The sequence below is a fragment of the Centruroides vittatus genome, unplaced genomic scaffold (genome assembly GCF_030686945.1).
Source record: "Centruroides vittatus isolate TY-2023 unplaced genomic scaffold, ASM3068694v2 contig_879, whole genome shotgun sequence".
Lineage (NCBI taxonomy): Eukaryota > Metazoa > Arthropoda > Arachnida > Scorpiones > Buthidae > Centruroides > Centruroides vittatus.
Window position 1 is genome coordinate 2,220,390 of NW_027122571.1, and position 72,089 is coordinate 2,292,478.

Sequence of the window (72,089 nt, forward strand, 5' to 3'; positions counted from 1 at the left end):
CAAAATATGCTGTAAGTATTAAAAAGACAAATCTAGTACTGTAATTACTAACAATTGGTTTCTGAATTGAGAAATGCTTTCTGTTTGAATCTAAAAATTTGATTGCTAAATTTTGTAAAATTACTGAGTAAATTCATAAAAATATGATTTAAAAAAAATAATAATAAACGTATGCAAAAAATTAAAAAAATGAATGTAAAGTTCTCCAGTGCAGACTTATCTGATTGATAAAGTTCATATATTGACATATGATAAAATATTTGTTATTCAATTAAAATACTATTTAAACTTAACTAGAAGTATTGTTTTATACCAGAAGCAATGTTTATCTAGTTTAAGATGTCAAAAAATAGCATTAAATAAAGTAATGAGTATAAGACTTCAAAAATATATCACCGAACTATGTACTAGAGTTCTATCAAATGAACTGAGTTACTGGTCAGAATTTCTACGATTAGCTCAGCTCTCAGTTGGAGTCTAGAATCGCAGATTAGCTTAGCTACGATTCATATTCCGAGAATTTTTGTAATCTGATCCAATTTAGCAGCCCAACTCGCATCTCGTTTATCAAGACCTTAGCTCAGCTCGATATTTCCAAATAGCCATGCTGAGCTTTACTAAAATCCACATACCAATAACAGAAATTAAATCAAGTATCTGTATACATAAATTTTTCATATTTTATTCATGTATCAAGCAATAATGCAAGTTTTTCAGTAAGCGTAATTAAAATAATAATTAATAAAATATAATAAAGTAGATATGAATCTAAACATTCGAAAATTCTAATAAAATCTGACTTAATTCTATAAACAGAGATGTAGAAACATTTATTGATCTATAAACCTCATAATTCATAAATTTGCACGAATTAATTGTAATTGGAGAAATGATATTATTGTAAAGTATACTGAAAATGAAGATTTCACTTATAAGAAGTTAACTTTATGCAAATCAAAATTTAAAATATACAGTTAATTTTATTGTTTCTTTAATTTCGGGAATGAAACATATAAACTTTAACAGTAGAAAGGAAGTATTAAGATGCAAATAAACTGAAAAATAAGACGAAATATTGGATAACAAAACAAATTTTATTCGTTTCTGGATTCTTACCAAGTTAATTTACATTTAGTCATTAATCATCTAAAAAATAAAGGAAATCGTAAGTAACTTATGTGTTTTCTTGCAATTTTTCTTTTTCCTTGATACTTATGCATATAGATGCCAAAGGAGATAACATATTACATAGAAAAACACAATAGTCCTATAGAGGTATAGCAAATTAATTGTTCAATACCAGTTCTACAAGAAATTATATTCAAATTAATATAATTTACGTACATTAAAAAGAAATATATTCACCTTTATTTTTTTAAATAATCTTTTTAAATATCTTCTTGTATTTAAAAAATATTATCAAGAATATTTATTTAAACATTGCTTCCATAAAGTCTGACTAATTACAACCGACCTTACTAGCTATACAAAGCATCTTTTCGAGTTTAATGGAATTAATTTCAAAGCAATTGTCTAGCTATTTGGAATATCTATTTATTTATCTCGTAAAAATTTATTTTAAGAAAGAATTTTGAACAATGAAATTAAAATAATTTGAGAAAAAAAAATATACCGAAAGGTCATGCACGTACTGTACTGTTCGATGAATGTACTTGTATGTAAAAAAACTTGTACAGTACATAAAGTTTTTCACTTAGTGAGGACCATCGAGAACTTGTGTACACCGTGTCCATTTTCTCTCATAGCAGGCCCCTTTAGCCTTTTTTTTTTATTTGAACAAATGAAATACTGTACGTAGAATGTTTCTTTATTAATAAAAAGGATAAAAAAATATATGCCGTTTCATTTAAGGTTTCTGCATTGATAATCCTAGGCCTTTTCGTTTTATCACAGGCATCCAGAGCGGATGACTACGTGATGGTCTATACTACTAAGGGTTAACTTTTCGTAAATTCAAACGTGTTTCATAGGTGTATTGAAAAAACGAGTCGAATCTAATTGTAAGTTATATCAAATTTATCGTCTTTGTTATTCAGTTTAAACGATTTCTAGTATTGAACAAAGATAAAATAATGAGTTTACATGTTTTAATTCTAAGCATATTAATTCATTATTTTATTTATGAGTCTTTGAATTTGTCTAAAAGTAATTTTCGTTTATCTTCATCCTGCCATCTTGATGGATTATAGTTTCAAGATCCTGCAAAACAATTCAGGAAATAAATTTTTCATAACTATGATAACTATAGTTTAGAAACAAAGATAACAAACTTTTCAAACCCTAATTCACCTCTAAACTTTAATTTACTAAAAGACTATTTTTTTGTGACTAGTTTAGATTTCTTGAAGCAGAAAGAGTCGCTTGTTTCATGAAAAAATACTGATTTATTTTTCTGAATTACGTTATATATAAATTCACATAATATTGCTTGCTACACGCTGATAAAAATTGTTTAAGTATGACGTATAACGTGAACTTATTTCTATTTTTTGTGCAAGTATAACCTATTAATTTAAAATTTTGGATGCTATTTAACAACGTAAATCTATCTTTCTTTCATCCTAAACAGTGTTTCTTATCTAAAATTAAAACTACGTTTTTCAGAAAAGTATACATATTTCTAAACACCTCAGCACTTAAATAGAAGCTGAATAGAAGAAAGAGATTGCTATAATTAACAGAACATAACATCACCTAGTGGCCATAAGCTTGAATTAGGGGATCGAGTGGGTCGGTAATTGCTGCTAGCTAGATTATCTAGTCATGCATCGCTTTAGCCCCAAAGTAGATGCAGGTCACGGACATCAGCTGGATAATTGCAAACAAGTGCAAAAGTTGCACAACTATGCAGTTAGTGTCAATATTGTGGTAACGGACCTTGGTCCCGTTTAAAAGAGAAGACAAATGAATATAAAAAATGACACAAAGAAGCTCATAATGTAGGATATCTCTATAAAATCGGCATAAATTCAATAATAACGATTCTCTTATATTCCTTTAAACCTCAAAGATATAATCTAAATATTTGAACGTATCAAACAGCGCTGTATAAATTCAACATTTGAGTTAAAATTACTAAAAGAAATTAAATAATTTTTGTTAATATATGAGAACGTTTATTTTAAGTACAAAAATAGCAATAATAATTTACTTTATTAATACATCATTAAAAAATGGTGCCATTACTTAAATATATCTTCGAGCTTATATTATAACATGTATATTTCTCTTCTAAATAATTCTCTATTAAATGTAATTTTCATAATACATAATGAATATATTTTTATGCATATTAAATTTATTCATACTTATTTATTCATAACGGTAATGAATAACTTATTACATGATATTTATACGTATTTTTTAATCGAGAGTTATAAATTATAACTACATTAAAAACAAAGTAATGCTTCGTTTGTCGTAACAATTCGTTTTCCCGTAAAATTTATGAAAATGTATAAAAAACCGAGAAAATAGTCATATACGTAACTTAAAAAAAATTATTTCTCAATTATTTCAGCGTAACATTAATTTTAATAGTAAACAAATGGAAGGTTAATTGTAATTAATTAAAATAACACGATTCCATTAATTACATAAAGTAACATGGTATATACAATATACTTAAAAATAATTTAATTGAAAATTTGATGACGTTCGATCCTGCAGATTTTACGTAATGTAAATAACACAGTATCATTGGTATCTGCGCAATATATGTTTCCCGCGTCAATTTGCGGTCCACCACAAACAGATACCCTACGGCTATACTCTGTAGGATCACAGTTTGATACAGTAAATCCTTAGCCATCAAAAAGTTAGGCATAGCAGGGTGTCCAAACTGCATGAAGACATTGTAGTTGCTTTTATAAGCGGACTGTGGAAAATTAAATAAGTACACTCCTGTTATTTAATAAATTACGTTCTAATTAGAGCCACAGGTAGAACTGCAGCCATTGTTAATCAGCATGTTTCATGATTCATGGAGGGCAACAGAGCCCGAGGCAATGCACTACAACCACACGCGTTGCATACACGCACGTAAATTAGAGTTCGTTAGCCCATGTTGGTTGTCCCGAGGCCACTTTGCGTGCGGGCCTCTTTTTCTCAATTTCTCTTTGCTTATTCCACAACTTTAAGGAATTGTCAAAATCCAGAATTTCGTCATTTTTACTACTAAAAAAAAAAAAAAGACTCGATGTGTTACTAAACATTCACGTATTAAATTAAGGTTTAGAAAAAATTCGAATTTAAAGAAAATCTAAAGTGACAGCTTCTGTATTGAAAGAATTTAGCATAAAACATTCCTTTTATAATCATATAGTAGTAGCTTTTTCCAACATAAGCGATTAAATTAGAGCATTACTAGCAATCAGAATTATTGTAAAATCAAAGCTACTGTATTTTCAACAAAATTATTATAAAAATAATAATTTCGTAAACATCTTTGACACAATTCTATACAATTTTGTTTTAGAAGAATCTGATCTCATTAAACGTTTTAACTTCCCATTAGAAGTAAAAAATTGGACGATCTGATTACGAATGTCTTGATAAATTTACCATTTACCTTCCATCTATAATAATAAATTATAGTTAAAAAAAAAAACAATTTTCTCGTTTAAAAAATACGTAGGCCTATCTTGTTAAAGTGTAAGTTATAATTTAAAAGCCCACTAAACAACAATATATGTATGACGTCTATTCGAGATGTGAAGACAATAAGAAGACAATGTACAAGTACGCAACATTATTTACAAGTTGTGGTCCTGTCTCCAAGCTATTAAGTCATGGTTAAATATCAAGCTTTCACATCCCCTCCCATTATTCATTATCCGGTCACGACTTGTATCGAATGCAAACGAGCATTATAAAGCAAAAGAAACTAAGCTTCTACGACTTTCACATAATCTATAATTTACTTCAATTTTTAGCTTTTGTTCACAGGATTAATTACTTCTGTAATTCGAGTTTAGTCTCATACGGAAGCTTCGATTTTAGAATCGTGTGAACTGTAATGATTTTCATTCAATTTTGATTATTAATAATATTACTTAAACAAACTTATATAGGTATTTATATATTTTTTATAATAGTGAGCTATGTATATATATAATGCTTATCTGTAGCAGAAAAAATGGAATTAAAAAGCAGTGTTTTACTTAGCAAAATGAATTAATACTGTAGCTAAATATTAATTTTTATTTAATGCGAAAAGTTAATGTTTAAATTTAGGAAAAGGAATAAATTTAAACGAAATTTATCGTCTTAGTAGTGACTTCTATGATCTAAATCGAGAGGCCCATTCTGACAAAATCTCTCAGTAGCAAATACATCTAGGAAGATGCAGCATTTTCGTAAGCAATAGTGATCAGGTGTTAGTCATTAGTGCACAATTGATCTTCCAGTTTTAGACAATTACCAATGATGGATCGAAATTACCTCCTGGCGACAGACGGCGGTTCTATTGACTAGTAACTACCTGCTGGGTTTTCATTTGGACAATCGTCGACCAAAAATATCTACTCTAATATCAGCTGGCTTAAACTACAGAACAAGAGAAAAATCATTTTCTCTATTATTCTATGCGCCTAATAATTTGTTATGTAATATTAATTACAACGTATTGGTAAAACGAGAAAACTCGAGATGAGAAATTTAACTATAAATTTAAAATGTATGATCACTTGAAAGTTATCTGGACTTTCTAAGACGTTTAGTTATTCCTTTCGCACAGGACATTATTCGAATTGCTTACTTACACTCTTCGAATACCGAATCTGTGAAGTTTGGTTTCTCTTTACCTAATTGTATAGGAGGGCAAATGTTGCTATCTAACTGTCATATCCATAATCAGTTAAGTTGTGTGACGACTAAAGCATTATTTTGTAAGATGGAGTGGCAAATTTTACTTGTTCCAATCAGTTTAACAACAGACAGAGATACAGATGCAACGGTGATAGGCAAATTATATTTGCTTTGTTGTCATGGTACAAACGTTCCATCACCAACTAATTGCCAGCTGCCAACTGATGCGGTCACGTGACTTCACTTTGTCAAGACATCCCTAGAGAACATCAATTTAGGCTGAGAACACACAATTCGGTTAAACTATCGTAGAATTTTAAGCTAACTCAAACAAAGAAACTACTGTATAATCATAATTCTACTTCACTTATCATTTACATGCAGGAATATGATTTAGTAACCCACCTTATGCGTCTTACTGTAATTATTAGGTTATTTTTCGACGTAAAAAGAAGTTAGAGAAAGGAATAATTTCTAAATATATTCATTTTATTTTTTGTAATTAAAAGACAATTTGTACACATCAGAATTTTTTGCTTTATATATCAGAGAATCGATACAACTTGATGATAAAAAAAGTAAAAACAATTCACGAAAAAGAAATATTAAAAAGGATAATCGATATTATTAGGCCGCAGGGTGTTTCTACATACCGAAATTTGCATTGAATAGTAACCTACTTCAATTATTAGATGAAAGAAAATTTAATCCAACATTAAAATTCTAGAAAAATAATTACTATTTACCATTGGAAGAACTTTGCATAACGCGACGAATTGATATTTTAATCTTTAAATGGTGGAGGATAATCATATTACTGGCATAGGAAAATCGAAAACAGGTGTAATTCAATTGTTTCGTGAACATCTATAAATTCTCTGAGATGAAAAAATCAAAGATTCAATTAAATTCTGATTAAATAGCGAATAAAAAAGAAACAAGGCTTCCTTTATTATTAATAAGACTGCTACCATACAACTTTCATTAAGGAATTTTTTTTGCAGATAGTAGTGACCTGTTGATAAGGTGAATGAATGAATGCGACCACATATCCATGACGGAGGGTCCAAGTAGTCCTCACATTCAATGCTAATAGCTTACGTGTGCTGCAACGCTTGGTTTATTTTGGAGATGGAAATTTTGTCATCCGTTACCTTCATTCAACATAGGCAACGTAACATGTAATAGAAGTTGTCATGAGTGCATGCATCTATTTTTTTCTACGAGATGGTTTTCTCTCGACATTGTCTCATTTTTTCCTGTACTCTTGTGGCCTTCTCTGGGGTACAGAAGAATCCTCGCTTCGGTCTAGCCGTGATAATTGTATTAGAGAGATGAATGTCACGGATTTGTGAACGGTAACCAATTAAATTTGTCGGTACCTCCTACGAAGCTATTTTTCTTATCTATATTTTTGTTAGTTCGGCCGTTAAGTGAAGGATATCATTGCTTTTGCATGTTTTTCTATTAATGTCCTCATTTGACCTTTGTGCTTGAATGGACGAAATCCAGATATTAATCAGATAAATTTTATGTTCAAAATCTCATATAGACAATTCGTTTTAAAACAATTCGACAATATAATTTCTACTTTTTACAGTTCAAGAACACTACTTAATAGCTTTAAATATCTAATCTGATCTAACAGATAAAAACGATCAAATTTTCCTCTACGTAAAAAGATGAAACTAAAATCGTGAAAGAAACGAAGTAATAGACTTATGAATTATATCCTAAAGAGGAACCTTGTACAGACACATTAATTACTCTTGGAACTAGATAGTGCACGTGTTAATCAGTTCATCTAACTGGGAGAGAGGAAAAAAAAATCTTCCATCTTGTAAACAAGCAAAAAGCAATGCCTACGCAAATACCTAAAGCAATCGTGATAAACTTAAGTCTAACAGCGTCAAAAGTTGTCTATCTTATCGGTTATCTATCAAATTGTGTCCGGCATCGCACCACTAACAGGTGTGAGGAGCCCAATTTCTCTTGACCGCCTACTATACGTGTGCGCATGCGTGACGGTAACAGTCAGGAAATCCAATCAAAGTTATTCACAATGGCTAAGCGATGGAGGTAGATACGGTGCTCGACTTCTCACATTGAATGCTCACGCCCTCCTTTGCTCTGCCTTCTTTAGGTGGATTCTTAATTACATCTTCTAGTAAATAATGAATAGTGACGGGGTCCGTGGTCCGCCTAACACGCCCTCTATTAGAAGCAGGTCGTGGTGGTCCATGATTTATGACCACTGAAGGATGGACCCAACCCACTATGATGTCCGTAGTTCTTGATTTGTAAAGAAAAAAAGAGCACAAATATGAAAAATCCGTCAATATGCTCATATATCCCTTTGCTTATATTAGTTATATATGAAATTTGATTAGTTTCAGAGAACAGAATCCCATTATAAGTTTAAGGAATGTCATTCAAACCGAAACAGGAACATCGTATCAATCTATATAACTTTATTTAATACTAATATATTTATAATCTTATTGGCATATTTTCTGCAAAATATTGAACCGAAAGGATTAATTATACGAATAAAAGATATATTTTCCTCAGACTTTTTTTAATCTTTAGAGCATCTTTTACGTTTTTTAAAAACAGAATCACAATCCCATCGGATTTAATTGCAGATCTAATTTAAAAATAGGTTAATTTTTAAATCTATTCCTAATTATATAGACACAATTTAAATCCAATAAAATCTTAGAATTTTAAAAATTATATTAAATTTTTTTTAATTATACATTAAATTTAACTCAATAAATTAAGAGATTATTTTTACATTTTCTCACGTATATCTTACTGAATTTCGAAAAATAAAATTCCTATATATAATTATATATTATATAATCTTATAAAATAATATATATTTATTCAACATTCAAAACAATTTCAGAATTAATTAATAAAATAAATTTAATCAGCAAGAAGTTATCTAAATTTAAAGTTATATTATTTACTTATAACTTTAATACATTATTTTATAATAATGTCTTATCGTAATTAATCTATAATATGTATGTTGATACAAACGTAATTAAAAATAGTTATAAATGCATTACATTATCTGCATTTTATCAGCATAATAAAAGTAGGATCAGCAATCAATCAGTATGACTCCCTCAGGCATTACTTGTCCATCAACTTCGTTCTTCATTCATAAAATTTTGCTTCTAGCAAAACAGAGAGATAATTTGCAGAATGATTAGTAATCATTCTCTTCATTTAGTACATTCAATGAGTTAGATAGAGTTTAATTATCTATTTTTTCCAGATTTTCATACCGAGCAAGTTATTTAATCTAATTTTCATAGCAATAAAAATTAATGGATAATTTTATAATTTACACTTAGATATAAAATTAATAACTTATGCCTTTAATGGACATATGTAAATATAAAGATTATATTGATTGTAAATATAATTATATTTATTAGGTTTTGTAAAAAAAAGATTTCTGAAAACTCTAGAAAAGGACAAGACCGTGATAAGAGAAAGTTTATTGATCGTTAAGAAAATAAATAAAAAATCGACAAGTCTGCTCTTCTTCAGTCATAATATTAAAAAATTAATAAAATGAATTAAATAAAAATCAATGGATTGATTCAATTTTCTCTTTTCGTTCGCACCAAAAGACTAACACTTTATAGTTTAAGCGATATGTTGTATATGGCACAGTTAACGATTTTCTTAGTTATTTGTAAATATTGATCTGCTTTTTATTTATTTATTTTAATGCCTGAGACTATTTCTAATATCAATTTCATTTGTTCTTTTTTTCACTTGCTTTGTAACCATCCAAATTCGATAGACTGCAACAAAGATGACAATGTATAGAATTTCGATTGCTAAATATGAGACAGTCTAGAAATTTTACAGTTCTTTAAAATTTGTTAGTGGGTTAAAGCTACATTAGAATTATAGAGATAATTACACTTTAAAATATGTATAACACCAATTTTACTTTGCAAAAAAATACAATAGGCCAACTAAATAACTAAATAAACAAATGCTAGATATAATTGTTAAATTAAGTGTTAATGGCAAAAAGACGTAACAATATTTTAAAAAATTTTATTATAAATTAATGCTTATCGAAAAATATTCAATAAGACCTAATTCAATAAGAAGAATAAAAACTTAAGAAACCTTCGTCTCTAAGGAGTAATATAATAATGAAATTTTGCAATTACAGTAATTCCTTTCGTAACTGCTTTACAATAAGCTGTTATATTTTTAAAAAAGACAAAAAAAAAAAAAAAAAAATTGCAGAAATAATAATAATAATAATAAAATTACAGCATTTATTTATTTAATGGCCATGGCAGTACTGTATTATAAAATCAATAAAATTAGGAAATGCGCTTCTCATTGAAATAGAAAAAAAAAACAAAAATCCAAAAAGTATTCACCGAAATTTTTTGTTCAGAGTAAATAGTCATCGCATTTCAAAAGATTTCTATTTAATACGTAGAGCCTTTATGCATAGATAAATTGAAAACAAACGATGCAAATCATTGAGAAACTCGTATTCAAATTTCAATGCGTGTGTTCTCATAGATGATGAAACATTATTTTAATAAAGTGTTATCGCACCTGCCATGATAAGCTCACTTAATTTTATTTATTATGATCTGATTAAAAAAAAAGCTATTAATACGCTAAATATAAATAAGATTAATTAAAATTAGCATAAATATTGCTAAAATATTAATTATTATATTATTAATCTATTTAATCTGCAAATTACATTAATGCAACGAGCGGAAGAAAACAAAATTAAAAATGCATTAAAACGAGTTAAATCATAATTATAAATTGTGTTATTTGATATTTAGATATAAATGTAAGTTTTTTGCATTATGCAATAAACTCAATCTACATGATTTATAATAATAAAAACAAGATAAATAACTTTGTAATCTTTCAACGAAGACAAAATGTAAATTAAAATTGAGATTCCTATTTTATAAGCTTGAAAACCCGTGAAATAATACGATTAAATAATACATTCTATCCACTTTCATACACGAAAACAATCTATCAAAGTTATTTTGACAACACAAACGTTCCATTTTCAAATATTTAAGGTAAATCTCTTACATATCCAAGAAAATAATGTAAAGGCGTAATTCATTTGTCATGCACTAACAAGTGACTGAAACAATACAACTGTACTTATTACAACTGTTGTTGACCTTTCGGGGCTCTTCCCTTCCCAGCAGGGTGCGTCAGTACTTTTCTTCTTAGCAAAAATCACCATTAATCTTTTTTACTTCCACCCAACTCGGCTATAATCTTCTTTAATGAAATATTTCGGTCTTTGGGACGAAGAGGTGGCACCACCACTCAACTGTCAACCTCCTAGTTATAAGTGTAGGTGACAACTGTTATTAATCCTATCCCACTCCTATAAAGGCCGAGCAGAAGAGAAAAAAAGATAGGATGCCAACTTGATTAATAAAAGTCAGACCAACCAAAACTTAATTGATGCTATCCGAGTTCATGATAACTGTTGATTGTCTATTGGAGATTGATTATAAGGTGTAAAACGATCCTGAAACATAAAATAAATGATCCTTGATGATCCTGATATTCTCCTTTCGCTAAAGTGTTACGGGATAATGTTAGAATAGTTATTGTTAATGTAAGAGCACAACCCTATTCATTTAATCTTTAATTTATGCTTTAAAGATCTTGCGATAATGACTTTTATCTAAATGGAGCCAAACCTTATGTAAATTTTTTTATTATTATTATTATTTTATTTTTAAAGGTGATTTGATTTAAAATGAGGATAGTTATTTTCAACTGGTAGATCGCGAACAATCCCAAGTAATTATTGTAATAATAAATTGTATCTTGAGAGTAACGAACTTTGAAAGGTTATATACCTTTTCTTAAGAGGTTAATTTTCTGGAAGGACCTCTAAACTAATTCTGGCGCGAGTCATAGAGTATAAAAAAATAAATAAATAAAAAAAACTTAGTCTATTTGATCGAAATGAATGAACGGAAACTGGATAATTTAATTTTTCTTTATTTTTTTTAAACATATTTTTTCTTCTCGGATGGCTACTTTTTAATTATAATCTAATAAGTTCCATTAAAGCAATTTTAATTTTCATTTAAATTTATAATTTATTTTTAATTAATTAATGTTTTTATAAACAATATTAATCTAATATTTCAACTTTTTTTCTTTTTTTCCCGCTATACATTAGCCTTCAACACATTCTTTTACAATTATTTAGTTTTCCTTTCTGATAATATCTTTCAAAATTATTATTTCCACAATTTTCTTACTTTTTATTTTGATTTAAAATTGAATATTTTAGAGATTTATTAAAGATTGTTGTATGTATTTTACAGATTCCTTAGATAAATGAATTCTTGAATTTTATAAAATGTACACTAAAGAAAATAGACAATTCTTTAATTAAGTTTAATTAAAACAATTTCTTTATTTCTTACATAATCAAATACGTTGACAACGTTCAAATTCGTTGCAACGTTCTACTATAATATACGTTATTTCTGAACGTCTGTCAGTCACGTTCTCAACTGAAAAATTAGTCTATTCTTTGTAAAAAAAAAAAAAAATTGGTTAACAAAATTTTTCATCTCGAGGAAAAACCCAAGAAACCAATTTTGAGTTTCATTATCATTTAAAAGTGAATAAACGGCTATCTTTTAAGGTAATGCGTTGTACTGTACTGTACTTCGTAACGTCACGTTGAGAACGAAACCAATGAAAACAAAATCACGTTAAAATAATAACAAAACAAAAAAATGAAAAAGATATTTTTATTATAATAATCACATAAAGCAATCTAAAAACTTTATTACATACTTTCAAATATTAAAAAACGTGTCTTTGCGTGCGTTGAAGCAATGGAGATGATCTCTCAAGAATATTAATAACAGAATTATTTTGCTTCTCTATTTTAATCAAACTACACTATTTTCCTTTTAAAGCCACGTAATTAATGTTTAAAGAACATGACCGTATCAGGTTTTATTATTTTTAAAAAAAGTTTAACGCTTTGCAATATGATAAAAACCCAAATATAGTATGATGCGTTTCATAAAACACGTGGCTCGTAATGGACCGATGATTTCTACAGATACAACATAATTTTAGAATAGTAAGAAAAATACAAATAATAAACTCATGTTGTTTTTTCATTGTATCTAAATATCCGTTTTAACTACTATTATATAATTATTATCATAATAAAATAAATTGTATTCAAATGGGTTTAATTTATTCAGATGTAATTTCGCATTATAGAGTTAATTTTACAGTTTGTAGCACACACAATACTTTTTAAAAAAAAGTATAAGAATTAACATTAATGAATTATCTAATGATTCTGGAATCATTTATTCTTCTGTTTCTAATCTCGTATTTGATTCGTTGCCATCTCTTGGTGTTCGAGCTGAGCTTTGAAAATAAAATTTTATATATAATTATTTTAATGTTAGTTGAAGATTTTTTAATTGTTAAAATTCAGTAGAAAAATCTATTAAATTCTTATAATAACTAAGAAATTTCTTGATTACTCATAATTACGGACAAGTTTATTGTTGACTAAAAATAAACTACGCTTCAATCAAAAATAGTTGGTAGAGCACCAATTTGGTGCCGACAACAGGTATTAATTTCGCTACTTGTTAGCAATGGCAACTCACGGATAGTTGAGTAGAAGCTCTCACGATGTTGGAATTAAACGTGGGACTTAATGGCGGCCGCGAGCACATTAGATGTAAAGCGGCAGTTAAGGACAATCAGCGGACAGACACAAAAGTAATTTTCTCGTTGTTAGGTTGCTGGTTAAACAGAAAGGGAACTACTTTAATTGTCATGGTGAAAGTCTTCTCAATTGACATGATCAGCATTTCTTGCACAGAATTCCAAATCACAGTCATTCCATAAGATGTAGTTAAGTACTTCCGGAAGGCCAGGTGGCGCCACTTAACTATCGGAGGAACATCAAAATGATAGCAACTGGTTAATTGTCAACTCTGGGAACGGACGGATTCGTGGAAGATCAACAACAATCGATTTACGGCATTCTAAAAAACGAAAATTGATCCAAGCAATTGCCTGTAATTATTTTGATAGAAATAATCCGTTTTTGATGATTCATCCAAATTGCATGATTTGAAAATTAGTTTGATTCATAAAACCAATTGTTATGTCAGTTGAAAAAAATAATAATAATAATATTTTCAATCCGGGTTATTTTTTTACATTAAAAATTTAAAATAAATAATTTATTTAAATTGATCATGATTAGTTTGCATGCATTTCAAATCAATCTTTTGAAATCAATTTTTAAGTCTTTGAATAGTTATAAAGTAATGTATTTTACTGTAAAAATGATGTAATTACGTACAGAATAAGTTACATTAAGTATTTAATTAAAAATATTACTGATACTAATAATCTTCAAAAAGAAAATGGAAATTTTATAGGCGTGTAAATGCTTCTAGGCTACATAAAAATTTCATCAGATCCTGATTATATTAGATCCAGTTTTGATAATAGTTTTATTAAATTACTTAATTTTTTTATTTATTTATAAATTTTAAAATCATTGTTGCAGTTTTCTATTCTATTTTCGAGAAGGATTATGCTAATTTTTTCCATAGGTAGAATGGTTATAAGAGGTTAAAATCCACCATAATCTACTGTTGGAAGATATGCACGCATGAAGATTCCGTTGAATGAGGTTTAATGGGTTAAAATCCATTATAACTCATTCAATGGAGCCTTCATGCGAAGCTATGAGATAATATTATATGATTTTTCTATAAAAAGTACGCTTATATAATAAATAAAAATCTTTTTCTCAATGCAGTTGTTGTTTAGATATCTGATATGACCTCATAGCCACAAATGTTACAATCAGAAATTATGATTTATTACTCTTTATCTCACTTTTTTTATATAAATAAATTCAAAAGGAATGTTATTTCAAAAATAAGTTTCAACTAAAATAAAAATAATGTATTCTATTATTTTATATAATTTTTCGCTAATTTTTAAAACAAAAACCGATTATAAATTGTAAATGCATAACAGAAAGATTTGTGTCATGATAAATAAATGCCAAAAAATGAATCAATTCATATCGTATTAAGTTGCTCTGAAAGAAAATAATTTAGTAATAAAATTAATAATTAAAGCTAGATATTGTTTTAATTTAAATAGATAATATTCAAAATTATTGAAGATAATATAGGCCTAAATGCAAAATTTTTTGTTTTTACAAGTGAAAATATAAGTTACAATATAAAATCACAATATATTTTTATTATATAAATGAAATATAATGAATAATATAACGTATAATGAAATATAATTAATAACATATAGTATAATATAAATATATTATAAATACAGATGAATCCTTTGATTTTAATTTACTATATATGAAACTTAAAATAAAAAAGTTGGAACTGTTTCAATTATAAAGAAAAATCTAAATATAATCAGCCGCATCAATATTAAAAACCAAAAAATTAGGCTATTTTTTTTTTTAAATGATTTCAAATTGACCTAATTGAATATTCCGAAGATGCGTGATTTATTTTCAGTATTTTATAATCATTTATTTTTATTAAAAAGTGATTACTAATATTACTTCTGTTAGTGATTCAATACGCTCTCAACACGCAATAAGCAAAATCAATTGCATTCTCATTGACGTCGTAATCGCTATTCTTTTCACTCATATTTTCCAACCTGTAGTTCGCTACTCCTTATGAGTAATAATTCCGGGAATAGGGAAATTTACATTTCTTTTATTCGTAGATAACGTCACAGTCGTGCAGCACACTAAAAAAGAAATGGTGAGCTGGATAACGTCATCTTGCTAACTAGAAATTTAGAATTAGGCTGTATTATGGAACACAAATTCACACATATCCACCGTGTTGTATAATATAATTTATCACAAATTATTGTGTATTTATTTTAAATTTTTACTTAAATATTGCCTCTTTTCCTTCCTTGAATACGCCTATGATAGAATAGGATGACACGCCAATATGTGCGATAATCATATTCATAATATATTATTTAGGTTATAGACCTATATAATTTAAACCTTCGTATAACAATGCTTTTCGATATAATTTATTTTAATTATAACAAAAATTTATCTCTATAAGTAATTTCATTTTCTTATAGTAACATTCTATGACTTGATTGAATAATAAAACTAGTTATTTTCTGTCATTTTACACGTTCATTCGCACAGAATTAACCCATCTTCATATTTAATGTATAGTTTTAGACGTATAATTGCTTAGATATTAATTATAAAAGAATATCAAAATTCAGATCCTTTAATTTTACTTTCATGAATATTAAAAGAAAAAAAATGTTTTATTTAAAAATATTTACTTATTAAATCGTTAAATATTCTCAAAAGTAGTTAATTTTCTCACTTAAAATCCTAAACGAGCTTTTTTAAAAATGTTTATATACGAAATAAAAAGCGCTAATGTGTTCGTTAACGTCAATAAACAGCAAACGATCAAATATTAAAAAACATAATTATTTTAATTATAATAATTAAACTATTTTACCGATAAAATTAAAATTAGAAAAATTCCAAGAGGAGAAACCTCAAAACGATCATTTAGACTCTAATTTCATCAATTATGAATGCGAAACCTGTTTTCTTTAATAATTTGTCACAATCTAATCTTAGACAGATCTTAGCTCATATCATTTCATTTAGGAATTAGCCCTTTGGGCCTTGTGTCCTAGATCTACGCATTCGATGATTTGGCCCCATGACACTTTTTACATCTTTAATGGACTAAATAATTAAAATTATAATTATTATAAGGTGATTATCAGCTCTTACAGCATGATACTCAATTAAGAATAAATTTGTTCATTTATAAATTTAAATTTGAAATATTTTAATTTCTTTTTCTTTTTCTATGAAAGTATAAAATATATGTATGTAATAATAGTCGAAAATATTCTGTTTTAATAAAAAATGAAATATTCATAATTATTTACAATAATTAATATTTTAAAATTTTATATAAAACCTCTGCTGCCATCTATGAACGAATTTTTAAAAAATATATTTTTTTGTGTTTTTGTTTTTTAAATAAAATTTAAATTAATTTAATACAATTGAGTGAATATAAAAAATAAAAACATCAAATATAAAATCTGATAAATTTAATTTAGGAAAAAAAAAAAATGCTTTCGTATGATAAATTATGAGGTTAGGTAAAAAGTTTGTTTTATCTAATCAAAACAAAGCTTTCTCTTCAATAACGGAATAAATTTTATCAGATTTTATAAAATGACCTCAATCTGTCGCAATTAAGGCCATGAATCCGCCCAAGGTGTTTGCTCCATTAGTCTTTTGTTGTTGAGATGACGATAATCGATAAAAATTTACCGGGCTTGATAATCGCTGGACGGATGGATATTTTGGCTCCCTTTTACTTTAGATAACCTCTAATTTTGACAGTCTTATTGATTCTCTGGAAGATCTTGTTTTTGGCTAAAGGAAAATTGGTGGTTAACGTGGTGAATTTTGATGAAAATCGTTGTTTGATGATCCCAGAAGATCGAAGTTCAAACTAAGAAGCAAATTATCCTGATTATATAAAATTGAACCTCAACTTTATAAAAATTTAATCCTTAAGTGAAGTATCTTTAACGTGAATATCTACTTGATCTCTTATTCTAGGAAAACATCTAATTTCAACGACAAAATCAACAATGGGACCGTTCGTATGATCAATCTTTCAGTTGTGAATAACTAACTGCATCATGAGTCTATCCTACAGAACTTGAACATATTATTCTATCAAATTTAAAATTGAAAATTCAATAAAATTCAAACACAAATTTCTGAATTTCATTCTAATTTTACGTAATTACATATATACCTTTAAATTACCTTGGCTTAACAACTGATTATTGAGTTGTCTGATTATACATAACGATAAAGAAGAATTTAAGTTTAAAAATATAAATGGAAGTAAAATTTCAAATAGACTTAATGGAACCGAAATTAATAGGTTTATATTAGATAATGAGCTTCCAATTGGGCTGTAAGACAGTTTCAAAACTTGAAATTGACCGAAGAAAATACTGGATAAAATAAGGATAATCGTGATCATTTAGTTTGTTGAACTCTACCAAATAAAAAAATTCTAAACGAAACGTGTTTAAAATGACTATTCTGTCAACCATTTATCATATGAATTACAAAAACTTTTAGATTTCTCGGCTGAAGCAGTCAAGTGGTTGAATGAAGGGACCTGAAGGGTACATACGGAACCATGACGACATTCCTGAACGTCAATTACGGACACGTCATTGCTATCCACGCCCACCCAAGATGAATGGTTTTTATGGATCCACCCCAATCCGAACTGTGTTGTAAGTTCTATAGATCAGTACAGAATGACATATAATCGTTTTGCGATAGATCATCATTTTTCTTCACGCCTTTAATAAAACTAAGATAGCGTAATTAGCAACTGACGTATCAACTACACCGATTTTAGACCTTCTAATAGGTTTACCTGTCAGGTGGTAAGGTGATCCACCTGAATTCCGGCGTAAACTTATTACACGGGACATTTTTGTATCGACAGTGCAGGGCGTCTCCATCTTGTCTTGTCACGTGATGGGGTTTTGAATCCTGCGACATTCATCAGCTTCCTGACAGGCGTATACAGTAGAATATTAAGTATGTTGGTTAATAAAATGCTTGAGATGATTTGCCGTCTTGAAAATTTAATTAAGTGACCGAAAAATTTCAAGAATTTTAAATAATATAACACTTTATTTTGAAGGCTACATTACGTCATGTTCCGGTTATTTATGTTGTTTGATAATACATTTTAATCATGCTTTGAAAATTGATCCTTCCTAAATTTTCGTTTTTATCGTGTTCCGAAAGGAAAATATTCAAAAGGAAAATGTTTTAGAAGGAAAATAATCAAAGATTACTAAAATTTTATATTAAATTTACATTTATTTAGTTTAACAATAGTTTAAACTAGATGAGAGGCTTTAAAGAAACGTTTTAATATGGGTTAACAGCTTGTAGATATAAATATAAAAGAAAGGGCAAAATGTCTAGAAATCTTAAACACCTATATTAAACTTGACATTATCTTTAAACGAAATCCAATTTTAAAAGTAGGACAAAAAAAAAAAAAAAAAAAAATTAATCATAAAACTAGATAATTTACACATCTTACCTTGAAAGCTACAATCGTAAATGCAACAGAAAATAACTCATCAAGTAAGATTTATCTTTGCAAAACACAATTTAGTAAACGTATATTGCTCGTTATTAACAAGATCATCAAAATGTTAAAAAAAAATTGTAATCTTCTTTATTTTATTTAGACATAAATTTATTCCGCTTTCAAGATCCATAATTATGACATCATTATCTTTATGTTAAGAAGAGAAAGTGTAATAGCATAAAACAAAGGATTTGTCATTCAACGTATGTATACAGTACATAACACCTATTGTTCTAAAAGGGGTATTTAGGATAAGATAAGAAAGAAAGTGAAGCAGGTTTCAGGTTGCAGATTGCTACAAAACAGCTCCCATTTAATGGTACAGAGTATAAAATCACCCATCTCACCATATTTTCATGGAAGGGCTTTTTCCAAGCAGTTACCTCCAATTTTAACCGGTTGGAGGTGCTACTTGACAGGCAGTGATTACTTGGTGATGAGGATCATTTGGAACGAGGCGTTTCACCGTCACCATTACTGCATCTCCTTCTTTTTTCCTTTACCTTTTCTTTTTTTTTTATTTGGTGCTGTCACACCTTGGCGCCTCGAATTGTCAAATCTTCGAAATGGTATCTATGTCGATTGGGTAAATAGTTTCCCAGTAAATTATCCAGATTGATGTAAACTCTTTCTCTGAACTGCTTCTTAAATATTTTTTTCCTCTATCGATAAAAATCTGGATAACTTTTTTTTAGTTGTGAAGAAGATACGACATAATACGACACATTAAATGTAAAATTAAACTATTTCTAGAGTGGGTTTTTTTAATCTAATTTTTTATATATTTTGTTTGAATTAAAATACTTTTGTTAAAGAAATAAGCTGTTTGAAATATTTTAATGAAATTTTATGAGCTTAATTTAGAATTTTATAAATAAATCTAAATAATAATCGTAATACAGTTTGTAATAGAATTTTTTTCCAATCTGAATTTTAATTTTTATAGCAAATAAATTAATTTATTTATGATTAATTAACTAGAAATGAGAGAAAATAAGGGTATAAGCTAATTATTTATAAATGTCATCGAGTAACCGATTACATTTAAATGTTAAATTATTAATTTCTTTAAAACAGTTTAATTTATAATCTATCTATGAATACATATTTATAATGGATTCACTTTTGAATATTTTGAGAAATAAAATTTAAAATTATATCCTTAGCAAGGTAAGTGTAGGAGAGTTTTAGATAGTATGAGGTTCGAATTCATGGGGGTCCGCAGAGAGGGGTAAACTTGCTCTTACCTGAGATCAAGTAAATAATTTCAAACATTATAATCGTAAAAGTAATTGAGATATATAACCTTATATCCTCGACCATGAGACCCTTTATGTGCCTTTTTTGTATTGGTGTAATATTGTGTTCTAAAATCTACTTGTGAAAAAATTCTAAATAAAAATTCATTAATTGCAATTGAAAACAGCATAATTGTATACATGAACTAATAAGGAATGGTTTTGTAAAGTAATCAAAAAGTCACCGAGTACTCGCATTGTATCATTTGTAATATAGGCTAAGTACAAAATGATTTTTGATCACCTTACATTATCATTAGAAACTGTTCAAAAAAAATTGAAAATTACAAAAAAATCTACAACGAAAATAAGCGATAAAAGTTCATTTTTAATTTTATAAAATTCCATTTCATTTTCCTAAATTATATGGTCAGGAGTTTATATTAGTTTAACTATACTGACACTATGTAATTACCTATGAACTATTATTAAATTAATATAAGGTTAACCAGCATTTAAAGATTAAGTAATGGAATATTTTGTGAATTATATTTCATCTTATAGCTGAATAGAAAATAGCGTGCAGAATATTTTTATTATTCCTACTACATTATACTATAACTTTGACATCGTTCTATGTTACACACTTTGACCTGAAACGGCAAGTGTCCAATATATACAATTTCCACGGCAATTACGCACTCAACTCGCTTTGTCATTCTTTTTTTTTTTAAATACATTTTAACTCGATTACCTTTAGTTTAGTATTAAAGAATCGGTTCTAGAATAAAGTATGATATATTTTAGTGATAATTACAATTAAATACCTGTTTCATTCAATTAAAAGTAGAACAAAAAAAAATTAATTTTTGGTCTGGAAATTAAACTTTGTGTATTTGTTTCATAGTTTTTTTACTTCTTATCTATATTATCGAGCAATTTATTGAATATTTTTGGATCATTTATCATCACATTTTCAGACGAACATTTCATTTGCGTGTTTCATTCCTATCATCATTCTATTTTTATTTTACATGATAATCAACCGTTACATACTAATAACGGGTTATTAAAATACTAATAACTGCAGGGCAGACAAAAACAGTTAAAAAATTTAATTCTATCTTATAAATCATTATTTGTGAGCACCTCGACAGCATAATAGCACATACTTCTCTCTTGTTACTCAAATAGTAAAACTAACAATTGATTAATAATGATAATAATAATAAAAATTACTCCTCAAATTATAACTGATAAAGTTTATATGTAAGAAAGTTATTTACTATATTTTTTGTGAAATTTTATTGTTTCCATGTTTATTATTACAGTATTAAACAGGATGATATAGTGTATTTTTTTCCACGTTCCCGAACTTGGGTTGCTTCTTAAATTTGCGTGTTTAATACGAAAAATACGAAATTCTGCTAAATTTATTCATTATAATTCGATAAAATTTATAAAATTTTTTTTATATAAGATCATAGTAGTTATATTTAAAAGTATTGTAATATAATAGTAGCCTATATTTTTTCATTCTACAAATATTCTATAGGCTACATAATGGAAATTCTGTGTTATTTCTTGTTTATTTTATATTTTATCTAAATTATATTTTAATTTATTAAATATTTTATTAACTTTTTATGTTTTAATAAACATCTTTAAGCTACATGAACTTATAATTAACATCATTTCTCTCTCCGAAAGTTGCCTTTTAAAGCCAGGATCGTCTTAATACGAATTTCCATACATAATATTATATTATCCATATTATAATTTCATACATAAAAGTATGTTTTTCTTTAACAGAAATTGTAAGAAAACGAGGAATTTTTAAAATATTTTATAATAAAAACTAGAAAATAGTGTAATATTTATATTATATTAAATAAAATATATAGCTCTTGTTCTAATAAATCACTTATTTCATATTTAAAGATAATTATTGTTAAACAAATGAATTATATAGTAAATTTCGCATGAAAGATTAATTTTATTAAAATATTTAATACCATTTTTTCATATTTTTGCTTATAAAGCTTAGATTTATTTTTAACGTTCATAAATTTAAACGACTGAACTAAACTACATACGTAGATCCTGAATTTGAATTTTCTTCCTAATTCATTACGTTTTTTAAATTTTAAATTTATAAATCCATGTGATAATTACAAATTATTATAACATAAATCGATGGATCTACTGCGTAAATTTAACCTAACTGCACCTAACGCGAACAAGGTCGTTAACAATAGGAAAAGTACGATCATCATTATTTAAAAATAACACTAGAGGCAAGAGGAGAGGGAAAGAGCAAAAATGAGAGAGTAAAAATTTTTTAATATATCGAAACATCCCAGTAAGGCAGGTAATGAGGTAGTAATTAGACAGAAGCAAGCGATAAATGTGATCTAGTGACACTTTTACCATTTCATATCATCTACGCCGGCAGATGTCGCTTGTTATTGACGCCCCATTATACTGGCACACGGGTCTACAGTGAATTAAGTCTAATGGCTTTTACGTGGTGTTAATCTCATTCTGTTTCTGCTTCAGAATACTCTAGTTTTTTTTTATTACTCGCGAAGTCAGGTGATCTAATTGCAGTGGAAAGGTAATTGTTTCTTGGCTTTTGGATGCCTTGGGCATTTCGCTTGTTGAATGTAAAAGAAGCAAAAAAAAAAAAGGAGAAATATACGATGAGATCCTACTTTATGTAATGTTATTAACAGCTATAAATAATACAATTATCTTATTATATAATAAATTCTAGGAATTAATTGTAATTAGAGAATTTTTGCTAGTGTTACGTGTTACTTTGATGTAATTTGCTCTTATAACAGGCCCGAATTTTGTTTATGGGTGTGTTTATTGCATTTGACGAGGGGTTTCTTTTCGAATTTGCACATGATTACGATAAAATTATTTTCTTTTTTTTTAGCCTCCGATAAAATGATTTTATTTGGGTTTGGTGCTAAAGTTTGCTTAATTATTTGATAAGACTCTTGTAATGAGAGACGTTTCAGAAATTTTAAATTATAGTATTTTGCTAACTCTATAGCAGAATATCAATAGAATGATTAAAATTATAAACATTTTTAAAAAATTACATGTTATATAAAATTATAAAAACATATTTTCGCGACGTGCCTTGAATAATATACAGAAAAGTGACAAAAATTTATTTCCTTACGTGATTTTGTTGATGTACTGTACATGAAAATATTTTAAATCATATAAATTAGAACTTTAAAGCTTCTTTTTAATAGGAAAAGTTCTTATCTTCTTATATTTGATGCTATTTTTCAAGTTATGGTGATACTTTTATGAATTCATTCAGTTTTTTGTTAATTTGCTAGCAATAAATCTGAATTTATTTCTTCAAACAATATACATTTCAACAGGTTAATAGAGAGCTAAATGGACCTTGAATCATTCATAAATGTGGATTTTACACCTCTCTAAATCCATAAAAATATATGAATAAAATCAATAAAAATGTTTACTATTTATAACAAATAAAACTTTGTTATCAAATTAAAGCTGTTTTTAATAAATAATTGGTGAAAAATTTTATATATTCTTTACATATTGGAATTATAAAAGAGATATTTGACTTGTGATCTTTCTGTATCGGTCTAATTTGTAAGTCAAATTGCTCTGTTGACCTTCCTCTATTTAGACAATTCATTAATTACAATTATAACTTTATAAAAGGTATTTAAATTATTCGAGATATTTTAATCATTTTAATTTTTTATGATTCCTCTTTAATAATTTTATCATTTTAGTTATGAACTACTTAAGCACATAATAGTTATAAAATAATTAAATAAATTACTTGTGTACTATTATTATCATAATTATATATCACTTAAATTTGTTTAATTATAATACGCGAGAGTTTTGGATCAAATTTACAATTTAATAATACAAATCAAGTTTATTCTATCGATGATTTTTCTAACTTCATAAATCAAAGATGCGAAATTGAGTTAAATATCGTAGGGTTTTTGATTTGATTCTGGCGTAAATCATCAAAATAAAAAAAAGTTTATAATCATAAAAATTATAGGTACTTGAACAACTTACATTTAGCTTTCGGGTAATGCACAAGATAATAACCTATAATTGAAATTATTGCATAAAATTAGGGAAGAGGACTGGTTTTGCAATATTAATATGAAATGATTTATATCTACAACTGTTAATATAGATAAATTATTGACGTATGACTAATAATGATTTATCATAATTATTAGCTACACTGCAGTAATCAGCATGCTTATCTTATTACCTAAATACTGCACGATACACATGTTAATATTAATATAGGGACTATGACCATTAAACAGTAGAAAAAAAAATCAAGAAAAAGTATTACTAAATACAGACTCATATGAATTATTGGTTCTTTTTTTTTTTGAGACTTGATCACCAAGCTGTTAGAGTATGCGCTTTAGTATATAGAATTCTGAGAATATATTACATTTAATATTATTCTATAAGTCTACTTATTTAGATTCATTATATAGTAAACAGTATAATTAATCAGTATAAACTTGGAATATTTGACTAATACATCTTGAATAGGTTGCATTGAATGAATCTAGTCTGTTTCCAGAGCGCATCGGAAGGTAAGTTTTGGAAGTTGATGAAATGATATTTTCAGAAAAGATAATGCATTCCATAAATAATAAGCTAGAAATAACGAAAAAAACCTTCCATAAACAATCTCTAGAACCTGTATTAATAAGCAGAGCAGCGCCTGTCGACCGAATCAATTAGTCGATCCGGTAGCCTGGTTATCAGCATGGACTTCTCTATTTCATCCACCCTATAATCTGGTTCTGAGTCTGCTGACGTCTTCTGCAGCTTCTGCAGATTATAGTCATCATTGGCAGAATGGCACTGGTGACAGTGCTCATTTCTCCGCAGCCCCAGAGGCCTTGCGACCAATGTCCTTGCACACGTGGGGGCGGAGTAGAAATTCGCTTCTTTTGGCCGATATGGATGTGTTCATTTCTTGTAACTACTCTCCATTTTAAATGTTCGAATAATTTAGAAGTAAATAATCCCATTAGTTAAGCTTAAAGATAGTCCATCAGTTTAGTTTTCAAAAAAAAAAGAATGATAGTTTATAGATCTAACTGATCATTCCAACCTTATTAGAACCCATTTAAAGTTTTTGACAGAAGTAAATTTTAAAAAAATGCTTAAAACATTAAAATAACTAGTTTGTGATGCTATATAGATCGTTTTTTATTGAAAATATATGATGAACTGCTTATCTTAAACAGGTTGAGACTTGGAAAAAACTTTCAAGTCCGTTGATATTCAGAAAGTTTTTTTGACAAGGGCATCTCAATTAATTTTATATACAATATCTGAAATATATAAATAAAGATAATAAAACATTAACGCGATCTGCTTTCGACATAATTTAGCTAAAACGTTAAAACTTCCGGAAAATTCGATCATACATCGTTGACAGATTGTCTCCATTAATTTATAAGAGCGAAATGAATTATGGAAAATGGAAATGTCTGGACTTGTTTCACCGAAGGGAGTAGTTAGTCGTTGGTCGTTCGACTGACAAATTATAGGTTCTCTGACGTTAGAGAGACCTGTTAATAACCGGAAATACAGACACACCAGATTCTTTTCTTTGCGCCAACAGGCAATAGTTAATTGAAACTCCACAGATGTCACCCCATCTAATTTTCTCAATTTATGAATAACTGATAGGTAAATTGAACAAGGCAGTTGGAAATGCTTTGATCCTTGGGCTATGTACTGATTTGTCACATGGAATATTAAAATATCTTGCTAGAAAATTCATAAATATATAGAAAATTGCATCAATATCTTTAATATTTATCATAAAATTTAACTCGTCTTGATAACAAATTTTCCTCTCGAATATGTGTATTTTTATATTATACAACTGAAAAATTCCTGTCTTATTAAGTTATTGTCACATGAATAGATCAGACTACCTTCAACTTAATGCAAAATTTTATCTTAGAAAGGCATTTTAACTATATCGAGATGGTTAGATGTAGGTTTACGGAATCTTTTATAAATTATAGAAAAAGACAATGATCTTTTAATAAAAGTTAAGCAGGAAACTTCATTTACATATAGAATCCGAGTATCTATAATATTGTATATTATAGTGACTATAATTACGAATAACTTGAAATAAATTGCAACGTTTAAACTTTTGTTAGTAATGAAAGTTGGAGATTCATCTTTCACTTGATGACAAGTACTACTTTGAAATATTAATGTAAAAATATGTATCTAACCAATATAAAAAACAAAACTAGTATGTATTCATGAAGCTAATTTATTTCTTGTCATAGACGTTACTTACTTTTTTTTAAATGATTTATAAATGACATATCAAAAATATCTGAATACTTTCTTCTTTCTTGTCTAAATTAGAATGATTTTCTGATAAAGACCGTATAATGTTCCACTTCTATAAATTATTTATTTCATTAATATACCATTTATTTACTATTTTCTATTGATATAAACGACTGAAACGGTTATTTATAGCCTATCTATAATGGGCAAAGCTCTATTCTCTTTTGTTTGCTTCATTTGAACCTTAATAAATAAAATTATTTATGTTGTTTTTAATTTTATTCCATTATTATATTAACTTCATAGCATTATATAACGTCAGACTATATTCAAGTAGTAAATAATGTCTTTTATGGTGTAATAAGGATTTTATGATCCTAGCGCATTATTATGCTAAAATGGATATGATGAAGTTAGATTGCACTGAATGAGAATAAAGATTATTAGGTTTTCGTCCATACGAAAGCATATTCAATTCTGAAATGAGTAAATATATGAATGTCTATTTTGCACATGTGGTCAGCAATGTGAATAGATTCTCATTTTTTCAATTATTCCGTTAATTTCAATTAAAACAGCTGCTTTTATAGATTGAAAACTCACTCTCTAGCGAATATGCAGTGAAAATTTCAAGGCTTAGTAGTAATTACCAGTAATAATTAGTAGTAATTAGAAAGCTCTAATTATAGTGATAAAAGTGCTTAAAGTTTACAGTATTCACTATATCCAACTTTTCCATACGTAAATTTATACTAATCTAGATAATATTTCAGTAATTTATTTATTTATTCGCCTCAAATAAGCATACATTTTCGATATATATATATATATATATATATATATGTTTAGACTTAAGATTTTCATTTATATCTTGTAGAGCCAAATAATTTAAAATAGACTAAGTTGAAAAATGTAATGTATGAAGCATCATGTTATAATTATTAAAAATTCATTTATTTATTTAAATTATTTAAAACAGTTATAATAAATAATATTTATCTTTCTTTTCTAATATTCAGTTAAAAGTCTGTTAGAAAGCTCTAATTACATTTAAAATTTATAATTATATATTATTTAAAATTATTTGAAATAAAATAGATTTTAAAATTACTATTTTATATTTTAATAATGATATTTTTATTTAATAAATGAATATTTTCCTATGTAGAATAAATGAGTGGATAATAAATAGGATTTCCATAGAAATCAAAGCCAAAACTTTTATTTATTTATTTTTTGTAAAGAATATATTAATAATAATAAAATACTTTGAATTTAAAGAAATTTATTTATCATAAAGTGCTGACAAATTTAAATTTTTTTTTTAAAAGATAATTTTAGAAAAATGACGAAGAAATCTGTTATGGAGCAGAGTAGGCAATTTCATCTTTGAATTTGTCATTAACATCATTTGGTTTCGCTTATATATTATTTAGTCGTGAGTTTTAAATCGCCACAGGAAACAATTTAAGCATTTTTTCTCGTTCATAATGCATAAATATAATTTAAACAGTGCCACTTCGAAAATAGTTAAAATTCTTAAATAAAGGCTCTAATATAGCTTAAAATTATCAGAATAATTATTAAAAGTATAAAAAGCTTAAAATTAAAAAAAAATTATCTATCGATACATTCGACAGCTTAAAAAAATTTTTTATTGTGTAAAAAAAATATATATATGTGTGTGTACTGTACATTTGTCAAAGTGGTGCCATCTGTTGTTATAAATATAAACTAAATTATCTTCTTGACCTAACGTGTAAGTAATGGATGCTAGGTTAGGCGTTAAGGGGCGTAAGATTCCATTTTACCCTGTCACGCTAGATGGATATTGTAGATACCGATCTTAAGGCGCGACATTTTCTCACACCTCTTACGGGTATTAATATTACCTGGACGAGATAACATGTTAAGATAGGTCCATGAAATCAGGGTGCTAAATATTACTCCCTCTTCTATGTCAGATTCGTAACTTTTATAAAACGTTCACGTAACCTATTGCAGTTTTAATTTTGTTACTGAGCTAGTATTAAGTGTCTTTCAACGTTAACTAAATTTTTTTTTCTTTTTTTAAAAAAACCGCGATTAATTCTTAGATTATTTTGGAAGTCAATGTGATTAGGAATGAAGATAGAACCTTATAAATCTTATTATAACTTTTTTGATAATACCATTTCACTTTATATTTATTAGGCGGAAAGTTTATTTACTGTTTAAATTTTCCTCGTTATTTTTTCTTTTAAATTCAGCTAATAAAAAATGTATAAAGTCGAGCAGATTAATTTAGAAAAAAAAAAAAAAAATTTAAATATAGAAGGCTTTAGTTCTAGGGAAGATAACGCAGTAGATTGTAAAAAAGAAGATTATAACAACGTAACCGAGTTTATTAGTTAATAATACAAGTAAATTCATTGTTTAAAATTTTCCCATAATATTCAAATTCTGGTAATTGGATTCAGAATAAAAAACGTATATTACCCATTTCCACCTCTTAAGAAGAAATTTGTGGTAAATACAATTTTCTTTTTATATATTATTCATTATTATTATATTATTTATATATGGATACAGCAACTAAATCATACGAAAAGCACACTTAGAAGTTTATAAAAAGTATAGGCTTATAGTATAATTTTTACCAAGTTTAATTTCATAAAAAATTACGAAAATACATAATTTCCATCCTGCTTTTTGTTTCTTTTATTATCATTTTTTAATCTAAAAAAATCTGCCCGTTTTAAAAAAGAGGATATGTCCGGAGAAAAGAGGACTTATATCAACCCTGCTTTATATCAGGCAACCAAGTTGATATTTTGCTATTAATAAAGAATATTAAGCAGAAAAATACCGGCAATTAGCTTTAGAACAAATATAAAAGGTTAAATTTTTATTTCTTAAAGAAAAATTTACTATAAATTAAAATTTTTAATGTATTTTTTTTTGAAAATTTGAAAGCATGTTTATGATTTTTTTTTTTGTTGTGTGTCGTGTGTTTACAGAATGCAAACTTATTAATTAAGCGCGCAGATTTTAATTAATACGAAAATTAAAATAAACATTAAAGGGAATGAAATTTGAATTATTACCGAATATTGTTTAAATGATTTATTAGCGAGGTTGCGGCCGAAGTTTTCAACGCGAAACGTCGGACGTTCAGCGCCACCTTCCTGTAAAAATAGAAGTTTGACAATGGCGTTTGGAACGTCGAGCATGATTCCACTGTTGCCATTGTCAAACTTCTAGGCTTACAGGAAGGCGGCGCTGAACGTCCGACGTACAGTACACGTTTTCGCGTTGAAAACTTCGGCCGCAACCTCTTTATTAACGTCGAGTGACATTAAAATATCGAGTAGACGTCACGCGCGACTTAACCAATCGAGGAGCGATTTAATCATTAACAAAAAAGCATTAAATTAAAAGCTATTTTTATTAATAAACTAATTCAAAACATACGCTAACGCGTATTAATACGCAAAAACAAATACGAATTGCTATTTTAAAAATTAATTCGAGTCGCCATTTTGTTCGGATGCGTTAGGAGCAGATCGGAATGGAAAATCTTACGTAAATAAAATCAGTTTTAATCATATTTTAAATAAAAATAAATATAAAATAAACAAATATTGTTAAATAATTCGGCATTTATTACGAAGTTGGATGGAGATTTAGTTGTTTACACATCATTGGATTTTTCGGGTTCTATTTTTGTCATTTGCAACATAGCCTTTAAAATAACACCTGAACACGTGTTCGATTATATTTAAAATATTCAAAAAAAATCATTTTTTTTCAGGTGAGTTTCATTAATTGTAACTCAAACCTGTAATTGTAATATGGAAAATTAATGACATTTAATCAGATAATTTTAATATCAGTTTACATTATTATTGAATTTAGTTGAATTATTTTTACAGCATAATAAATATAATTTCTGTTTCATTAATTAACAAAATACATTCTTAATATTGATATTTTTCACACAAAATATAAACAATTGCTTGCTTTTTATCTTTTTTTTCTGAAATTTAACTAAGTAAACAGTACAAAAGTAACCTTGGTAAGTATGAAAAGCATGTGTAAACAACACTTTTAGGAACAAAAAAAATCCACCTTAACAGATTTATGAGACATTATTCCAGTTTATTTTATTATTGATTATAAAATTAACATTATTAATTCTAAATTTTAATAATTTCAGTAAACTTGATTAGAAGCATTCTTGCTTTTGCTTTCTAATAAAGACTTGGAGCGTATCAACATTATCCTTAATACAAATATCCAATTTGCATTAAGGATAATGTTGATATGATGGCTAAATAGGAAATCTAGAGCCACTTGTTATCTAATTTGATTTATGACAGAAAACTAAGTTAAACTTAACAATATACTAATAGGAATATTGATAAACAATAACCAATTAAAAGATATATCTATGTGGACTGTTAGCAGTCGGGATAAGTCGGGTGTTTTTTAAATTAAATATTTAGATCTATGTAAATTGAATGTGACACTATCATCTGTTTTGAAGAGATCTAGTTTTGTTATTTATTATATATGAAACAAGTTTAAGTTTTGTTATTCAGTATTTCTATTAAATTTATGAATACAGTTGATTCTGATGAAGATAGCTTTGTAACAAATGCTCATTTCTATTCTCTGTGATATTTTAATAAATTTTTCTTAAAAATAATCCAGATCAAATTTATTTTTTTTGTATTATGATATTTCTTGCTATAAATAGAATAAAATACTTTGTTATAGTTTTTTAATTAATGAATTTATATGGACATAAGATTATTATTAATATGAATAATATATACTTAATATAGGCCTATATTTAACAATAAACATAATTATTAATATTCTTTTTATGTATATAAATTTTTGAACTTATCTTTAGAGTAAGTAAATTAAATATTACATATTTTAATTTTTTTTATTAACTGCTCATTGACCAAAATGTTTATAAAAGTGAAAGTTCTTGATTATGTAAAAATTGTATACTTCTTGTTTTAAAAGAATTAGTTTTAAAAATTAACAAGTGTTTGGGTAAAATTTTGTGTTAGCAATTCATTATTGCTCACTGAAGGTAGACAAAAACATTAGTTTTTAATCAGTGAATGCTGGAAAGTGAGAGGAAGGTATAAATTTTAGTATTTGTAAGGAAACTAACAGAACAGTAGAGATAGGCAATCAAATAAAATTGAAATACGGTACAATAAATAATAAAATAAATAATAAGATATTTTTTGATCCAACATGGATTTAATGCTATAACAAAGTACTTTGGCTTCTTAAACAATCACTGCATTTTCAGGTTTCTTTTGTCATGTGATTATTTAAAGTGTTTTGTTGTTTATATTTTACTTTGTCATATTAAATAAAAGTTTGCAATAATTAGATAAGAGAATAAAAGAGAGATTAAAGTCAAAAGAATAGAAAAGTATAGGCAAGAATTATGTAAATAGATAAAAAAAATGAAATGGAAGAGTTGCTTTTACATATTCCTTATTGAATATTGTACAATTTATCTAATTCCTTAATATAACTAGATTATAGGGTACAAATTTGGATATATCTTTGGTAAAACAATGATGTAAACAGGAATGCCCACTGCGGGCATTCCTGTTTACATCATTGTTTTATTAAGAAATGTCTGTACTAATGAGAAAGCTATGGTGAAAACAGACAGTTGTAATACAGAATTGTTTAAAATTGAAAAAGGTATTAATGAGGCTACTTTTTTTATCTTATCTTTTCAATTTGTATTCAGAATATATACTTCATAATGTGGATTTGGAAGATATGAAGTTAGGAATTGAACTTGCTGGAATGAAGATCAATGGTTTAAGATATGCTGATGATATTACCTTGACAGCCTGACGAAAACAAAGCTAATGCTTCCTGATTCAGAAAATATGATTCAAATCAACAGTGAAACAATAGAAGTTGTGGATAACTATATTTATCTGGAAGAACATGTTGAAAAAGTTGGCACCTGTGCTAAAGGTATCCAAAAAATAGTAATAATAGGAAGAAAGGCAATGAGTGGCTTGTCTAAAGATATGAAAGATAGAAATATTTCTTAAGAACTAAGAAAAACTTGTGAATTCCATTGTATTCCCCATCATGATGTATGGCTGTGAATCATGGACATTTTTCTTTCTTTCATTTTTACATATTAATTCCTATGATCATTGGTGTTAGAGAAGACTGACTGTTGAGAGTCCTGTGGACAGCCAAATGAAATAATCATTTAATCTTACCAGAAATCCCAAAAATTTTCTTGAATTAAAAATCATGAGGCCATATTATGCATGCTACTAATTCAATGGCAAAGATGCTTATGCTTGCCAAGATAGAAGGTAGAAGAAGAGGAGGTTGTGTTTGTTTGTATGTGGCAACACGACACATGGATAATCTGCTGAGAGAGGCTGTTTTCCAGGAGAACTTTCTATGGAAAACTGGCCCCTATTTAGTTATTACAAACTTGAAGAAAACCTGGAAAACTCCATATGGCCCAGCCCATTGGTGAGACACGAACTCATGACCAGTGGTGCACTAGATGAATGGATGGAGTTTTAGAAACTACAGGCAATGGTCTTGATCTTTAAGAACTTCAGGAATCTTAAACATAGTCACCAGGAGTCAAATACAACTTGGTGGTACTAACACAACTAAATTTCTGGAATGATTCTTAATAAGGTATTAAGAAAGATAAGAAAAAAGAAATTTGAAAACATATAATATTTATAGTGGAAAATCAAGATAAGAACAACTATTTCTTTTATACATTTACAGATTTAGAAGAAATAAGTTGTCTATGAGAATTCTTACATACAGATAACTTGAAGAATCCAACTTAGAGGACTGAATAATGAAACTGTGAATGATATAATGATGATAGTTAAAAATAACAACCTAAAATTAAGAGAAGAATAACTATACCAACATGGAAAAATATGATAAAATTAGAACTATTTTATTCAATTACACCATTCATTATCAAATAGTAGTAGTATGAGCAAGCTTCAATAAAGTGCAGATTTTTATTTTTCTAAATAATTTGGAATTTTTATTATAGAATATAAAACATTTTGAAACTTGAAGGAGAGACATGGAGGAAATTGGGATGAAGATGTTTTGAAAGAGAGAGTTTATTTCATACCATTGAAACTCTTCAGCATCCAGCTAAACATGGAACATGTGACAAATCAAATGTTTTTGGAATCAGGTGATTCCAAAATTATTTGATTTGTCACAGTTTTGTTTTGTGGTTTTTATTTTTGAAAATTATCATTATATTTAAATACATTTTTCCAAAAATTAGACGACAATTTCATCTTAAAATATTATCATTTAAAACTATTGCATTCGAATCATTGATTGTTAAAAAACAGTAACAGTAGCAATAACAATAACTGAATTATATATCAGAATTTGATTATATATTAAAAATATAACTTGGTAGACACTTGCTAGCCTGGTCATTTTATGCTCAGAAGAGAGCCAGGTTATTGAAGATGTATAGTCCTGAAGACTGCTTAAAGGCAATGTATGACATGACCTGTCATCTTTAAGTACTGATTCTTTTTGGAGGCAGGTATACAAGTAACACAATGCAGTTACATGCGATATTGTACAGTACATAGAAAAGAAGTCTGAGTAAACAAGAAAACAAGATGTGTGACATGACTAACATTTTTCTGGAAATGGAAGTGCATAGAGAATTACACTGGATGAATGCTGGATAATTGAGAGAGATTATTAAGATCTAGATTAGCAAGATACTGTAGTTCTATATTTTAAGTTTAATAAATTAATAGTTCTGAATGTCAAAAATGTTTGGTTGCTATTTAGTATTTCTCATTTGACAAAATAGTCATATAAATGTCTGACTATTATTTCAATATTATTCCTATTTTGTTTAATGAATAATTGTTTTTTATAACCAAATATTATTCATGTTAATCATCTGTTCTAAAAATAAACCATAAATAATCTTTAGAAAAATCTTTTAATTTAGAATTAGAATATATTAAACTTATTAGAATTTTTTACTAAATAAACTATGAATTTTTTAAATGTTAGAATATAAGAATGTTTGACTAAAAATTTCTCTTCTACAAGAACTATTTGAAAAATAGGTTTACTTAATATTTTTAACATATGTATGTGAATTGTTTTCCATTTTTGGAAAACAATTCACATAAGGTATGTTGTAGATATGTAGAAAGCTTTGTCTTGAATCACTGCATATTATGTGATTTAATTATATAGCAGAAATTATTTATAATGATGATTTACATACATTTGTAAGAAAGATGATGCCCATAGGCAATATATTTTCTTGCAGACAAAACAAATACATTGTAGAATTCCTCAGCAAATCTTAGATAGCTTAGAAATGAAGCACTCCTTATAAAAAAAATGTTCAGGAATAAATTCTGTTTATTTTCATCTGTCGAATGGATATTTGCTGGATAAAAATTGACAGCCCTCAGTTTTGAACTTATATGTATGTTAGACATATCATATTGCATAAAAATTGATGGATGATTTTTGAGATGGTAGCAAAGTGTTCACTGCTTTCTAGTTATCTTTTTTTGAGGGATTATTTAGAGGACCAGGTAGAAAAAAGAAAATATGAATTTGTCTCATGTAAGAATTGAATTTGCTAAAATATACAGTAGCCCTGTTTCTCCAAAATAATGTGAACCTAAGGTTGCTTTAGATAATGAAAAACTCAAAACACAGAATGTTTGGTCAATTATTTAATAAATATAAATTGTTTTTTTTTTTAAACTCTGATGAAACCTGAGTGTAACAAGTGAAAGTACTCTTTAAATGTTGTTTTTACAGTGGTGCCTTGTACTTTGAATTTAATTCATTCCAGGAGATTGTTCAAACTCTGAATCATTTGAAGTCCAAATCAGTTTTTCTCATTAGAAATAACAGAAAGTGAAGTAATCCATTCCCAGATCCTGAACAATACCTATTTCGATAAAATTGCAACAGCAAATATACATAATTTAAGGTGAAACTAACACAATTAAATGCTCTAATAATAAATAAAAGCATGAAAACCATAAATAAAATACATAAATATTATAAATACTGTACAATACTATAAATACTACTAGCAGGTAGGCTATGCGTTGCTCGGGCAAAAGTAACGGTAGCGAAGATTAAGATTATTACGTTATAGTTAACCTTACCCATTTTCACAGAATGCAAGAATTGGGTCCCCCTGTTTCTAGACTTATTAGAGAATTGTTAGATGGGTCTAAAAATATGTTCAATTTCCTGCAAAAACGAAAAAAACTGCATCTGCATCCAGTGCCATAACTAGCCTTTTATGCGCCCGATGTGAGCATCTGTAACTACGCCCCAAAACTATGATCCAAAACTTGGTCCACGTCATTTCTGTGCCCCCCAGGGTCTACGCCCTGTGCCTGGGCACCGCTGGCACCGCCCTAGTTACGGTACTGTCTACGTCTTGCACGTCACCTTCTCTTAACAGTTTCATTGTTACATAACATTTCCATTGTTGACACTTCCATTGTTACTTAACACTTCCATTGTTGATGGAAGTGGTAAGACTTAATCCTGTCTCCCTCCCCGTGGGGAGGAATTTCGAAAAATCCCTTCTTAGTGTGCGTCCTTGTGACGTACCCTAACTGTGTACCAAATTTGAACTTTCAACTCCTAACCATTTGGGCTCTGCACTGATTATTATTATTATCATTATCATTATTATTATCAACTTGTCTCGATTATATATATAGATAAATACATTTTATTATACAGTACAGGTGGACTTTGTCATCTTAACATAGACATGTGATTTAATTATAACAATTGTAAAATTTAACATAGATAGTGTGAGATTTTATTTTTTGTTTAGAAGCTTTTGTTAAACTATTTACTTCACATTTTGTTTCAATAAAATCAAATTGTAATGTCAGATAAAAAGCATATCAGGCATCTTATGCTTTATGAATTTCAGAAAGGATATAATGCCATATAAACAGTAAGAAAATATATAATATATATTGTGAAGATGCTCCTAAACATCAAACATGTCAAATGAGGTTGAAAAAATTCTGTTCAGGAAATTTTGAACTAAAGGATACGAAATGTATGGGGTGTTCAAAAGCTGTCAATGAAAAAAAATTGCAGGAAGAAATTGTTAAAAATTGACGAATAACAGACAATATATGTATATATCCAAACATACCAAAAATAAAGCAAAAAATGCACTGAAAACATACAAGCATAACATGAGAGCAAGAGATGACTTGGACACAACAGATTGCATTTATGTTTGAGCACAATTTTTCACTGCACATGCAGTTCGAACTTTGAAGCATCATTCGAATGTAATCTACTATATGCACTTGTTTTATTGACAAAATACTTTTTGACAATTCACTCTGGGTAATATGGAACCACAGTTAATAGATCTTGATTGGGACTCTATTGTATTTAAATACAACTGTTAGTAATAATACTATAGTAAACAATACAAAATATAAAATCTTTAAAATCAGCAAAAAAATTTGATATTAGCAAATATGTTCATTTTAAAGATTTTATATTAGAAGTATAATATGTTTTCATCACAACTGTTAATAAGTTGTGATGTAGATTAAATTGCTTAAATGTCTAGACTGTAGAATATATTTTATTATCAAACAAATATTTTAAGCATAGAAACATACATATTTAGTAACATTGATTGTTGTAATGCAATTAGAGAAATATAAGAGCAATTACACCTGAATTCTCTCTAAGACAATTGTACTGATTTTCATATAAATTTGATTGTTGAATTTTATGGAAACAATTGCATGTGACTGTTGCAATAATTATTTTGCAAGAAATAGCTGTAGATTGCATTATTACCAATATAACTAAGAGTTTATTTCCTGCAATTTTATTAATATAAAATATGAATACCAATGAACTTTGTAATCTAACATCATATTAAATGATGTAAGTATGAAGGAAGAATTTTGAAAAAGTACTAAATATTAATCACTAAACTGTTTAGAATTAAGTGTAGTATTTTATATATGTACAATACCTTTGTTTCAGAAACTGATTACAAAACAAATACATAATTTAAATTATATTATAGATCTGAATGCAAGATGATCAGTAGAAAACGTAGCTATCATGATGTGGAACCACGTAATTCAATTGGAAGTGAAAGTTTAACTCCAACTCGACAGGTATAGTTATTTTTGTATGATTGCGGATAGATTTGATAAAATAAATAATACTTAATATTGATGTTTATACTTAGTATTACTGCTCACCAGCTCCATTTAGTGATGATCCTATAGCAGAAATAGAGCGTGAAAGATGTGACTACTCGGTAAAAATAACAAAAGAAATGGCTTTAAATGGTTCAGGTAAATTACATATAATAGCAAGTATTTTTAAAAGAATAAATGAAAGGAAAATATATATACAGACTAATTTTTCTAATATACTATATACTATATTTTCTAATAACTTTTTCCTGTTAACATTAAATTTTGTATACTTAATTGGAATGAAGAATCTTTTCTAATTTCTTACATTTGTTTAGTTAAATAAAATATCATTGCATGAGCTAATGTATTCTCTGATATCTGTCTATTAATGTATTTTTAGGAAACATAATTAAATGTTTTCCCCAGAAATTTTTACTTACTGGATGGACCAAAAAAATCTTTTACATATAAATATAAAATTTTTAAATACAACCTCTCTTTTTCTACAAATGCATATATTACATATACAGGATGTGCATAAAGTCTGTGTGTAATTTTAAAAATTTATAACTTTATTAGTATTTCTGATAGAAAAAATTTGTAAAAACTATTAGAAAGCTTAATGTACCTAGTTTTAAGTAAAATTATTTAGTAATGGATTGGAAGAGGTAGACCATTTTCCTGGCTTCCACATTTGCCAGACTTGACTTCATTAGATTTGTTTTTTATGGGGACATGTGAAAACAATAGTGTGTGTAACCTAACCTTGATTGTTAGAAGACTTGAGAGCTAAAATAACTAATGTGATTTCAGGCATTGCTGTAAATCAATTGGCAAATGTTTTTAGTGAACTACAAAATCATATTATCCTTTGTATTACTAATGATGGTGGGCATGTGGAAACTTAATAAAATAAATAAAATAATAAAAAACTATAGATTTTCTTATTTCTAATACATTTTACATAATTTCTCTATCACAAATACTAAGTTATAAATTTTTTAAACAGCACATGGACTTTATTGACACCGTTTATATACGAGTTGGAGGAAAAAACAGTTAATATGAAAAACTATTACACATTGTAAATAAATAACATTCATTACTTTCAACATGAATACACTACATTAAAAAAAAACTATTTTTTAACAAAAAATTTGTACATTGTCCTTTGCTTCTCGGTGAAATTTTGCTAAATTGAAACTTAAAATCAGACTTAGTGTTTTATGGTTTAAATTATTGTAAAGCATTGTAAGTCTTGCAGCTTGACATCATCTCATGTTCATTGTCATCATCATCATCATCATTATCATATTCCACACTCCTTGTAGACACTAATACTTTGCATAATTCTTCAGCATTTTCATTTGCATAAATTTCAGCTTTAATTATTCTCGATAACATTTCAAGTGTGGATCATTTGTATATTGTACTGGCTTCTCTAAAAACAAAGGTACAGTAGATGCCATCCATCAGGTCATTAACTATATCCACCAGGCTAAACAAAACAATCAGCATACCGCAATTATCACTATTGACTTTAGAGGTGCCTTCAATCATGCCTGGTGGCCTATCCTGCACACATTACATGCTCATCACTGCCCTCAAAATCTTTACAAACTTCTTCAATCCTATCTTAGCAACAAGAGTGCAGGTGTTTATACAACACAAAATAACATAGTCATACCCATAACTCGAGACTGTCCTCAGGGATCCAGATCTGGTCCTGGTCTCTGGAACATAGCCGATAACTCTTAAACAAAGGTGCACTTAAATGACACCCTGCCTCCTGGCTGCTGCATACAGGGCTATGCGGACGACATTCTCAATAACATTCACCAGTGGAGTATTAAACATAGGCAACCCATTAACACAGATAAATGCAAAAGTATGATAGTTGGTAGGAATACATCACTCGTCAGGAAGCTTACCCTTCGAATAGGTGCTCACAGAATAAAGCAAACAATGGAAATTAAATATTTAGGCATTATTCTTGACGAGTGACTTAATTTCACACCCCACATCAAATACATCACGGACAAAGCTAAAAAGACGGCCTCATTAATATTGCTAGGAACACATGGAGCCTTGACCCTAATGCTACTAAGCTTATTTACAGAGGTGCAATTCAGCCATCACTCCTCTATGCCGTACAGATTTGGGGTCACGTGGCCACCAAAAGTCCATAACCACAAAAAACTGTTAGCTGTTCAAAGAATTGCAGCCCTCTGCATTTGTAAGGCTTATAGGACTGCACCCACTAGTGCCCTTTTGCTAATGTCAGAATTGACCCCTATCGAAATTAAATGCATTATTTGGTAGGAAAATCTCGTCACCTTACCCTGGCGACATTATAGCATCTTGGATGTTGACAAAATGATTAGAGTACTAAGATTCCCCCAGTTTGACCTTGATTGATGATATCAAAAAATTCAGCATTGACAAAAATACCCTCCCAACTTTACCATGATTACCACCCCTCCCATCAGCTTTCCCCTGATGTTTACTTTGAAGATCCAGGTGATCATCCCATGTTTAGGATTTACACTGATGGTTTCAAGATGAGTGACGATGTCGGTGCCACTTTTGTAGTTTACTCTGAGATAGGCCACGAGCTTCACAATGCATGCTTCCATCTAGGTTCACATTGCTCAATAGCACAGGCAGAAACTTTAGCTATTTATATGAGCTTAATTCACATTAGGCATAGGAAGGAGAAAAGACACACTATCGCATTTATTTTGACAGTAGGGTAGCTTTACACAGGATTGCAAAGTCTGATAGCTGCTTAAAACTTGTCCATCTCATACACTACATTCTCAGACACTTAGACAACAACATTAGAATAGATTTCCAATGGGTCCCGGGTAATGCGGAGATTCTCAGCAACAAGACTGCTGACCATCTTGCCAAACAAGCTGCGAAGTCTTCAGTCACTAGTACTTTCAGTTACATTCCTACCTCATACATCAACAATCATGTCAAGAAGCAAATCTTCATTCTCTGGCAAGACAGCTGGTAGGCTCACCTACACTTTCATCCCCAAGCTTGACACTACTGCAATTCTTTGCCACTTTTACCCTAGTTACACTCTCACTCAGATACTTACAGGACACTGCAACTTTAAGCAATACTTGCATAGATTTAACCTTGGGGACAATCCACAATGCAACTGTGGTATTCAGGAGGTTCAAACATCATTTCACTTAGTTTTTTGCTGCAATAAGTACAATCACATTAGGGATAGTTTAATGAGAGCTGCTATTCTTGAAGGGTACAATTGGCCTTGCAATCCACACCAACTCGTTCACACATGTACAATGTTCTATCATCTACTCACATTTATATCCCTTAGTGGGGCTCTTGAGAGCACTCACTCCAGGGGCATGGATGGCAATTAGCTTTTCCTTGCTTTGTTTCAACTGTCAGCATTTAGCTGCCTTTTAACTTGTATTTTAATTCTTTTTTCTATCTTCTTATTCAGTCTAAATTCGGTTAGTCCTAATTGTTAGTTAGATTACGGACTCTTAGCTTGGTTTCCAATTAGGATATGATAGGTTAGGTTAAATTAGATTAGGGTTTGTTAGCTTTAGTCCTCTGGTTAGGTTTGTCCTAGGTTATGGTAGGATAGTTTAGTTTAGTTAGTGAGTAAGTTAATGTTTAAAAAAAAAAATAAAATTAAAAAAATAATAAAATTTAAAAAAAAATTGGGGTCTTGCCCATTTGTCTCTGATGGTCCGTTTATCTCGTCTAGTTTGTCATTGTATTCGTTTCCTTTTCGTGCTGTTTGTCTAACTGTTAAGTAGTATTAAGATTCACAGTCACGTTCAGTTTTATTAGTATTAAGTAGATATAAGTCTTCCTACTAACAGCCACTTGGCACTAACTTCTACACTTAGCTATTTGTGGCGGCACTCAGTTATTGGTGTTCGCTACACTCAGGTTTTCTTTTAGACCCTTTGGGGAACTACGGCCTTGCAGCATAAAACTGCACTCCAACATCAAACATAGAGGGTACTGTAGCCATATGTATGCCATTCAGGGGGATCCTATCTCTCTGCTATCTATCTCCTCTCCCTCCTTCTTCCTCTCCCCTTTCCCTTGCCCTCTTTTCTGCCAGCTAAACATTTCGTGTATAGCTGATGTCTTTCTTGTATGTATGTATACTGTACCTCACAAAATGAGATTGGCTTCAGTTTAGAATTTGAACTTTCTAGGCCTAGCAGCTTTCCTTATATGAGGTTTGTATTGCAGAATGAAGAAAATATAGCATTTTTGGCAACTTTTTTGCATTTTTCAATTGCTTATATCAATATATTGCTTCAATGTATGAAGAATGACTGTATTACTGTGTTGCCAAATTTACAGTCCAAAGAGAAGGAAATGAAAAGAATAAATACTTCATTTAAATTATTTTTTTCAAACTATCCCTTGATATAGTTTGATGGAGACTTGTGAACTCCATCTCCTTATAAATACTTGGGTGCAAGATCATCCTGTATGAAGATGTTGCATTGTCTACCTTGGCAAGTTAGCTTTGGTTGAAAACTATACATTGCTGCCTTCAATTGAAAGACAAACATAGTTGGATTGGGAAAATACATTGAAGTTGATGAGAGAGAGAGAAAAATTTGTTTCAAATAATAATTGTGCACAAGTAAAAGTTTTCTTTGTATGCCAACCTTATTCCTAGCAATACTATGTGAATGGAATCGATCTAGTTGATGGTGTTTGCACTTGCTATAATAGGTGACCATTTGCTGCTGAATTGTAGGCACTGTTCAAATGCATGTAGTGCCTATTAACCCGATTAGATTTAGGAAGAGAGAGGATTAAAATTCTCTTCCTTAGTCAGTGGAAGTAGTACCTGGAATGTATATCTTGATACCAAAGTTGTGGTAGAAAGTGCATGCATCACTTCTTGGAAATTGCTTTAAAATGTTAGAGAAGGCATTGTCACTATTACTCCTTGTTAAGGGCTTTACTCAGATATTCTTTAGCACAGATCCTTGTCACAGAGAATTTGCCTTTTCCTGACATTCAGAACTAGACTGTAGTGCAGGTGTGGCCAACAGCTTTTGCCCCCAGGCCGAATTGGAAAGACAACTTTTTTCATGGGCCGAACAAAATATTAAAATTAAAAAAACGTTAAATACAAAACGATTCATTTAAGTAAATAAATGTTTAAATATATTAGTATTACATTTCTAGCAAAGCACACGAATTACTAAGTTAAATTGAATATCACTTGTATATCTTGAATTACTGTCTAACATACATTATTTTATGATAAATATCAATATTTTAAATTTATCATTTTTTTTTATTCTGGCACTATCACACAGACAAGTACGAAAGTTGTAAATCTCTACAATGGAATTTAAAAAAAAAACAAAGTATCGCGAATCCATTCGACCAATTATTGGAAGTTAAGTAGCTAATATCGAACGATTAATCATGGGCTACGTAAATTCATTAAGTGGGCCAGGTCCGGCCTGCTGGCCATACGTTGGCCAAGCCTGCTGTAGTGTCTTATAAAATCTGTGCCTAGAATTACATTGTGTCTGCAATGATAAATTCTCATTCATAGATGTGACACAGGCTTATGTCAATCTCCAGGAAGTGAATCCCATAAGTTTTCGTTACAGAATTGTTGGCAGTTATTAAGGTAAAATCACAAGGGCCATGCCTGCAATCTGCTGGGCGAGGAAAAACATCACTCATTTCTGGTATTGGTATCTATTTGGATCTTTGATCCGTTACAAATAGACAATGGCCTTTATTTTTAAGCAGCTTGTGACTTTCAAGTCTACTGATTGGTATCCAAATTTCCTTGTTGATGTGAGGTGTTGTAACTGCAAGGTTTGCACAGTTTTTTAGCTTGGTCTCTGATTCACTAGCCTTGATTGGAATGACATTAGCCACTACTTCTTGATCGTCTTATTAGTTCAAGGATGATTGAGTTTTTGCTAGAGAACAATATGATCTATGGTTACTAAATTGCATGTTGGCTCGGGAGATAGGGGATCTCAATCTGCAGAGCATTGATTTGGACCAAAAGGAGACATTAATAGTTGTTGAAGGTGAAGTTAACTCAGCTTTGGTCAGCTAGTGAGTCCAGTGAGAATTCTTCCTGTGTGGCAAAAATTGTTTGTTGACAGGTAGATGTTGCAACCAGAGCATCATTAATGTTGTTTCATTTTCTGCTTTGCTATCACCTACAAGTTGCTTCAGTTGGTGCAGTAATTGACAAGGGGGTATGATCAACCAATTCTTTTTGTATTAATAATTGTTGCAGTTTACGTTGTTCACTCTCTGTGGTTCTCTTTATAACAGTCAACCCAACTTCAGAGTGTTGTATTTATTATCCACTAGTGGGTGGACCAATATTTCTTGCACTTCAGATGTGATTAATGGAGGTAAAGATGATACCAGACATGCAAATTTGGTGTCATCATTCATGATTGGTTACAGTTTATTAAGGATAAATTGTGCCTTGATATTTGAGAACCAAAGTTCTGGGTCATTTGAACAAAATGGCAGTATCTTGATTAAGTCCATTGTCCATTAGAAAGTTGATTAAAATTTATTTTTGTTTGGCTTATTTGGGTCAGTAATTTGTATCTATGTTTTTGAAAATTAATTGGTAGTTTTGTTGTTATAAACACATTATAATTTTTGTGATTTAAAATATTGGAATAATGGGAAATATATATATATATACACCTGGTGTTGGTTAGAAAAAATGTACCATAGGAGTGCCTGATGAAGCAAGAATGTTGCCCAGCATAACATAAAATACAGAGTTTTCTATCATTCTTTTGATATTATATGGAAAAGTTTTAAGTGTGCATTAATGCTCAACATGAGATCTTTTTTTCTATTAGATAGTGTTTTGCTTGTTGACAGTATGACAGATGTCTGAAGTATGTTGTACTAGTCACAGAAAACACAGGTTTATGAAAACTTTTAAATAATTACTCTACTAAAACATATTTAATAGATATGAATGATACAATATGCTATAATGTAATGAATAATTTCAATACATAATAGCATGGATAAAATAAAAATAGTTTTGGTGAGTTAAAATTTAGAAAAAATAACAGGTTTTTTCCTGATGGGATTAATTCTTGAAAAGTTCTAAAAAACAAGAGAAGATAAAGAAAGCAAGATGTAACCTGGGAAGAAGGAAGAATGAGTAGTTGGAAGCAAATGTCTGATTTGAACAGGCAAAAAGAAACAATTGTTAGACTTAATTTAGCTTTAGTTCATCAGTTCTATGTTTAAAAGTTTTAATTGGTAAATAGAAATCTTGCTGTGAATTACAAATAATAGTTGGAGGATAATTAAGGAAATAATTAAAGAAAAATTTGTGTTGATCAACTATGTGGATCTTCTCTGAATCAAGTATATCAAAAGAATAGTTGAATTTAACTACTCAAGGTGTTCAATGCAACAAATTTTCAAATGGTTGTTATTGCCTGAATGCTCTGTCAAAATTTATGTTTACTGATTTTTTTTATTGCATTATTTTTAAACTTTACTTCAAAGATGCATAATTTGAAAACATGTAGGTAAAATATTGATGATGAATTATAAATAAATTTTATATATCAAATTATAGAGATACTTATATTTTTATTGAATAAGCTATATGATTTCAGTTCCAAGACGTATTCGTGTATATTCAGACGGCATTTATGATTTGTTTCATCAAGGCCATGCACGACAGTTACTACAGGCAAAAAATGCATTTCCAGATGTATATCTTATTGTTGGAGGTAAGTAATTTGAATAAAAAGTTTTGTATTATAAATATTATATAATTGATGACAATATTAAATAATTTTAATATACTGTGTTTTTAAAAATTAAAAAAAAAAAAAAAAAAAACTCTTATTGGTCATGTGTTTGAATGTGTGACAGGGGTGACCTCATCTATTGTATACATCATTACAGGGCATTTACACACACACACCATGATTAAATTCTACATTTGGTTAGGTTTATCAGATTTCAGGATGGGGAAAATAGTGTGTTATTCTTCTAAAATAGCATTAAAATGCATTGTCATTGGACTTAGGTATGTCCTCAAAGTTTCAGTCTTCTATCTTAATTAGATGAAATTTGAGTTGCAAGATTTGAGGACATACAAAGCAAATTAAGTAAAATGAAAACTGGAAAAGATGACTCCATGGGTATAATAAACAAGAGAAAGAAACTTGAAAGGGTTAAAAAAAAGTTGGTATTTATTTAGATTAAGCACTTTTTGGAATTTTCAATCCAAAATTTGGATCAACAACATTTAATGTTTTGACATTTTGATTTTTCAGAACATTAAATATGAAAATCCCAAAAAATGCTTATCCGAATAAATATTCTGACTCCTTTTAACCTTTTCAAGTTTCCTTTCTTTCATTTAAATAAAAAGTATTTAACAAAACAAATATATATATATATTTCATATATTCTATTAAATTTTTAGTGAATAATGATGAAATGACACATATGAATAAAGGAAGAACTGTTATGATGGAAGATGAAAGATATGAATCTGTACGTCACTGTAGATATGTGGATGAAGTTGTACGTGATGCTCCATGGGTTTTAGATAACGAATTTTTGGAAAAACATAAGGTGAGGTATAAGTTAAAATTGTGAATTGCTATATCTAACTATGTTTTGTTTAGTATGTATTAAAGTAAATAAAAAATTTACAGATTGATTTTGTTGCACATGATGACATACCATATACAATGGGTTCTACAACTGAAGATGTTTATAAGGACATAAAAAGAAGAGGAATGTTTATTGCCACAGAGAGAACTGAAGGAATATCTACTTCAGATATAGTAGCTCGGATAGTACGAGACTATGATGTGTATGTTAGAAGAAATCTTGCTCGAGGCTATTCAGCTAAAGAAATGAATGTGTCATTTCTGAATGTAAGTTTTATATAAATAGTATTTTATTCCAGGGTTCCCAAAGTATGGCCTGTGTTGCTTCTAGACAATTAAAAAACTCAAATTCTAAAAAAATATTTTACTTGTGTTAAATAATTTGGACTAAAGGCAGGGAGAGTAAGCAATATTTACTGTACTTACAAATAGAGGTTCCATTTTCTTGGAAAATCCAAAACTTGGATGACTACCTTGGGAAGTACAGATGAGAAAACTTTATAATAAATAATAGTTTTTTTTATCTGTACCTCTCAAAATAAAGTATAATATATTTTATTTGTGTTTAATGTATTTTCTTAATTTTTAATAAAGTTCTATGATTATTATTTTTTCGTGTGCGTGTGTGTTAAATTTCTCTGACCCAGTTATCAGAATTAAAAAATTTGGGGACCGCTGTTTTATTATATCAATATAGATATTTAAATAAAGAGAGTATATATGTATGTCAGCAAAAATTAATTTTATAATTTTATGTTTTTATTAATTATTGTTAATTGCTTCAAACTTATCATAGATCTAGCTCAGAAAATTTTCAAAAATGCATAATGTTAAATGTTATCTTATATATAAAATTCTCATGTCACAATGTTAGTTACCTTACTCCTCCGAAACGGCTTTACCGATTTTTACCAAATTTTATATGCATATTCAGTAGGTCTGAGAATCGGCTACTATCTATTTTTCATACCCCTAAGTGATAAGGGTTGTTGACCTTTAACCTTTTTTTTTAATTTTTGGACAAAATTTTTTGTTTTTATTTTTCTATAATATGGCATTAAAAAATACATACAACCCTAAATTTTTACCCTTTTATCACCAACCCCTATTTTCTAATAGCCATTTTAGTAATTTAATCATTTTTCATCCAGCTCGATAACTGATCAATTATCGTCTTTTTTGTATTCAGTTTCCGATTACATTGGCATTTGCAATGACTATCAACAAATCCCAAGGCCAAACGATGTCTATTTGTGGCTTAGATTTGAGCACGCCATGTTTTTCACACGGACAATTATACGTGGCATGCTCTCGAGTGGGTAAACCATCCAGTTTGTTTGTGTTAGCTAAAGATGGGCTAACAAAAAATATTGTTCACGCTATAGCATTAAGAATTTGATATTGTTTGTTAGTGTTACTGTCGTAATTAATTAATGATATATAATTTTAAGGAATAAATTATAATAACTTAAAAATAATAATGTTTGGCATTTGTTATTTTTATATTCCCTCATCGTTCACAGCGCTCCATGCCTATTTCACACATATACCACATCCTTACACACTTACAATAAGTTAGTTATTTTTTGTCTACACTAGAAATTACCTAGAAATAATTTATATGGCAAAACAACGTTTGCCGGGTCAGCTAGTAAGTTTATAATATAAACTTTGTAAATGTATCTACTTAATTGATTGAAAAATCACTTAAATAATTAAGAAAAAAGATATTACTTTGTAAAGTAAATATTAAAAACACATTTTATGTTTCAGGAAAAGAAATTCTTGCTTCAGAATAAAATGGATATTTTGAAAGACAAAATAGGTGGAAAACGTCATGAACTCATCCAGAAATGGGAAGAAAAATCTCGTGATTTCATCAATTCATTCCTTGAATTATTTGGACGAGAAGGTCGTTTGGTTAGTTTGAAGAACTTTTAAATATTAAAATACTTACTATAAGCATTTACACAGTATATAAACATTATGAGAATACAGTAAAACCTTATTATTTTGAAACTCATGGGACCAAAAACATGACTGAATTATCCGAACTTTTTCGAACTGAAGGTTTTTGTAATTCTTGAATAAAATTATGACATTTTCTTATATAATTTCACCAGTTTGTTTACAAATACGTTAATATTGCAGGTTATTAGTAATTTAAGGTATTTTGAAAAACTATCAGTTGGCATGCACTTAATGAAAACACAACCAAATTAAATTCAAAGCAAGTCCTAAACATAATGAATGAAAGAAGCTTAAGTGCTTCAATAAGAATTAACCCGAATTTTGTCTTGAGTTTGAGATTACAAAAACATCTGATCTGATGAAAACAAGCTTTATTAATGGCTAAAGTTATAAATATACATTCTATTATGAATACACACATATATTTAATGGACTTTGGAATTATTTAAACAATAGAATTTTGTTAAAAATGTCCAAAATAATTAAATGGGAAACAGATTTCTTCCATAAAAATAAAAAAAATTCTCTCTTCATTGGTAGTCTGTACAATGTCCAAATTATCTTGAATCAGATATCCAGTAAATCAACAATGTATAATTGGTGAAACTGAACTTGCATGTGGAAACTTTCTTATAAACATATAATATGATGGAAGATTTTGAATTATCTAAACTAAAATATATGCAAAACCCTATTCTCTTGGCCAACGACTAGACTGTACTTTGAATTATCCAATATCGAAGTAACGAGGTTTTACTGTAGTTAAATTATTCAATAATGTTTTATTAATTACATTATTCAGAATAAAGAAATTGAAATTTTTAAAGTATGTTTTTAGTTTTATACAATAATATTTCACTATTTCAGTATAATTTATATCTTCAAATTTTTGAGAAAAAAGATCATCATGGAAATCATATTTGAATATATTTCATATATAGCCAATTTTCTTTTTTTACAGCTTCTAGTGAATTTATTATAGTATACTGGTAAGATAATATTAATTACTGATATATTACATTATAAAGAAAATATAATTTTACACATATTTGAGTGTGTATTCCACTCTGATTTTAAGAACTAATATTGTTAGGTTTACGACTATGGTTTCATTATATGTAATAGATATTTAAATAGAACATTCAAATATAATTTACAAATGACCATCGTAACTCAATAGAATTTTATTGAAGCTTTAAAATTATGTAATTGAAAGCCTATATTATACTTTGCAATACTTTCCACATAGTCACTGAGTTTATGTAAACATTTCTCTGAATGTACAACTAAAAGTTCTTTTTTTCTGATAGAAATCTGCTCCTTGATCATTTAGCCACTGTTGAAGCACTATTTGCACCTGCTCATTTTTGGAAATTGTTGTCTTCTAAAATATTCTTTTAGCTTGACAAAGATGTGATAATTGCAGAGTGATAAATCGAGACTGTAGAGTAGCTGTTGCCATATCTACCATCCAAAACTTTAGAGTAATTTTCATGTTTGTGTGTTGCATGGTATATGTTGTCATAAATAAGAACAATATCTTCATTTAACTTTTCATTCTTTTGTTTTTCATGATTGTTTTCTAAAACAATGTTTAGCAATATGAGGCAGCATTAATTGCTGTGCCTTTTTAGCATAAATTTAGTGCAGACAACTCTTTCAGAGTAAGAACACAGTGGCCATGACTTCTGATTATGGTGCAAATTTGAATGTTTTCCTCACATGAGATATTCTGTCTTTCCATTTTATAGATCTCTGTCTGTTTTTGGAGTGACTTGTTATATCTTTATTTCATCCCAGTAATGATTGGTGTAAAACATCATTGCTGCCTGTAGAATAGCATTGTAGAAGACTAGAGAAAACAAAAAAGTTGACCTTTATGTTTGTCAGTGAATATGGAACCCACAATGCATATAATTTATATAATGTCCAGCTGTTCATAGACAAATGATACCGCTTATCAAAATATCCAACTTATTTGCTATTTCTGTTATTGTGATTCTTCAATTATTGTGAATCATTTCATCAATATTTATTCTGTGCTGTGGTGAAAGTTGATGGTCTTCCTTAGCAATCAGCATCCATCAATTCTGAATGATTACTTTAAACTCTGGCATCACTTGACTGTGGTTGGACACGTTTCCCCATACACTGCTGATATTTCACAATAAATCTTGGAAGAAGTTAAACATTTTGTCCACAGAAATCATATTGTTTATATCTAAAACTCAAAATAACTTTCTAATTGATTTGCCATTATGAATTCTTGCTACAACACAACTGTTAATGCTATGATGATAACCTGTCAGTGGGTTCACAACATGAACTCCATTGAATGCCTACCTCACAATTGTTGCACATGTTCTGTACACCAACAGGCAGGGAGGGTGAACGAGTAAACTTATTTTTTTGAATGGTCATTGTATTATGTGTTGATAACATGCAAATTTTAACTATACATGACTATACTTACATCTAAATACCAATTATTTAAATGAAATATCATTTGTGTTGCCTGTATTATTTTTAACTTTTCAATTATTGTTTTTAATTATTTATTGCAATCTTTTTTGTAATAAATATAATCACAATATTGCTAAGAATGATTCAGAAATTAGTAAAATTATATTATTCAGACAGAAGAATATTACATAACTTAAACATGAAACAACTACGAGGGTTATTTTTTTTCAACCTCCACTGACCCAAAATAAAAAAAACAAGAATGAAGAACAAAACCACTTTATTTGTAGAAGGTAGTTACAGTCCTAACCTATTTTTCCACGTAATTGCCTTGTTGATTCAGGCAGACATCATACCGTGACACCAGCTTTTGTATACCTATGTTGAAGAATGTTGCCGCCTGACCATTCAGCCAATGTTTAACACTGTCAGTCAGCTCTGTGTTGCTTGTGAACTGCTGGCTTCCTAACCACTTTTTCATTTGAGTGAAGAGATGAAAATCACTTGGTGCTAAATCTGGGCTGTACGGTGGATGAGGAAACTGCTCCTATTTGAACCTTTGGAGGAGTTTCTGAGTCATTTTTGCAGCATGAGGGTGAGCATTATCATGAAAAAGATTACACCCTTGGACAGCATTCCTCTTCTTTTGTTCTGGATTGCTTGTCCAAGGTGTTGAAGAGTTTTGCATTGATTGCTGGTTGCATTGATGGTTGTCCCTGGTGCCATAAATTCGGTCATCAAAACGCTTCTTCTGTTCCAGAAAACAGTTGCCATCCTTTTGTTGGTGGAAAACAATTGTTTGAATTTTTTGAGTTTGTTTGGAGATGAAGTGTGCATCCATTGTTTTGACTGCTCCTTTGTCTCAACATTTTTAAACAACACCCATGTCTCATCCTCCGTCACAATCTTGTCCAAGAACATCTCTCCATCCTGGTGGTAATGCTGCAGAAACGTCAAGGCAGCACCCATCTTTAGATTCTTGTGATGGTCTATGAGCATTTTTGGAACCCATCGTGCACACAATTTGCTGAACCCAAGCTTATCCATTACAATGGTATACAGTGTGGACCTCAACATTTCAGGAAACTCCTTACTGAGCTTAGAAATCATGAACCGATGCCTTTCTCGCATCAATTGATCTACTTTGTCCACCAAATCATCGGTCATTACACACTTCCTCCCTTTACTGCCCTCATCATGAATGTTGTCATGTCCTTGTTTGAATTTCCTACACCATTCACACACACATTCAGAGCTCATGAAGTTCTCACCATACACATTGCACATCCTTTGATGAATTTCACCTCCATTCAGCCTTTCGGCCTGTAGAAATCGAATCACTGCTTGTAATTCACACTTGGCGGGAAACTGGATTGGCAGTACCATGTTTGCGTGTTTACTGTGCGGTAGCAAACGTCTAAAGTAGCTTGACATGACGCTAAGTGGTGAGGGAATATACTACTCACTAGGTGTGCATCCTGTTTCTGTCTCACCTGCTTCCAATTTTTTTCATGCATTAGTGGAGGTTGAAAAAAAAACCCTTGTATAAATACAAATTGAATAATAATCTCAATACAAAAATGGTTTAAAGAAACCATATTTGTATTAAAAAGTGTCTATTTATAGAATTATACTTGTGCTTGAATATCATTTTTATTCTATGAATGATGATCATTTGTGCTTTGTAGTGTTATTTATTTTTATGATTTAAGTTTTTAAAATTTTATAAGAATTACATTGTATTTTAGTTTTTAATTCTTTAGTGAAAAGTACTAGGAGCATTACTGAGTGTTATGTAATGTACAGTATGCACAATAAATATATTCTAATGTTTTTTAATGTCATAAAATCTAATAATTGACATTTTGTAAACCAAGCAATGTTTTATTGAAGCAATTTTTTCATAATATCTACCTACAGCAAGAATGCTTAATTTTTACATTCTTAGATATAATAAAAAATTATCTGCATCCAATCAGGTGAATTGGTATGCAAATTAGAATGAGAAGAAGGTTAGTTTTGCACAAGTAGCTTTGTTTACTATTGTTCAATGAAGAAGAATTTCAATTTATAAGTTATCCATTATTGTTTAAAAATGGGACATGGTATTTTATTTAACTATAAAGAAGGGTAAATGATGCATTAAAGTTTGCAAAATCTTTCAAATCATGAAATTGAGCATTGTTTGAATAGAAGTGAGAAACATAAGGAATTGTTTTAAAGATCCTAAGAAGTATGGCTTATATAACAGTTCTGGAAGGCCATGATCTCTTGATGAATGATCAACTCATCAAATTATTAGAGCTACATCAAACTCTCCAAAATAGCTAGAGAAATAAGGTCTTAAATTTATGACTAGTCTGAAAAACATTCAGCATTGTAATAAAGACTGCAAGCATATTGTATGCAAAAAGTTTAATGTACACTTTAACTGAATAAACAGCATCAGGAAGCAAGGTTGAAATTTGCAAAAGACTATGTCATAGACCTCAAAAGGGGAAAGTTTTTTCTTAAATGAAGAAAATTTAATCTGGATGGTCTGGATGGATAATACATATTTTCATGCAAAACAGAGCCAATTTTATCTGAAAGGCAGAAAGGTTGTGGTTTATTAATGGTTTCGGGAGCAATAAGATATGGGACAAATTGCAATTTAAAACTTTTAAAAGGCAATACAAATGCATAAAGTTATGCTGAAAATCATTTTTCTTCATTTTGTGCAAATTATGGCAGGAAACAGATTTTTACGATGACAATGCCCTCATTCATATGGCTCAGGTAGCAAAGGAGTGATTTGAGAAAAAAAGGATAGAAGTAATGAAATGGCTTGTCCTCTCACAAGATTTAAATCCTATAGAGAATGTTTGAGGATGTTAACACTTGCTTAAAACATTATCAAAATAAGTGCAACAGAAAATTAGCCACGGGAACAATTTTTTAGTTTTAAAGTTCTAATATTTTGTTCATTTACCTAGATATTTTATTATTTCAAAAAGTCTGTTTGGCATGCCAAGAATTACTTCTTGTTTTTGACGAAGCAAGTTTTAACCAAGCATTTATGACTGTAGTTTTAAGTTCAGTTATTTTTTGTTGCTATTTGACATTTTAAATTTGCAAATGTTTTAATTTCATAATAATAAATTCTTTTATTTTTAATTTTAAAGTTCTATTATGCAAAATTCTTGTTTTCATTATTTATGAAATTGTAGCAAATTTTTAGATACAGCTAATTTTTTTGTTGCTAATATTAAAATTTAATATTAATATTAATATTTGCAGCTAATATTAAAATTTATCATAAATTTCAAAAATTTTGTGTAATGAGTAAAGTTCATATGTCCTGTATCAGAGAAGTCTTGGTCAGAAATCCTTCTCTCCACTACAAATGAGTGTTATTGTCCATGTACTTTCTTCTCACTCCCTCTGGACAGTCTGGACAGACTCTCCTTTCTCATCATTATCCCTCTTTTTAAGGGATTCTCCAGGCTTAATGATTGTCCAATCTGGAGCTGAGCCAGTAATGTTCATTCGGGTTTGTCCCTGTTTGGGACTCCTTGTAACACCACGCGATGCAAAAGGCGGGATTACACAAGTTAGGGTTCAATTTAAGTACCACGCCTGGACTTTATGGGAACAAAATATAATAATCCAAAACACTTATAAATACAAATTCACAAATATTTATTAAATTGAGCAGTAATGAAATAAATAACAACAATGATTAATTATAACAAAAGTTAGTAAGAGTATATATTTCAAATATTCAAAAGTCAAATACCAAAGTAAACAATTAATTAAAGAAATTCTTTGATTATATACGTCAACTAAATCAGATCAATCAAAATCAAATCAATCTCCACCCAAAAATATACTCGAACAAAGTATAAGTTTCTTACGCTGATCGCTTATTAACAATGCCAGACAAGTCGCTTCTACGACAGTTACTGTCAGGAGCTATACCACACTGCTAAATGGACATGTGGTCTTTTATCTGGTTTTGGTGTAGCCCTGCACTGCCCTATTTACATGTGTGCGCATCAAGGGATCAGTCACTGATGAAAATTAGTATCTTTTGACTTTTCTTTTTGAAATTTAGCACATTGAGGGTTTAGGAGTTTCCATCCTCAAAATAAAAGGACCCCGAAAAGAAACTAACTATAACTAAAAATAACGCCCAAAACATAAAATAACGATTGGACTTTGACTCCTTACGCCCTGACTAATTTGCTAATTATGCCTCCCATTTAACTGTGACCCCCCTCTGGAAAAACTGATCTTTCCAAGTGGAAGACAAAATCACTTTATTTTTCAAACACTTTCATTAGGCTTACTTGACATATTGTGTATATATGAACTATAAAAATGTCCTAAATAGAAGCTAACAATAAACTATTATCATCATTATTTTCTTATAATATTGTGAAGTCTGCCATTTGGTGTTGATGAATGTTGTCTTCTCCCAGTGGTTGGCTTATGCAGATCTCAACCTAATCTGATTTGCCTTTGTGGAAGGTCACTGTTGCATGAGTCTCAATGGAGAATGGCAAACACACATTTAAAATCTCTAAAAATATCCTTTTAGTATAGTTAGGAAATATATTAATTTTCTGATCATTAAGTGAGAGAGAATTTACATAATACTTAGTTTAATAAACATTGACAATGGTCAGAAATCTGAAGGTGAGTTGTCCAAGTCTTTTTGGTAATGTGATGATTTGTAATAAACATTTATTCAATTGCTTGTTTTATAAATTTTTCACAAAACAATTTAAGTACAATTTAATTAAAAACTATGCTAATACTTTGATTTAATAAAAGATTACTTTGTAACTTAAATGTCTGAAGAATGTTTTGCTTTGGAACAAAACAGAATATATTTAACAGATTTAAAATTCCTTAAATTCTTTCAAATTAAACATGCTTTAAAATTATTACATATTTTATAATGTGGATAAATAAAATATTATATTTGTTTGGTTTTTATAATGTTATTAAAACAAAATTACAGTAGAGTATTGATTATCCGACCCCCGATCAACCGTCACATCGGTTAACTGATGGCGTTCTAGTCGGCAAATTCAAATGTCCGCTAGTGATGCAACGCTACAATATTTGGCTATGTCTTGGCTACTTTAATATTATTTTTGTTAAATTTTTTCATGTTTTAGCTGGAAACACTGGCTTGACCATGAAAGGGAGGCCAGTATTTAAAAACCAGGCTTAATTTTCTATTTTTTATTTATTTCTGTATTTATTTTGTGCAAAATAAAGAAATAATTTAACTATGATTATTATTTTTAAAAAAATTTTTGTTAGGCTTAACACCGATGAAAATTCAGCATGAAGTAGGTTAATAGCGATATACTAATATGCTTATTACATGGGATATACTAATATACTAATACACTATACTAATAATGTATTTTTTCATACTTTTTGGGTTATCCGTTTTTTCACTTATCCGACCAACCTCAGTCCCCAATTGAGTCAGATAATCGATGCTCTACTGTAATAATAAAACATAAAAAGAACATTATAAAGCAAAAAAAAAATTAGATGTTGCAATGGCAACTATACCTTAATGGAAAGAAACAATTTTAACTTTTAAAGTATACTTTTATGCATAAACAAATAACAAATATTGAAGTTTTTTCATAAAAAACCTAACATTATAGTATTAGCAAATTTTTAATTGAAGCCAATGTTGTTTTTTCTGAAAGTTCAGAATTAATCACTGAAAGGTATCTGTCTTAGATATAGTTATCTATGGTTAGAAATTACACTGATGTGCAAAACTTAAGCAACAATTGTTTTTTTTGCCATAACTCTGCAAGAAATCATTTGAGAGACATGAAATTCAGAATACAGAGAAAGTATTTTGTACTTAAAGGATGAAGAAAGCATACTAGCACAAAAATGAATAGAATACATACAGTATGGAATCAAAGCTTCCTTCTTATTGTAATCTTGCACTGCATGCACTTACTGCACATGTTCTACATGCCCTCACATCACCTGTGATGTCTTCTTCCTGAATACGAACCACCTTTCTACGCAGTTGAGTGTTCATTGTACTGATCGCAACAAGCCCTTTTCTACAATTTCATGGCTGTCTGCATATAAATTATATTGTTGCTTAAGTTTTGCACACCAGTGTATATCTAAGGTTAGATATGCACTCTTAATCCATATACAGTATATTTTAAAATTAATTACAGAAACATTAAAACTACTGTAATTGCTTTTTTGCCTTAAATTGAATTAAACACTACAACTTTTATGTTTTAAAATGTGTTATTCATATTACTTTTGTATTAGTTGTCCAGAAATGTTGCCCTAGACAGAGCTTGCAATATAACTATATTGTTATTTGATTGTACTGTACATTACAGTGATGTCATATGTATAATTAACATTTTATTAGACATTATATAGTACAAGAGAACTAAAAATATAATCTCTAATGGTTTTATTTAGTCAGTATTTTTGCACACAAATAAAATCTTTATCTAATAATTAATTAATTCAATGTTGTACAAATCAATGTAATCATTTCATATTTAATTATTCTTAATATAATTTTGATAAAATAAAATTTTGATTTTTGTTGTATATCAAAGTTTCATTAAATGAAGCGTACAATGCCAATGGCTTATATTTACATCATTCCGATATTCCAGAGAATTTGTAACCTAGTGAGTTTTTTACCATTTTATTGTAAAATTGAAATGAATTCATTCACTAGATAAAGTGTTTTTTACCTCTCCTGAAAAGTTTGTTTTTTTGGCATTTACAACTTTATGGCATTGCACATTACAAATAATTTTGAATGAAACAAATCAAATAATAATAATACATATGACATTATTGTAATAAAAACTAGTAATGTTGTAATTAGCTATAAATTTTTTCATTTATTGTAAAATAAAAATTTAAAAATGACAAAACTTTGAATTTATTATTCTTTTTTTTTTATAGAATAATCTTCTTAGAGGTGGTTTTATTAGACAGACTCTGTCTCCTCCTCGTAGTCCTTCTAGTAGTCCTTCTAGTAGTCCACCGTCGTCGTGTTCTCCACCTCATAAGATAAAGAAGTTTGATTCCGATTCAGACGAAAGTTTGAATAATTTATTAGATGCATCTTCTGAGTTTTATAAGCAAGATGAAATAGACGAATGAGTCGGTTAAAATTTTACTATTACTATACATCTATTAGTCATATTATTCAAGAGTGAAAATTGGAGATAATATAGCAAACTCAGAAAAAGAAGGTGATAAAAGATTTGTATATTCATTGTAATTTACGTTGTTTACTGTTACTAAAGTAAAGTATAAAACAAACAAATACTGCTTTTTTGGAATGTTAAAATAAATAATTGTAATGATAAACTTAAATTGGGGGAGTGCATGTAAAAATAATTTTTATATTTTGTTATATTTGTATTTTATATTGTTTTATTGAAGTTATGCCCCGAAAATAGCAATTATTATGGTTTTTCCATTTAATATCAAAATTGTTAACATCGTGAAATATAAACTATAAAAATTACTCTTCTACTATGTTTTTTTCTTATTAATAAGTTAAAAATAGTTTGATTATTGCAGATGACCATAAATCTTGATAAATCTAATGAACAAAGCTTTCAAAAGAAAATTTCTATCATATCTAATATTTGTTACATTCAAGATTCATTAATAATAAGTCTGTTCATGTAGAAAAAAATTGTATTAAAATAAGTTTTCGAGTATAATTAAATCTAGTCAGAGGTAGGTAGATTTACTGTATCATTTTAATTTGAGATTCAAATCAAAATTGATTTAGACAATTGAACTTTCAAATATCACATGGTTAAAACTTCTTTTGGCACTTGTAATAAAATGTTGTTCTCAAAATGGAAAGAACTTTCCAAAATAAAATCTTGTTTAGCAATGCTTTTATTTCCTATAGTCTGTACTAAAAGATCCATCTGTATTTTGAAAAATAAAATATTTTAAATGAAATTTGTTTATTTATTCATTAGTAATACAGTAATAATTTACAATTTCTTAGAGAAAAGTTGGAAAGAAGCAAAACTTTATAAAGACATGTTTATATCCGTTTTATCGGTATTTAAAAGCAGTCATACCTTAGTACTCTTAAATATGGCTTGTTAGATTCCAGGCCAGATCAGAATATTGCTTTAAAATGAATCATGTCTTTTTTCACTTGTCATTGCGTATAAGCATAAACCATAGTAAATGATACCACAATAATATGCTAGACCTGAAAAAAGATGCATAAAAAGTAAAAATCTCAACAAGGTAACTTGAAAATAATAAACTTTCTCCATTACTGTGTTCATATGTAAGGACAAATTTTAATTTCGTACAGTTACATCACATTTTTAATCAGTTGAAACGTATTTACACTTTAAAGCTATTCTAATGCTTTCTAATTTTATATGAAATGTTAAAATAACCTAAACAATGGCATTTGTATAAGGAAAACTTCATTACATTCTATAACTACATTAATAAGGAAATTTCCCTTTTTTTTTAATCTCTATGAAAATTCCTAGCTAAAGCGTAACGCACGACATAGGAACTGACGAAGGTAGGATGCTTTTGATCTCTATTTGCTGACTGGACGATGCTACAATATTGTATAAGGTGCATTGACAGCCATTTGAACAGTTTGTCGCAAGAAGGAATTGTTCGCGCACATTGTACGGTACATTAATTAAAGCTTGAGTGATACCTGCTGGTCTTGTATATCCGGAAATGTATCGTGCTACAATATCTACTATAGTTATAAAATCGCAAGTAACAGGGTTACTGGGTCAGTGGAGGTTATAAATTAAATGTCTTAAGCATTCGCTTAAATATTTATCTTTAAAAAAATAGGTTATTTTTCCTCTCTGCCGGATATCCGTTGTGTGACTCGCTGTCAGAATAGACTGAAAGATGCAAAGCAATATAATATAGTGTATGGTAAAATATAACGTATAAAATGTGTTATGTACTGTACAGTACATTATAAAAATATGATCGTTAAGATTAATTAATTTGAATAGAGATAGGTCTATAGTTTGTTATGATGTATTCTAAATTTAAATCATGCAAAAATATAATTTATTAGAATTTCGTTTCGTTTGATAATTTTTTATATTAATCATTAGAAGTATTATTTTTCAAAGAATTTTATTTGTTAATTCGATTTATCGTTGAAATTAAAACACACTAAAATTTTTTTGGCGATAACTTTTAACATTTTTTTTTAAATTTTAGCAATTTTAATATATACAATAAGAAGTATAAATATATTACTTCGAATAAATGGCACAGATTAAACGCCTAGATTATATTACATTTAACACAAATTTTAAATATAAGCACATTCGTAGAAACAATACGAATGTAAAGACAATTCAAATTTTAGTAGAAATGGCATACGGGCCTACGCAGCCGAATGTATTTACACAGAATTACTTTATCCAGTTTTTCGAAGTCGTCATCGTGTCTTAAGTGACGGCACAAAGCACGTTTCAATAGAAATCTTGCTCAACTTGTAACCTTAAAGTAACTAATTCGTGACTCTCATCTTTTCTCCTGGGCCTTTGGAGCGGAAGAGATAAGATAGATCTTACGTAATATGTTTTTATTAAAAACATTAGAAATTCATTCGCTTTAAACTGGGTGTATGAATCATAATGTAATAAATAATTTTGAGAATTAATATTAACCTATGTCTTAGTTCGATGCTACTTAAATTTCGGGGACGAGGCGAGAACGTGCCGGAAGGTGAAAGCTTGAAAATTTGCATATAATTATATACGTAAAGTCTTCATTGTCATTTTTATGACGTTAAAGGCTACCTGAGATCCGTTTATTTAATTGAATAAATATTTGAAAATAATAATAATTTATTTCTTTTTTTTCAGAAATTCTACTTTTTGAAGTACTAAATGATTATATTTGACATTTATTCGTGAATAAACATTAAGATTTTTTTAAAATGTTATTATTGTCAATCATATATTACGGCTAAAATAATTTAAAGAGCTAAAAAAAAATACCTTCTAATGAGAAAACTTAGTGTTAATTAATTTGAATTGAATACGGCAAAGATTTATAACGTTTAAAAATATATTTAACACTAAATATTAGAAGCATTTTTAATTATATTAGTCTATTTAAGTGTTAAACACGTGATGAAAACACGGAGAAAACTATGGTTAACTCAGGCCAATTAAGTATTTAGATGTGGTTTTATCTTCTCGGCCACTAGTGGGCCATCAAAAATGTCTCGAGAATATGTAATAGGGAAACACAATTAATCGCTAGCTATTTCTGTCTAAATCATATTAACCATTTTAAAATAAAATGCTAATTTAAACTGGGATATAATAATAATCTGTGTACAAATGAGACGTGATAAAAAGAAGACTAATGACGATTCAAAAATATTTAAATTTTTTAATCATAGTTTATTTAATGCAAAAAAACATATGACCCTATTTTGACTGACGTTTTAAAGTTTATGTAATTATGTTAATCTTTATTATTAATGGTACATTCTGAGAAAATCAAAAAGGAAAAATAAAGGAAATAATCATGCAAATAAATAGGTAAAACCAAGGGATTTCCCTTTACATTGTCTGCCATTCTTTTTTGGATGCGATTCATTTCAATTTAAAAGTCCTTCATTTTTTTTTAATAAAACATTTAAGAATTATTTTTGTTAGAAATAACTCCTAATTTAATATAAAATAGAAATTTTAAATTATAATCATATGAAATTGTTTTATTTTAATTAAGAAATATGTAAATTTATAGGAAATTTTTACAAATTTTTAACGATTTCTTAAAATTTGCATAATTTCTAAATATATCATAGACTACACCAGAAATGCTTTTACGATAATGCAGTGTGTGTGCGATGTCGTAATTTTTGTTGTAGAATAAAGAGCCGTGGAAAACCTTGAATGAAACAAGTTATTCTCGAAAAAGTATGTGGTTCGGAGAATCAAATCATTAGATATTTTTACTTACGAAATCTTCTCTATAAAATAAGGAACGACTTTACTAGTCTGTGTAGAATCGAAAGAACTTGAAATGAGGAGGGCATTGTTACCGATTCTGTTGTTTTCTTTGGAAGGCGTTTTTTGTGGTTATTCTACTGGTTTTCGTAAGACTCCTGCACCACAAGATGATAAAGTTGTAATTAATCCTGTACTTTACCCATCTCCTCATCCTAAACAACGCTTCATTGGACATCACGAAGGATGGATTAAAAATGCAGACGTTGATGGAGGAGCTGAAGTTCCTGATATATCTAAACCTGAAGTGGAGGGAATTCCGGTAGTTCCTCCAAAAGGAGAAATTTGGGATAAAGATACATCATCTATAAATGTTGAACCTCATATCTATCCTCCAAAAGATGTCTTAATAAATCCTTCAACAGACTTTATTGTTGAAGAGCATAAAGACAAACATCCAGAACAAATAGATACTGTTAAAGATATTCGAGTGGATCACCCTAAGGACGTTCCAATACATGAAGAACCCAAAATAATAGTGGATCCGCCTAAAGAAGTGTGCATAGAAGATAAACCTGTGGTAATAAATCCTCCTAAAACTGTGCACATAGAAGACAAACCAATAGTGGATCATCCCAAGGAAGATCAATACGAACAAAAACCTACAATAGTAATAGATCGTAAACCCGAAATAATAGTGGATCCGCCTAAAGAAGTGTACATAGAAGATAAACCTGTGATAATAAATCCTCCTAAAACTGTGCACATAGAAGACAAACCAATAGTGGATCATCCCAAGGAAGATCAATACGAACAAAAACCTACAATAGTAATAGATCGTAAACCCGAAATAATAGTGGATCCGCCTAAAGAAGTGTACATAGAAGATAAACCTGTGATAATAAATCCTCCTAAAACTGTGCACATAGAAGATAAACCAATAGTGGATCATCCTAAGGAATATCCTTCAACAGACTTTATAGAACAAAGACCCACAATAAATGATAAACCCGAAGTAATAGTGCACATACAAGATAAGCCAGTAGTAATAGTTGATCCTCTAAAAGATGTTCAAGTAGAAGAAAACCCTATACCAATCGGCCCTTATGAACCGGATCAAGATCAGATTAGAGTTTTACCCGAAATACCTTATCCAGTGAAAGTGACAAATGAAAATTCCAATTTGAATTTATATGAAATGTTACAAAAACTTCAGCTATCAAGATTCGTACATTTAATAGAAGAAGCAGGATTGCAAGAATTGTTATCTGGAGAAGGTAAATAAGTTATTTGAGTTAAGTAATAAATCAATTAAAATGTTATTAATTTTGTAATTTACATTTACAGAACCAATTACTATCTTTGCTCCTTCCGATTATGCATTGAGCAAATTGAAAGCTGATGAAATAAGAAGATTAGCGAGTGATCGTGATTTATTGCGTCAATTTATTTTATATCATTGCGTGGATGGGTCAATTTTTGGTTCAACTTTAGTGAATGATCCTCTTAAAACTAAGATCGATAGAAATATTCTTTTGGCCAATTATTATGGAGAGGTACTGTACGATCATTTATTATTTAAATTAACATACACCATTGTTTATGTCTTGTTTGATCATTACAGAAATGGTACGTCAATGGAGTAGAGATAAAAGTTAGAGATCAAGTGTGTAAAAACGGAGCCATTCACATTATAGATGAACCTCTGTATCCTTTTCCAGTAGGAGGAATTTTAGAAACTCTAGAAGCATCCGGAAATTTTAAAATATTTTCTGAATTATTAAGAAATGCAAAACTTGATGAAGTATTGGAAGGTATCTTAATCTTAATTTACGACCTTGTAATGTAATTAAGAAATTTATGTTAACATCATATGGTTTGTTTCTAGGAGAATCAAGATGGACAATCTTCGCTCCTACTGATGCTGCATTTTCTAAACTTCCACCCTCTAATGTAGAATGGTTAAAATGGGATATTCCAGCTATTAAAAGTAAGAATATTTTAACTTGTATTTAATTAAATGTTTTATAGTCTAATATAGTTCAAATTTCTAACGTAAATTTTAAAATTTTTAGATTTGTTTAATAAAGTAGCTTGTAGGGGTTATTATTATACATCTTGGATTAACAGTGGATCAACTAGTCCTCCCTTATCTCTAGCAAACGAATCTATGGATTTTTCTGGTTTTCCTGGTATGTATAGGCCTAATAATAATAAAAATTATAGCAACTTTAAATTTTTATACACATGAATTAATTAATAATATATAAAATTTTCAGATTCTCTTATTAATGGGATCAGTTTGAGTCAAAGAGATATAACTACTGATAATGGATGCATTCAGGCTATTGATGATATCTGGTTTAGTTCTATTTTGACTCCGGGTGAAGCTTCTGTTGGAAAGAAAAGTTAAAAAGATATAAAAGAAGAATCTATAATAATGAAGTTATTACAGTTTTGTATAGAAATATCATATATATGAAATTTTAAAATAAACAAGTTTGTAATTATATTTAACATTATCTCATTTTAAATTTAATTAAATTGGGTATTAAAAAAATCTATTAATGATGCTTTAGTTACAGAGAATATAAAAAATCCTATATATTCTCTCTAACTAAAAGAAAAATACTTCTGTTGAGTGTGATTTCCTGAGCGAACTAATACATGTTTACTTAGCAATTATAATTAGGTAAGCACGAATATAATAATTATTTTTAATATTCCGTTAATAAGGATATAATAAAGTTATGAATTAAATGGTTGGATTTATATTTTATTATGTTAAACTCTTATCTGCTCAGAGAAATTATCCACAAAGAAGGATTGGATCTTTGAGTATCGAATCTGGACTTTCCTGGTAGAAACACTTCCATAGGAATGCCATTATTTAATAAGTGAAATTAGACACCATAAAATATCTGAAAAGAAATTGCATTTTATAGATAAATGAACTAGGTCAAATAAATTTTATTAATTTAGCTTTTACGATTTGAACTGATCGAATGTTATTCAATAGGGAATTCGGGTCAAACTAGTGAAGTTTCAGACGGCTAAGTATCTTTTATTCCACTGTAGCTTTATGAAAAATTCAATTTCTTATATTATTATGGTTATAAATAAAACGTAGAAGTATTATGACGTAAAAACAAGTTTCCGGTTAATAAGAATTAGTAGACTTTATTTTCTATTATCATCTATGATACAATTGGCTTACATCACATCAAGCTGTACCAATCTGATGAGGACTTCGTCCTTCTTTACACTCGACTGATGAATGGAAGGACAAAATATGAATTATTTTTATAAAACATCAAGAAATAAGGATTTTTTACGCATTTTTCTTGAGGTCAACGGTCAAAGATTTATTCATACAGAACGATATGACTTTTTTTTTTTTTTCAACTCGCAACATTTACTTTCTTTAAATAATTTATCTTCACTGAAAATAATTTAATTTCACTAAGATACTATTTATTTTAAAGGAATAGAGAGAAAAAATATTACTTTTTTGTTTTACTTTTAAATTAAATAAGCCTATAAGAAGAAGAAAAAAGTTATTAATAATAAAAAAAAAATTAGCTTTAAGCTTACTGCAAAAAATAGAAAAATATGCCATTATGGATGATTTTTTATATTTCTTTTACGAAATAAAAAATCAGATTCTTGATTGAATTTATTAAATGTTTGATAAAATATTACCTTTTTTTATTTTCATAATTAATTATAAAATTTAAAACTTTTTCAAATATCAAATGTTTGGCAATGAAGCATTTATCTATAATAAAAAAAAAAATGTGACTTTCCTGAAAATAATAAATACAGTCGCAGGATATTTAGGATTATATTATATAGTTTATCAGCAGAAATTTTATTTAAAAAGAGGGAAAAAAGACACAGAAATAAAATATAGTTGTATGTATAAAGCCCCAGAAAGACGAGAGATTACTACTTCCAGCTATTAGCTATAACTATATTTATATATAATTTTTAATATATATTAGATATTTAATTGCTTTGGTTGTTCAAGAAAGAAATATTCAGTAAGAAACATATTCACTTCATAATAAAAAGTAAAACTTTAAGTTCGTATTTGTTTATTTAAATCGAATTTATCATTTTCAAACGTAATATAATAATTTAAAATATGTATTTAAACTGTGTTTATATAAAATTTTATTTTTTAAATTATGTAAATATAAATAAATATAAGCTTTTTACTTTTCTAAATATATATTAATATTTATAGAAATGTAGATTATAATTTTATTCATAATGTTAAAAGTTGTTTACAGTAAGAGAGAGATCTCTCATCCTTGACCTTTCATAATGATTTTCTTATCTTTGACTATGACATAATACTTAATAGTTTTGAAAATATTCTATAATTAAGTATAAGTTTAGGGAATTGCTTAATTTTAAAAGGTTTCCTCCTCAATTTTCTAATGTGTTCTAAAGTAATTTAAATAATTTGTATAATATATGCTATTATTTTATATACCCCATATTTAAGGACAATCTTATAAAAATATTCTCATCTATTGTTTTAAATAATGCAATTAACGTTATAGGAATAATTAAGCTTCAACCAGATGTATCGCATAGATTCCCTGTTGAGTAGCATTGCCTCACAGATAAACAAAGCATTAGACTTAGTTTATGATGTCATAATAGGAGAGAGAATTTAGCAAAATTTAAAATAAAATTTCATAACAGATGGAACCGCACACGATTTTTAATCTCTTGCCGGAAAAGTTACGCAACTCGTTGCTGGATTTTGTAATGTTGGGAAGAATTTAGTTAGAAAGACATCTGCACAATGTCACAATGAAAATGATGATTTAATTCCTCAATCATTTGAATTTAAAAATATAAAATTAAAATATAAGCGCGTTGCTCTTCGCTGAACCCATGAGCGATACCATTAAAAATGTCCTCTTAGTGCTATCAGATAGGAAGATGAAAATAAAAAAGTAAAAAAATTCAGTAAAAAAGGTGAAATATAATATGAATTTCTGATTTTAATTTCCTATTTAATGTATTAATGAGCTTAATATAGTTTTCGATTTCAATTATAATTAAAGATTTATGTTATTCCTGAGAAATACTGTGTAATTTTTATATAAGATCCTTTCAATGGTTAAATAGATGTGTACCATGTTTTTATTATCAGGATGCTATTTCAATTCTCGATGCTCACCAGTAGACTAGTGGATAAAACCACTGAACAATGGTGTTTGGTCACGGGATTGCTCCTGACCAAAAAGCTGATCACGTAAAGTTTTCCGGGTTTTCTTTACCTGTTTAAGGCGAGTTTATCATGGAAAGTCTTTCCTAGAAGCATTCCCCTTGGCAGAGATTCCCTTGGAATCGTCCAATTGTTGCCTTGCGTATCTCATCAAACGAAATCAATGAAATATGCAAAGGCATTCTCAGAATTCTCTTCCTTTTCTTCTGGAAATTATGACTTTTGTCTTTTCCTCCGAGACGAGTCATTCTCAGAATGTCACAAGTCATCTCCTTCGAAGAGGAAATTACATCCTTCTCTTTAAATCATTTTAAAGACGAAGATCGGGTCTGGTTTCCAAGTTTTTTTCAGAAATATAATATATATATAATTACAAGATACAAGAAAGAAGCTTTATTATGATATTAACTTCTTTTGATCCTAGAGCTTGTCAGGGGGAAGAAGTGTGGCTCATTAAGGGTTGCGACTTATCTGTACATTTCATGAGATACTGATGATAATTTTGATTTAATTAAATTAATTTAAGATATTTAAGCCTATATGTTGGCCTATTCATTACCATAATTTAGGAGGATAATTATAATTATCTTTTATCTACTAAGCCGTTTACGTGTGATATTATATAATAATAAGCAAGACTAAACAATATAACTAACTTCTGATCTGTGTTGTATGATGGCGATACAAATATATTGTCATTATAAGAGGCAATTTTATAAAATATTTCTAACACATAAAACAGACTCATTTTTTATACCAGTTATTATTACAACGTAAGAACTCGTAAAATTGTTTATTCATATCACACCTCAGAGAATATTTATATTTCCATCTTGTTGTTTGATGATAATAAGTAGATATAGGAAAAGAAAACTTACTTAAACTCTTATCTGATGATAAATATTTAAACATTTTCAATTATTACAAATATTTTCATAATTAATAATTATAAATAAGATTTATAAATAAATAACTTTTAAAAGAAAAATAAATAATTACAACTTTCTATATATTATATAATATATTTAAATAATTTAAAGTTGTTTATAAAATTGACTTATAAATTATTTTTTTACAGCGAAATATATGATCATTTAATTCAATTAAATTGGTAGCGAATGTGAAAGCGTGTTAGGATTTACAGGAGACCAAGTTCAATTTCCGTTCGAAGAAAACTATCATTCTTTCTCTTGTTGCACTTCCTTAGTATCTGACAAAGGAAAGTAGTTATTGAAAAGCCATATAATTAACTATACAGTTAATTTAATTTCCTAATTGCATTAAATTTGATTCCATTTAGTGATAATTGATGTGTGAAGGAAACCTTTAGATCTGCCATAATTTCCATTGAATAAACGTTTTATACGTGTTGAGTACGAATGAACTTTCTGCTTTTCTTAGAATCTGTTATTTAATTGAATGAAAAATTGTTTAAATATTTCTACACTAATACCTTTATAAATTATCCATTTATAACAATACTATTAACTTAATGCATTTAAATGCAATAAATGAATATTGGAATATTCAATATTCAACCTACTGTATATCTGGTTTTGCATAGCCAAACAATATTTTAATTTTAAATATACCTATATTGATATTATATATAAACATGTAAATGTAATCATTAATTATATAACACAAGAATTTATATATATATATATATTTTTAGCATCAAATGGTTCGGTACTGAATATAAATTGACCAATAAAGCGAATGTAGACTCTTTTATTAGACTAATAAAATATTATATTTATTATATGCTATATATAATATAGTAATTTATATTAAAATAATAAAATAAATCAGGAATAATTACCTTATCCTAAATAACAATTTCGTAGACTGAATAATATTATTCATAAGAATAATCATTGATATGGACGCAATAAAAGATTTTTCTGTCAATTTTAATATAATATTTCCATTTATTATTATTTTTTATTACTTATTTAAAATGAATTGAGTTTATATATTTGATTTTTTTTTAATTTTATTTTTTATTTTTCTATTTTGAGACAATAACTTAAAAATGTGCCATTGAACACACATTGCGGGTTCGCGCCTCAGCAAAGGGCTGGCCACGTATGGTTTTTCACGTTTTTTTTCTTTTCTTCACGTGTCTAACACCTAAATAGAGATCATTTTCCCATGGAACCTTCTCTCGGGAGGCATTTTCCTCTTGGCAAATCGCCCATACGTTGCGTTACCGTATCCATCGAACTAAATGAACCAAACTTAAAAATTGTAGATATGCCTTAAAATTTAGGAGTTAAAGTAACGTTTTAATAAGATAAATATAAATAAATATGTATGTATTTTAAATAATATGGAAATACATTACCCTTACTTTAAAACATATTCCTCATTTTTCTAGACAGGAATTTACGGGAAAAAATTAAATAATTAAAAAGTAAATACAGTTTAAGAAAATTTATGAAAAAATAAAAATGCTTCAACAACGTATTTATAAAAAAAAATTTATAATAAAGAGAAAATATAAAACAAACAAAAACAAATACTAAAAAGTAACTTCAAAAATACTTTTGAATAGCAACAAAAAATACCCAAAATATTATACAAAGAAATACCTTGAATTTAAGACGCACTTTTACATTAAGTATTTATTTATTTATATATTTTAAACGTATCAATAGTAATGCCATAAAAACACAGATATGTTTGTTTATTTATTTACTTGTGTGTGTTTTTAATGGAGGTATTAATTATTTTTTTGAAAGATTGATCAGATAATATTTTACATAAGAATTGCTATATTTTATGTAAAAAGAGTTAAGATATTAGAGTTAAGATAAAAAGAGTTAAGATTTTATGTAAAAAGAGTTAAACATAAATTTACGATTAATTTGAGAGTTTTATTTATAAAAATTCAAAATTAAATAATTAAAAATGCTATTTTTTTTCTTCTTTTCCTCAAAAGATGGCGCCAATCGTAATTAATAGAATTTATTTATTTATTATGCAAAACGTATCCAAAATTAAAATAACTGGCAAATAATAACTATTCAAATAAGCTAAATTTTCTTTATTGTTAATATCGTAATAAAAATTAATTTAGTCGAATTTTTTCCGATAAGTAATACTTTTATTTTTTAATAAAATTAATATGATTTATAAAATTGCACGATTTTAAATATAAATATATTATATTTTAAGTTAATTAAAACATTAATTATAAAATAAATAAATAAAAATAGTTTAATATGTAATCGAGTTAACAGATGGCAGCACTATTGGTTTTTAAGAATTCAATTCTTAGCACGAAAGATTGATTTAATTCCATAGAAGAGGTTTAATTTTCTTTTGAATCCAATAAACTTTGGCATTATTAACATTACAAGATTTTTCCAGAAAAAAAGAGATTTCTTAATAGCAACTTAAATTCCATTTAAGTATACTATTAGTTTTTATATGTAGCTATATTATCGAATTTTGTCAGAGGTAAGCTTATTATCCGATAATAAGATATATGAAGTATATCTCAAAATTCTCTCAATATTATCCTGTTAAATTGTCCATTTATGCTTAAAAAAGATGATAAAGGGAGAAGACTAAATCAATATATAAATTACAATTAAACAGAAAAAAAATAGGAAGGAATAATAATAATAATAATAATTATTATTATTATTTATATAATGATACATGCTTAAAAAATTCATTATTTTTTTAAAATAATATTTATGAAAAAAGAAAATATTTTATAATTTTTATTTAAAAAATAATAAACTTCTTAAATAAGATATCGGAAAAGTAATGTTATTAGGCTTTTCCTCCCTTCTTTAACAGTTTTATTTTTTATGTTATTGTTTGATTATTGTACTAATCTTATTCTTAGAAAAGTTTCGCTAGTTATTAACCGAAAGACAAATTGCTAGCCTTTCTGTCATATTGATTATGATAGATGCTCACTGTTTAGATATCGAACTAATTTTCTCTATCCTGTTTATTGGAATCTGAAATATAAGTCTATTATTCCATTCTTTAAGATCGATTTCAACGTTATATAAATACAAATTAATCTGACATTTAGCGGAAATTATTCTGTTAACATATACAAAAAATACTACAGCTAAATCAATATATATATATATATATATATATATATAAATATTTAATGACGTTTAAAATGAACTATATATAATTTTATATTATAACCATTATATTGTTATTATGTGCTTCAACTAAATATATAGTGAAACTTCGATATAGCGCCCTCCTAAATATATCTACACTCTCGTAAACCTCTAAGGATATTTGTGAACGGATCTTCCACATAAATATTAAATAGAGAACTGAGAATTGCTAAATATACGATTTTGAATTGCAAACGACATTGTTATCGCTAAATCACATGATCAAATCTATCAAACTCTCGAATTCCTTAGTGTCTAAAGTACTTCAGTTTAGCGCTACACTTGATTTAGTGTCGGTGATGGCTTTAAATCGAGGTTCGACTATTAAAATTGCTTCTTTATCGACGTTTGAGTCTCGAAACATTCCGATAAAGTAATGATTTTTGTATTAAAATATACAATCGATTAATTTCGAAAGGTTAAAAGTTTAACTTGTAGAATGTTTTTTTTTTTTAAATATATACAGTATATATTAGAAAGCTAGAAGATAAATACTACGTTAATTGATGTT

General features: G+C 28.3%; 2 protein-coding genes across 9 annotated transcripts; both read left to right on the forward strand.

Moving 5' to 3' along the window:
• Positions 1 to 22,889: 22,889 nt before the first annotated feature.
• Positions 22,890 to 59,153, forward strand: LOC136983251 (choline-phosphate cytidylyltransferase A-like). Of its 4 annotated transcripts, none has more exons than XM_067279951.1 (8): positions 22,890 to 23,012; positions 37,917 to 38,010; positions 38,085 to 38,193; positions 45,705 to 45,821; positions 46,526 to 46,677; positions 46,761 to 46,985; positions 48,492 to 48,638; positions 58,131 to 59,153. In XM_067279951.1, the coding sequence occupies exons 2-8, from the start codon at positions 37,930 to 37,932 to the stop codon at positions 58,329 to 58,331; spliced, it is 1,032 nt and encodes a 343-aa protein (XP_067136052.1). In that variant the 5' UTR covers positions 22,890 to 23,012; positions 37,917 to 37,929; the 3' UTR covers positions 58,332 to 59,153. The 4 variants fall into 4 exon arrangements, with proteins under 4 accessions (XP_067136052.1, XP_067136051.1, XP_067136050.1 ...); XM_067279950.1 differs by lacking the exon at positions 22,890 to 23,012 and adding an exon at positions 29,213 to 29,281; XM_067279949.1 differs by lacking the exon at positions 22,890 to 23,012 and adding an exon at positions 30,298 to 30,337.
• Positions 59,154 to 62,076: 2,923 nt separating this feature from the next.
• Positions 62,077 to 64,682, forward strand: LOC136983245 (zinc metalloprotease ZmpB-like). 5 transcript variants are annotated; one of them, XM_067279937.1, is made up of 7 exons: positions 62,077 to 63,099; positions 63,202 to 63,447; positions 63,518 to 63,726; positions 63,795 to 63,984; positions 64,059 to 64,160; positions 64,246 to 64,362; positions 64,450 to 64,682. In XM_067279937.1, exons 1-7 carry the CDS (start codon positions 62,247 to 62,249, stop codon positions 64,581 to 64,583), a joined length of 1,851 nt encoding a protein of 616 aa, XP_067136038.1. In that variant the 5' UTR covers positions 62,077 to 62,246; the 3' UTR covers positions 64,584 to 64,682. The 5 variants fall into 5 exon arrangements, with proteins under 5 accessions (XP_067136038.1, XP_067136037.1, XP_067136036.1 ...); XM_067279936.1 differs by having other exon boundaries at positions 62,077 to 63,063; positions 63,109 to 63,447; XM_067279935.1 differs by having other exon boundaries at positions 62,078 to 62,904; positions 62,950 to 63,447.
• The last annotated feature ends 7,407 nt before the right edge of the window (positions 64,683 to 72,089 follow it).

Excerpts from the sequence above, each read along its gene's own strand:
- LOC136983251 (XM_067279949.1), top strand. Across the intron at positions 46,678-46,760 it reads AATTTTTGGAAAAACATAAG|ATTGATTTTGTTGCACATGA; the intron begins GTGAGGTATAAG and ends AAAAATTTACAG. Across the intron at positions 46,986-48,491 it reads TGAATGTGTCATTTCTGAAT|GAAAAGAAATTCTTGCTTCA; the intron begins GTAAGTTTTATA and ends TTTATGTTTCAG.
- LOC136983245 (XM_067279933.1), top strand. The coding sequence starts at position 62,247 with ATGAGGAGGGCATTGTTACCGATTCTGTTGTTTTCTTTGGAAGGCGTT. Across the intron at positions 63,727-63,794 it reads TGGCCAATTATTATGGAGAG|AAATGGTACGTCAATGGAGT; the intron begins GTACTGTACGAT and ends TGATCATTACAG. Across the intron at positions 63,985-64,058 it reads ACTTGATGAAGTATTGGAAG|GAGAATCAAGATGGACAATC; the intron begins GTATCTTAATCT and ends GTTTGTTTCTAG.